Source organism: Trichosurus vulpecula, chromosome 6, assembly GCF_011100635.1.
Source record: "Trichosurus vulpecula isolate mTriVul1 chromosome 6, mTriVul1.pri, whole genome shotgun sequence".
Taxonomy (NCBI): domain Eukaryota; kingdom Metazoa; phylum Chordata; class Mammalia; order Diprotodontia; family Phalangeridae; genus Trichosurus; species Trichosurus vulpecula.
In genome coordinates, this window is record NC_050578.1 from 226,420,715 (window position 1) to 226,488,067 (window position 67,353).

Consider the following 67,353-nt stretch of genomic DNA (forward strand, 5'->3'; position numbering starts at 1 on the left):
GTAAATAAAATATTGAATCCTATGAGGTCAAATAAGGGAGAAATTGCTTCTGGCGTTGGGGAAGGATGGGGGGATATCGGTGGCTTCATGGAGGTGGCGGCATTTGCAGTGAGCTTTGAAGGGATGATCATGATGGTGGTGGTGATGGTGATGGTGGTGATGATGATGATGATAGCATTTATATATGGCTTTAAGGTTTGCAAAGCACTTTACAAATATCAACTCGTTTTATCCTCACAACAATCCTGGGAAGTAGGTACTATTATTATCCCTATTATACAGATGGGGAAACTGAGGCTGGAAGCACTTCAAGTGATTGGCTCGGGGTCACAAAGCTAGTGTTTGATTTGAACTCAGGTCTTCCTGACTCCAGGTCCAGTGCTCCATCCATCGAGTCACCTAGCTGCTGCTAACACAGTAAGGTAGGTTGTACAAGTATCATTACCTCTGCAACCTGAGTGTTAGATCTCAACCTGTGACTGGCCCAAGTCAGTCTTGGAGACCTTTCTTTGATCATAATTTCTACTGGCTCATTTGGCCCCAAAATTTGGTCCATGTGCCTCAGGAGTTCCCACGTTCTCTGTAAGCATTGAGGCTAATAAAAAACCTTAACCACAGAACAGGTTTATCAAGAGCAATTTTTAAAAACCAGGAAAGCCCCCTTGCCAAAGCAAAAGTGATAGTTCCCCTTCTAGTGAGTTCCATTTCCCTACTACACAGAAGTTTAGCCTTGGTTTCTGCAAAACTCATAGTCCAGTGCTTGACTGTGCCTTAGCCATGGGCACCACCATTGTGAATCCTCAGATTAGTTCAATGTCCACTGTTTTCTTTCTTCCTTCCTTCCCTCTGGTGTCTGCGTACTCCAGTATCAACATGATGGCCCCACTGTCAATCCCACATTCTCTGTCTGAATCCCTGTCTCTCAGCATAGTCCAGCAGCTCTTGGTTCTCTCCATACAACAATTTCATTCATCATGGTGCCCATAGCTCCTGGTTAGGACCCAGCGTCTCTCAGTATTTACCAGGCAGCGTGGGCACTTCCCCTAGCTAGCCTTGCATGCCTTGTGGCTGCTCTACTCAGAACCTGTGTCTCCTCTCCATTGCATACCCACTCTCAGCCTTCCATTCTACTCTGTGCAGAGTTAGGATTCAAACCTTGAGACTGCAAATTCATTACTCTTGGAAGCAGTGCGCCATACTGCTTCTGAAGGGTAAGGGTGTGGAAGAGCAATTAGACGTACTCTATTCTCTCCTAGGGTAGAACCAGAAGTAAGGAGAGGAAGTGCCATGGCTCAGAATGGCCTCTCAGGTTTTACATGCTATTCAATTTGGCAAATCTATGAACCATCATCCCCTCTTGGGTTCATGAAAACCAGAATTTCCCCTGGGAATGTAACAATTTGGTTCACTTCTGTTATCTATAAAAAAAAAAGGTAAAAGACCCCAATGCAAGCATTTAAGCTAACAAACCAGCAAATACATCTAATATTTTGTTTAACATGGAACAAGATGCAAAGGACTCACAAATGAAACAGTCAAGACAACTGTTCTCTCTCTATTGAAGTTCATCTGTCTGTCTGGGATCTTCCTCAGTCCTTCATATTTTTAACTACAAGGAGGTTGAGTGCATCCTGGCAAGGGAAAAAAAACATCTTAGGGTCAGCACCAACCAATCCTTGACACCCAATCATGAGTCAACCTATTATCAATCAGTCAGTCAGAACCAGGTCTGCTCATTCAAAGTTCAATACTCTTCCCTTTATAACAAGACCCTACAAAGGAAGTAGCAAAACTCATCAGAAGGTACTTGAGAGACTTTTAGGCTTGGATGAAATAAAAAGGCAGAGAAAACTAAATTTTATAGCAGCTTCATTTTCACTTGGCCTGGAGTCTGATTATCATGTTTCCCTGATATGGGTTAACAGTCCAATTCACTTTAAATGGAGCTCCAAGTTTGTCTATTTTTAAGGTACAGCTAATGTACCCACTGTACAGATGTCACTTCAAGATATGAGCTATAATTCCACTAGTACATATATGTGATTCTAATTCCTGCATTCCCTTCTCCTATGCTTTCTTCTTAGCCAACAAGTCCTTTGCCTTATGCTTACACAATACAGAATTTACTGACTTGTGAAAAAAAATTTGGATGTCACTTAAGAGCAGTCTCTTGTCAATAACAAAAGAGGCCAATATGTCTCCTTCTATTCACAAGGTGTGAATGATGAGCGTGAAGCAATCTAAGCTGCGTTACATTAAGTCGTATAAATCATCATTTCTGGAAACTGATTTAAATACATTTAAAAAAAGAGACAATGATAACCTCTCCCTCTGTACTTGTGTCTTGTGTTTACTAATGCAGCAGCGATGCAGTGGGGAAGATTCAACAAAAATTTGTTACTTTACTAGTTATGAGTCAGGCCTTGTGCTAGGTTTTAGAGATGCGACGATTAAAAAAATGGCACAGCCCTTGCCCTCAAAGAGCTTACGATTTACTGCAGGGAAACAACATGTACACAGATAATTCTTATATTAGGAAGGGTATAATGGGGATGCTCTTAGTTTTCATTACATGGAATTACTCATTATTCATAGAATCTTTTCCACAGGCCCAGGACAATTCAGAGGGGAGGGAGATGGTTCATAACTCTGAGACACTCCAACAGAAAAGAGATTGTCCATAATCTCTTTGCGAGAGACAGGACCAATGAAGTGGGATTGTCCTAAAGTTGGAGGAATAAATCTCATTGCTAGAGGGTGCCATGGGACAGAATAAAATAGACCCTATTTGTACTTGGCATTCTCTCTTTCTCTCCCCTTCCCATTTATGAAGCAAAAAGGGTTCGGGGTGGGGTGGGGGTGTCAAAAGATGAACTTCAAACTTCAGGAGCTGATGATCTCTGCATTGAGAAAATCCGCCAAGGACAGGTAACCACTACGGCTGCTGTTGCATAGTGGGCAGGTGAGTTGGGAGTGGGAGGGTAGGGAGCATGCGCTATGCCAAGCACTTTACAAATATTACTTTATCTGGTCCTTGCAATAACCGTGGGAGGTAGGTGCTATAAATCTCAGTTTACAGTTGAGGGAACTGAGGCAATCAGGGATTAAGTGAGCTGCCCAGGGCCACACAACCAGTAAGTGTCTGAGGCCACACTAGAACTCAGGTCTTTTAGACTCTAGCTAGACCCAGTGTTCTAGTTAACATCATATTCCCCACTTTCCTTTCCATAAGTCTGGGATTGGGAAGGAAATATCAGTTCTCTTTATGAGCTATGGATATGCACAAAGAAGCTTTTGACAGGAAGAACTTATATTTTCTTGTGCATTTTCTGCCTTATTTTTAAAGCTATGTGATCACACACAAAGCTTTGGTGAATCTTGGGGTACAGAGGGATGACCCCTGAAAGAGTGAACTATATCACAGTGGTGGGGGGGGGGCAATGAATGAAAAATAGAATTAAATTTTGCATTTTAATATTTGATCAATATTTCATCTTCTAGGTTAGATTGAGACTCAAGATAAGAAGAGGTTAAAAGAAATTCAATTCTGGGTCATTCTCAAAGAGCTGTCATGCTGGAAGGAACAGTTTTGGCATTTGTGGGCTTGACTGCCCTCTACAGGTTAAAGAGGATACTGCAGCCTGCTTTTTTTCTTGTTTTGTTTTTTAGTGGCTAGCCTGTGAGCATGTGGGATGGATGAGGGACTTAAAAAAGCCCAGAATGACAGCATAAATAAAGTGTGACCTAAATTTTGCCCCCTGAGCTAATTCAAACCCCTCAACAGGATTTTTACTTTCAGCCCTTAGTCAATACCACACCATAGGTTTATTTACCTCTGATATATGTGGCATGTGTTTGTCACATGTAGGGAAGACTTGAAATCAACACAAAAAAGAGATCTAGACAGTGTTCTAGAAAAATCTGGAGAGGGGGAGAGAAGGGGAGAGACAGAGAGAGAGAGAGAGAGAGAGAGAGAGAGAGAGAGAGAGGAGGGAGAGAGGGACAGAATGCTTTTAGTGTACTCTAGAATATAAAACATCACAAATTTTTTTCTGTTAAAAAAAAAAATAAAGACCTCATGGATTAATTGGCACCTGAACTTGGCCTAGGAAGGAGGGAACAAATTCTAAGAATGGACACAGTTCGTGCAGAATCAAAAATTGGCATGTGAAGATTGAAGAACAGCTCATGGTCCAATTTGGCCACTGAAGTATATAAAGGAGAATAAATGTAATAAGGTTAGAAAAGTACCCTGGAGAAAGACTTCAAAAGGCTTTAAACCTCCTTAGTGCTATCTGCAATAAAGAATCACTGAAGGTTTTCAGACAGTCAGATACACTGTACCTTGACTCCAACATAGTGATGTCACTTTGGTCCTTTTTCAGAACGAAGGACAACTGACCAATCAACCAATATGGATTTGTTAATTAAAAAAAATTACTAATTACTATTATCCTAAGTAATGTACAAGTAACCATTAGTATTAATGGATTGCAGTGGGCAGGGTCAAGAAGCAGGAAGGACATGATTATGGTCATGTAGGTAAGGCTGAGCTAGAGTGTGAGTGGAGAGAAGGGGAGGAGTGAGGGGTTGTAGAAGTAGGATCAAGTGGACCTGATAACTTCACTGCATTCTTGGTCTAAGCTCTGTAAGTCCCTGTCCTGGGTTTGAGTCTGAGCAACAGTCCTGTAGACCCATTGCTCAGGGTTTGAGGTGAGGGCTGCCGAACTCAGCTCTCAGAAGCTAGTTGGGAAGTCTTTGCTGGTTCACTCTGGAATGCCATTTCAAGGCACATGTCCTTTCCTCAGTCTGCCCTGGATCTACAACCTAGAACTAGGTAGTGCCAGCTGTCACCCGTTCCTGAGCCAGGCATAACTGTATGCCCCCCTTTCCCTGGTGCATGGCCTCTCCTTGGGATAGTGGAGTACTCCTGACCAGATCCAGTCCCCAGTAGCCACCTGCTTTTCTATCTGTCTCCCTATGGTGACCCTATGATTTTTTTTCCTCAAATATCCTGAAACAGGATTTTAGCAGTGGTGTGGGTTTTGAAGCAGCTAAGTAGTACAATGGGTGGAGTGCCAGACTTAAAGTTAGGAAGACTTATCTTCCCAAGTTCAAATCCAGCCTCAGACACTTACTAGCTGTGTGACCGTAGACAAGTCACTTAACCCTGTTTGCCTGTTTCCTCATCTGTAAAATGAGCTGGAGAAGGAAATGGCAAATAACTGTGCTATCTTTGCCAAGTCAACCCCAAATGGGGGCCTGGTTACTGACTTTGTGTGCCGTGGCCTCTGTTTTGTCAGCTAGGGCTATATGGTGCTGCTGCTCACCTGGTGCTGAGCTGGAGCTGGCTGGTGTGCCAAGGTCGAGGCCAGGTGATGTCCTTCTGAGTTCCTCCGGGGTACACGTGGTGTGAGGTGTGGGGGAGGGATGGTCTGGCTAAACAAACTGTAGTATATGAATGTAATGGAATACTACTGTGCTATAAGAAATGAGCAGAGGGACTTCATTATAATCTGGAAAGACTTATATGAACTGATGCTGAGTGAGGGGAGCAGAACCAGAACATTATATACACTTACAGACACACAGTATCTGTAAGGACTAACTTTGATAGACTTGGCTCTTCTCAGCACTGCAAGGTTCAAAGACAGCTCCAAAAGACTTATGAAGGAAAAAGCTATCCACATCCAGAGAAAGAACTACAGAGTCTGAATGCAGATTGAGGCAAACTATTTCCTCTTTTTTTTTCCCTTCTTTTTTGGTTTCATTTCTTCTCTCTCATGATTCATTCCATTGGTTATAATTCTTCTTTACAATTGGACTATTATGTAAATAAGTTCGATGCAAAGGTGTATGTAAAACCTGTATCAGATTACTAGCCGTCTGGGAGGGAGGGGGTGAGGAGAGGGAGGAACTCAAAAACTTGTAGAACTGAGTGTTATAAACTAAAAATAAAAAACAAATTAAAACCCCAAATAGAGTCGCGAAGATCGCACACAACTAAAAACAGTAATAGAAAGATTAAGATGAGGGGGGGAAGCTAATGAATTCAGTTTTGGACATGTTGGGTTTAAGATGTCTACGCGACCTTTCAGAAATACAATAGGCATCTGGAGATGTAAGAATGACCATCAGGGGACAAATAAGGGCGAGATAAATAGATCTGAGAATGATTTGCATCGCTGATAACTGAATCCATGGGAGACACGTCACCAAGGGGGCTTTGGAGAACACTCATAGTTAATGGGTGTAACCTAGTTGAATGGTGAAGATCCACCAAAAGACATTAGAAAGGAGAGGTTAAACAGGTAGAAGGAGATAGCAGCTTTACAAAAACCTAGACACAAAAGTACCAAGAAGAGGATGATTAACAGGTCACCAAGGCTTCAGAGAGAGAAAAGGTCCTTAGCTCTGGCAATTAAAAGATCATTAATCATTGTGGAAAGATGAGTTTGTGGAGTGATGAGGCAGAAGCCAGACTGCCAGAGATGGAAGAAGAGAATAAGAGGGAAGGGAATGGAGGCACCACTTGAAGATGGCCTTTTCAAGTTTAGACATGAAAGGAAGGAGAGATGAAGGACAGGTAGTGAGGATGAGGGAAATAGGACATATCTGTAGGCAGCAGGGAGACAGACAACAGACTGGGGAAGACTGAAGGTTAGTGAGAGAGTGGGGATGATGGAAGGAGCAATCTGTTAAAAAAAAAAAAACATGGGATGGAATGGGATCATGTGTGCATGTAGAGGAATTTGGTTTGTCAATGAGAAGAGCCATCTTCTCACGGGAGACAGAGATGAAAGAGTAAGGGAAGGCAGCAGCGATGTGAAGGAGTGATGAAGTGAAGAGAAGAGTAGCTCTTGACAAACGTCCCAATTTTTTCAGTGAAATATGAGGCAAGAGAGTGGTTGTGGCAGGTCTGAGAGGGAATAAGGAAATTTGGAAAAGTTGCTACAAGTTGAATCATCAATCAATTGCTGTTCAGTTGTGTCCGATTCTTTGTGGCCCCATATGGGGTTTCTTTGGCAAAGATACTGGAGTGGTTTGCCACTTCCTTCCCCAGTAGATTAAGGCAAACAGAGATTAAGTGACTTGCCCAGGGTCACACAGCTAGTGAATGTCTGAGGTCAGGCTTAGAACCCAGGTTTCCCTGACTCCAGGCCCAGCACTCTATCCACTGAGCCACGCAGCTGACTCCAAAATTAGGGGGGTGTAAAAGGATTGCCTTGCCACAGGGAAGACCCAGTTGAGATTTATATAACATAAATTTGTAGTGCATAAACAGTATGGTCTCATGATTTTTTCCAGCTTCATTTGGCAGCATGAGTATAGGGGGTGCAGATGGTAGAAGAAATCCAAAGCTGAGGCTCGGCAGGGCAAGGCTGGCAAGAAGGGGACGAGGGACTCCAAGAGTGTGTAGCCATTCAGTGCGGGGTTGACAGCCTGGGAAAAACTGAGGAGTTGAAGGGCTGGAGGTCATAGTGAGGATAAAGAACAGAGTTGGGGATGCAAGGGAGAAGCAGAGGCTGAATGACAATGAATTGTGATTAGATAAGGAAATTTCAGAGTTTGGGAATGTGGAAGTGGAACATTTGAGTGATAGCAAGACTATGACCCATCTTTCTGGGAAGCTAAGAATGGGCTGAGGTCAGGGGAAACGAGTAAACTGAGGAACCTTGAGGTTACAGTGTTTGAGGGGCTATCACCATATCTAAGACCCCACCATGATAGCAGGAGTTAGGTAAGAAAGAGCCCGGTATTGAACTCATTGAAGAAAGGAGAGTAACCCAGAGTTTGGTAGATAAAAGCTACCAGAATCTTGAGTGATAAATATGAACTGAATGAACCTCAAATGAAGAGAGGCGTGATGGTGATAGAGGAATACCCTGGAAATGGCAGTTGGTGGGGAGGAGGGTGGGGGATCTGAAAGTGCAACCAGTTCTGGAAAGGGTGCCGGGTCTCGGTGAGTGCCAAAGATGGATGGAAAAAGGAAAAGGTTTAAGATGAAAACATTCCAAGAGCACAGTTGTTGAAGGGATGGGCAACTTTAAAGTGGGAGCTGGGAATGGGGGAGGTTTACCTTAGAATCTAAGAATATTTGAACGATAATAGCGGTAAGGCTGGGAATGACTGGGATGGGGAAGAGTATGATAGGGTGAGAGTATTAATTGAGAAATGAGTTCAGCTAAGTTATCAGTTCAGCCTGGAGTGGAGTTGTAAGGCAACTAGTATGGAGGTGGAACTGTGAGAGGCTAGACTATAGTTATTTGTATACCTATTGTTCTTTATTAGACTATGCCTTGAACACAACACACGATGGTTGGTAATGCTTGTCTAATGAGTAGAACTGGGAATTCCGGTGGACCGCACGCTCAACAAATTAAAAGGCTGTAATCTCAGGCTGAAGTCCAGAGTCAAGTGACGTGGCTAGGTCACAAAAGAAGCAAGTGGCAGAAGAGGAATTTGAACCCAGGCCATTTGACCCCTAATCCGGCACTCTTTCTGCTCTATCATGATGCCTTCTAGAGGGGACTATGCCCAGTTGTGAGTATCCTACTTTAAGAAATATATCTAAGATGCCTGGGAAGGTGAAGGGTCTGGAAACCACAAAGGGATGAATAAAGGATTTAGTATGTGCAAAGAAAGCACTGTGCTAAATGTGGGGGATAAAAACAGAAGAGACAGTCCTTGCTCTAAGGTGGGCACCTTGTAGAGGGGTAGTCATTCGTGTAAGGTTTCAGGGGCGAATCAGATGGAAGGGTACAGCAGCAAAGCAGATGGGAACGTCTCTTCTTTCGTGTCATTTCCAGTGATGATACATCCACTTCTGATGCTGAATCATTTGACAGTACTATAAGGACCTTGGTGACAAGAACTTTCTTTTCTAGGTCTTCAATAGATACGGCTATAGGACCTACAGGAGCCACATCATGTGAGAAATTATTAAAGAAACTCAAGCCAAGCAGAATTGTGCTGAGGGTTACTGATGGTTAGTAAATTCCATCCACCTGCAGAGAGAGAACGGATCTACTTGGAGCGCAAAATGGAGACTGTTTTTTTTCTTTTTTTTCCCCACAATGCAGCTAATGTGGAAATATGTCTTCCAGGACTTCATATGTATAATGGCTATCCTATTTCTTGCCTTCTCAATGAGTGGGGCAAAGACTGGAGAGGGAGACGCTTGAGGTTCGAGTCCCACCACTATCCCATACTAATTGTATGTACTGGGCAAATCACTTAGCCTCTTGGTGCAGTGCAGAGTAATTCCTGATCTGCAATGGTAGAGGGAGTTGTCACCCAGAGTTGGGTAAAGGAATGAAAGAGAGTTCTAGACCAAAATGCAAAGCACTGCGATGGACGCTAGGAGAGGCTACAAAAATAAGACACAACCCTCTCTACCTTTCTAGAGATTGTCCAGTTGAGGCAATAACAACACACAGAAATAAACATTATTATGGATAACTCACACTTACATAGAGCATTTAAGGTTTAAAAAGCACTCCTCAGTCAGTTCCTAAGTTCAAAGTAAGTTATTAATAGAAAAGCTTCTGTGAAATAAAATCCACGCACAACACTGATGTTTCTCAAGTGTTTTATTCCCATCACAGTTTAGCTTACACTGAGTATCTTAAAAATATTGTACACAAAACATAATAAACAATTCCAAAGACAATCTACTTTGCCAAGTGAATGCAATGTCACACGGTAAGTTAGGGCCTTACCTTCCCATTCGTTTCATGGCAGCTCTCTCCCTCCGAAGGACTGAAACTTGTGCCAAGTGGACTTTATTAATTTGGGGCATTAGAACAAGTCTTCCAGGAATGCCACATTTGTGAAGGGGCCTTTGCATGCCACTGGCTAAATTTTCCCCCAGTAAAACATGCTCAAGGATTCCTTCTTAGTAGCCACTGAAAAGGAATCTACAACTACTAGCTTGAAGTCAATGACATTCTTAGAAAAAGAAACAACGTTGAACTGAAAATAGCAGACACATTCCTACTATACAAAGGTCAACAGTATGAGGGAAGCAACTAAACAGTTAATAATGCTGACAAAATAACTCTGGAAAGGCAACAGTCATGAGGGCTTCAGTGGTGTGAAGCTTCACTGCTCTGCCAAGGCCAGGCTCATAAATGATAATTCAAGTTCATATTTTGAAGTAAAAATTTACTCTGTCCTACTGTTTAAATTAGTACTACTTTGTCCATAGAGTATGTTTTAAATCCTTTTATGTAAAAATACTCAAACCTTTGCTGTGAGGTCTAAGGAAGTTTAATCGGATCACATAAAGCAGTGAGACATGTACATGTTAATATATTTTCTGTGTATTTACAATAAATTCATTTGTTAATACTGTGACACATTATATTTTAGAAACCAGGTTTTAAAGATGACCAAATCTTTCTAAATTAATAATAATAATACAGGGCTTCTCTTGTTTCTAAAGAAGACTCTAATGCATTGACAAATTTCTGGGAAAACAAAACTGACAAAACCTTGCAGAATGGCAAAGCTCGGAATCAGAGGCATTCCAAACAAGCAGCAAGCAGCAGACGGCTTTTCCAGTGCTACCTATTTAGAGTTGTTACCGTTTGAGAGACAGTGTTCTTTATTTGGTGGCTTAAGACAAAATAAAGCATTGATCTAAAGCAGCTACAAACAAAAAGCTACCAATCGGGTACAAAAACCAGAGCCTTATAAGTATAACATGCATTAGAAAGTGTAATTACATAACATACTTTAAGTACCAGACTAATAAATTAAGGATGAAAATTCCATAACTATTTTAACCAATTTATTATATTTACCAGTGAAGATGTGCACTGGCACAAAGTTTTCGTCCCTAAAAATCATAGCAGTGCAATTTTTCTACCCCCTTCAGACTGTATTTGGAGTGATGCTTTGGAAACCCTCTTCTGAGTTTTCAAAGAAGAATAGTATTCTAAAATATTATTTCGATAGAAATTATTGCCATTAATTTTGATCACCCTAATATACAGGCACAACTGAAATATTGGCAAAACTAGTTTAAAGAGAACAAAGAAGTTGAGGTCAGAATTTTAAAATTCAGATGAATTCATGATAAAAATTCAAAACAAAACATCAAAAATCAAACCCCACAAAAGTAGAAAAACTTTATATCCTAACTGAATTCCTCAATCTTCCAAGGGCCTGAAATTAAACCAATCAGCACAAACCTAAGAAGGAAAAAATAAGAACCATAGTATGTCAGTCTCATTTTCCCAGTTGATGCTCTGTAAAAAAAAAAGGCTGATCTCAGCAGGAATATTAACACTTTTGTTTTCCAGCAAGTACTGTTGCATATCCATTAGGTTATCACTTGGGAAAGAGAGGGAAGGGAGAAGGGAAAATCAACAGCCCCAATTACCAAGTCAGGGATAAGTGTACGCAGGTCCTGGGATTATAACAGCTAGATTAGCTCTACGGGTTTAGATGAAGAGTTCTCTTGCAACCTGCCATTAATACTTGTCTGTAGTTACTGGCTAGGTGGTCATTTAGAAGTTAGTGTTTCCCCACCCAAGCAAATCAATGTCCTTTTCCAATTGCCATTTTGCTTCGTCTTCTTCCTTGCCACTTAGAATGCCTTCCCTCAGCTGTTTGATAGGAAAATGTTCCCTTTTTCCATTGGTGAAGAGATGATTTCAAAACAGAAAAATATGGAACTGCAGATCCTGAGATGAAAATACAGGGAAATTAAAACCAAAGTGCTTTGTTACTCGAACTTCTGTTTCAGTTTTTTCTGGAAGATAGCTGGCAGAATAGAGACAACTGCTAAAATCATCAGGACAAATACTGAGTTCCAGGAAACAGCTTCCCCTGCTGTTGTAAGCTGGTAGAGTGTTGTTCCTGCTTTGATTGCTACGAAAGATGGAGGTGCAACACCTGGAATAAAACACAAAACCAAAGGATCAAGATACGTGATTTAAGTTTTAAGAACAATACGCCGCCTCTCATTTTTGAAAGATAATTCATGAAAGACACAGGACAAAAACACCACTTAAAGGTTTGCCGAAAAGTGAATCATTTTAAACTGACAGGTCAAAGAATTAACAATAGCTGGGTGACTTGGTACTGATCGATTCCCCTCCATGGGCCTCAGACAGGGATGGGCTAAATGATTTCTAAGATTCCCTTTAAAACTTCATGACTCCAGGAATACTTACTACATCATATACAGTAAGTACCAAGTCCCTTTTTTCAATTTTAGTCAAAAGCTGTAAACAAAGAGTTGGGTTTTTTTTTCCATATTTGTTAATAAAAATGGAAAAGCCTACGTCTTCATCAATTTCTCTATTAGGAATTGAAACCATTTTTAGAAACCTAAGTCCTAAGACCATTAAGGTCTTCTTCTGATGCCTCGTCGGCAGGTGATCCCAGGTTTGCAAAGGTTTTGTCAACTCAGCACAAACTAAGAACGAACCTACCACTTTAGAGAAGGGAATGGATGAGGTGTGGCTATTTTCACTTCAGAACCAGGATTAGCCAAGTGTTGGGATTTATCAACAAGTTCTTCACCAGGGTTGGGGGGGGGGGGCAGTCACAGCAGATCTCAAAGACAGTCTACTAAGTGGCAAAGGATTTGCAAGCATTAACCAAAAACGTGAAAAATCACTACTTATTTTGTTATCTTAGTATTTTAATGGGAATCTGAAAAAACAGATCTGACCAGGAAGACCTCAAGTTCATCTAATATTTATTCTGCCTCCAAGCAGGCTGCCCACAGACAAATTTCAAAATGGGCTAAATTTTCTTCAGAGAATGAAATTCAACAACTTCCTTAAATGATTAACATTTATGTCAAAGATATAGTACCGGATAAAAATCAAAAGGGAAACTGCAAGACAAAAGAAATCAAGGCTTCCTCGTAACCTGCTGTGGTCTCATATAACAAGAGTTTTAAATTCTTATATAATCCTGTCCTCTAAGTCAGTCTCCAGTAGAGGGCAGTGTTCTGTAAAATATGTACAACTAAAGTCTTACCTAGAAAAGTACCAATAAAAAACACTTTTAATGGTACATTTATAACAGGAGATGTTATGTTAATAAACCAGTTAGGCAGAAAAGGAGTTATTCTCAAAAATATTATGTAGTTAATGAGATGGTCTCGATGTCGTTCAACCTGTTATAAAAGAGAAAAGGATTAGAATTCAAGCAAATTCTATCTAGGATTCCAACTTTTCTTTCAAAATATCTTACAATGCATACGCCTGCTAATCACTGATCTTATCCAGGTGAAATGAACAAAAAAGGAAATAAGTGGAAAAAAATATGAAAATATTCAGTGGTGGCAATGAAGGAATTGTTCTAGCATAAATCCGCATAAGATATTGAATGTAACAAATTCTGATTTTTAAATAAGAAATAGAACTGGATTTTCTTTTAGGATATGTGCTTACAATTTCTACCACAATTTTATCAATGGGGGTTTCTTTATTTTTTGGGCAAAAACATGCCAATAGCTTTTTAGGACAATAAACAACTTACAATTATCTATAAATTCCCTGCAGAGAAGCACAAGTATTCAGGATAGCGTAGCAGAAAGAGCAATGGAATGGGAGGTAAGAGACTGCTTGTCCTGAATCCACCTAAATTCCCTATGTAGGCAAGGATAAATGCCTTTACCTCTTTAGACCTCAATTTCCTCATCTGCAAAATGTAAGAATTGAAACTAAAAAATTTATAATGTTATTTCCACTTATAAGAAGTGTCTCGGTATACACAGTAAGAAAAGAGCAGCAAATTTGGAGGGCAAAGAGATCCACTTTAGGTAGGCCTTTTTAAAAAAAAAAATCCTCTTATAATAGACTTCCATTTCCTTTGGGTAAAGGTAACCTGAAGAAGGCTGACAGAGGACAGGAAAATGATAATTATACACTTGAAGTTACAAGTAAAAACTGATAGTGTCCCTTTTTCCATAAGCCACTGCTTTCTCCTTATCTCTGCCTTATTTGTAAATTCAACCCTAAACTCTTCACTATGGATAACAATCCTTTTCTAAGTTCTTATCCTTTTGACCTCTCCATAATATTTAACATTGCTAACCAAATCCACAAGCATTTATTTAACTCAATATTCCAAGTACTACACTAAACACTGAGATGCAAAGGAAGGCAAAAATCATTTCTGTCTTTGAGCAACTTACATTCTAACAGGGGATAGAACAAGATAAATAAAGATCTATACTGAATAGATGGAAGACACTTGGTGGTGGGTAGGTGGTCAGGAAAGGCTTCCTGGAATGGGTGGCACACTGGCAGAGTCTGGAAGAACCCTGGGAACCAGAGAGGCTGAAGTGAAGAAGCAGAGCATTACAGATATGGAGAAAGAGTCAGTGCAGAGGCACACATAGGAATGCAGTGCACGTTCAGACAACTGTAAGGAGACCAACGCTGCTGGAACGTAGAGCACGGGGAGAAGGGCCAAGCATGAGGGGCCTGGAAAGACAGGAAGGGGCCAGGCTAGAAAGAATTTCAAATGCTACCATGCGAGAGAGGGAGGAGTCAGGGACGACAATGAGATGTGTGAGCTTAGACTGAAAGGACGGTGGTGTCCTCAACAGTCTGACTGAGAAGGCGTGATCAGGCAGAGAGAAGAAGAATCAGGAGAAGGCGTCTGTTATGGAAACCCAGGAGAAGGTGACTGGCAATATAAAATGCTTCAGAACACAAGAAGGATAAGGACTAAGAAGAGGCTATTTAGACTTGGCAATTAAGAGATCACTGGTAACTTCAGAGAGCGCCACTTCACAGTTGAATGATGAGGTCAGAAGCCAGGCTGCAAAAGAAGAGTGAGAGGAAGTGGAGGCCTTGAGTTCAAGGAGTTTAACCATGAAGACAGAAAAATTATAGGACAGGAGGGGAAACACAGGTATGTTTGTAGGGAGCAGGGAAGGAGTTTTACTAGCTTAAAACTGCACTAAGACATCTGGGGTATTCTAGATAAGAAAGTAGGGAGGACAAATGGGGACAATTTGCTGGAAAAATGGAAGAGTATGGGAAATAAGAGCAAATGTAGGAGAGTTGGGCCCTGGCAAGAAAAAGGAGACTGGAGTGAAGGAGGAAATAGTGGGGATGTCTAAATATGGGAGATGAGACAAGAGGGAAAAGGGGGGAACTTTTGGAGAATAGTCTCGATTCTTTCCACAAAGAAGCAAAGTTCCCTGGAGGGTGAGATGGAGTGGGAGGTTGAAGAAGAAATGAAGATTTCAAATAGCTGCCACAGAGAGTGGGATAGTGAAGCAGTCAGAAAGGAACAGAAGGTCTGCTCAACAGAGCTCCTTTTCTTTCTACCTAAACTTAACTCTATTTAGTTCTGTTGGGGAGCCATACTTCCAGTCATCCAAGTTCCTGACTTCAGAATCACCCTCATTTCTTTGCTCTCCCCAACTCTTCACACATTCAATCGATTGAGGCTATTGTGGATTCTATTTCTGTATCGTCTTCCTCAAGCCTCTCCTCCAATCCACAAAGCCACCTTGCTAGCATGGGTACTCATCAGTTCTCGTCTGGACTATGGCGACAGCTTCTTTTTGCTGGCCTCCCTGCCTCGTCTCTCCCCTCTCTAATACACCCTGTCATATCTGCTCAACAAAAATTTACCTTCTCTCCCTTCCACCCAGTTAAACACTAGCTCATCACCCAATTTTATATTATGACCTGCTATTACAAAATTTTATGGGAATCTAAAAAGTAGATGACAACTAGGATGTTTTGATATTAAAGATTTAGAGTTAAACTTAAAAACTCATTCTAAAATGCTAAGTAAAAAAAGCAAAAAATGTACTGTCCATTTTCATTTAAGGTATCTACAAAGCACAGGGGTTTGTACCTAACAGTAAGTGAACATGCCTACTAAATACAAATCTCAATTTCCTACTGGTCTAGTAATATCACAAAAATTTTAGAAGTTAACAGATTACTAATGTAGGCAATAGCAAAAGTAAAATCCTACAAAATCTAGACTCAAATTTAATTACTCCCATAAATTGCTTGGGAAGATAAGCAATAATACTAAGGAGGTTCAGTAGCAAATATGCCTAAAGAATTTAATCTGTAAGCGACTTCATTCTAAAAAAAAAAAAAAAAAAAAGATTTTTAAAAGTGATTTTGTGACCTTTTCAGATGAGATTAAATCAAGTCATTTAAAACATCACAGAAACACAGAAAATTTGGCTTTTAATGATTATGGGAACTAATTGCTAAAATTACTGTGATCATGTAAGACATTAAATTCACTGAAACGAAATTTTTCATTTGTAGGAAATTAAACATCTCTTTTTCTTTCAATAAATACTGAGTGGCTGCCTAAGTTCTGTAATACACTATAAGTAACTTAATTAAAAGCACATTGTATTCGGCATCACAGAATCTCAGACGGAACCTCAGAGGTTCATTAAGAACACCCCTACCTGAAGTATAAACCTTTCCACTGAGAAGTGGTGCATTTAATTTGAATCTCACTATCAATGTCACAGTGATAAACAAAGGTTTAAAGAAATACAGCACCAACAACAAAACAGTTTACATTTTAATCAAAATTCTTAATTGTCCATTTTATTGTTATTTTAAGTAAAGATGTTTGTACATAGTAAGGATGGTACATTCAGTACTGTACTATATAAAACTGCATCAATGCAAAGGAGATTTTTACCTGCTGTGACCATTTCACCGCCTTTTCTGTTAAATACTTGTATACCACTGGTCTCCCAACCAAATACGAAAGCATGTAACAGAAGGACGCACCGAGTCCAGAGCACTAAAAAGCAACAGAAAGCTATGAGCACAACTAGACTTCCTTAACTTACTGATAGGACCCTCTTCACTCTAAGGATTCACCTAACCTCAATTTCATGTGGTCCTTAGGATCATAGATTTAGCACTAGAGGAGACCTCAGAAGTCATTTAGTCCAACCTTCTTATTTTGGAAATGGGGAGACTGAAGCCCAAAGCAGTTAGGTTACTTGCCCACGGTCACACAGCTGGTAAGTGGCAGAGCTAGAATCTAAATCTGTTGTGCAGATGTAACAAAAAAGAAATAAGAGAAATCAGGTACCATCAATCTGGAACTTCTTTCTGCCCAAGGCTGTCCTTATGAGGCTCTATTACAGTCTTTATAGCTTCCCAGATCAAAAGTTCCACCTCCTTTCCAACAATAGCATGTGACTCCCCAAAGAGCAGTATGTTCTGGGACAGACAGGGAAGGTAACAGAGTGGCTTGGTACTGTCCCATCAAATGGTACAATTTTTATCCGCCACAGAGCCCTTCAGCTTCTGCTAAACCTCATCTCACAGAGTGTCCCTAGGACATCATCACATCCAACTTTAAAATCATTTCCCCACTGCTCCTTACAAAGATATGTGTGTTTGTACGTATACGTATACACACACCCATTCATACATGCATACACACATACTTACCAAACAAACAAGGAATAAGGCTAGTGGAAAGGGATAAAGAAACCCTGAGAGAATACTGAGAAATATAGAACCTGGAATAGCAAATGTTTGCAAGCTATAAACTTAATGGTTAAGGATTAAAATGTAAGTAAAATCCTTAAAAGAAAAGAAATTCAACACTTTAGAATAATGCATATGGTATAATTTACAAAACAACCCACATGAACATAAGTAACACTCAATAGATTTGATTTCTACAAACTATCATAATTCACTTTTTTATACTAGTAGAATGTCTTACCTATAAAGGTTGCTATCCATGGAGTTAATAATGACAGTATAATTTTGCTTAAAAAATGTCCTATTTTAAGAAAATATTAATATATCAAACTTAAAAACCATAAAAATTTGGTAGCCAATCACTTGCTTTGCTGACAGATCACTTCAAATTTAAGCATAGGAAATTGTTTCCACAAAATACAAATTTTTACTAATAAAAAATAGGGGTTATATTAGGCAATAAAATGAAGTTTTAAAAGAATAAAATAGAATTATATTAGCTTGGTGGTAGAAAATAAAGTTAATCTCTCTCTCTACCTCCCATAAAATTTTTGAAATAAATATGTACTTGGTTAAACAATATTCGTATTATAATTTGTGATAGCATTAACAAAAACAAGGAAATAAACTGTCTTGGAAATCTCCTTTAACACAATTATGTAATGTATACAATTATAAGCAAATTATAATAATTATAAATTAATTATATATAACCAAATAAATCATATGAAGTATATAATTTGGTAATCTAAATTAATTATTAGTAGTATAAGTGACAAGCAGACAGATTTTAATACTATCTTAATGCTATTTTTAATACTACCATATTTCACCACATAATCGCCACTACCACATAATTATTGCACCCTGTGGTGTTGGGTTTTTTTTTTTTAGTCCAAAAATGGGTTTATAACCTTTCACTGTGAAATCATCACTCGGTATAATTCCCTTCATCACGCAGCTTAAAAGGTAAACAGAGCAGCAATGCATTGGCCAGCAGCATATGGACATGCATTTATCTCTCACCTGTTGAGTGAGACTAGAATTCTTAGCACACTCATTGTCAGTATACTTCTGAAAGCTGACTTGCATGGCTTGTTTAGAGCACTACAGTACTAACAGTACTGTCACTCAACCCAATGAAGAGCCCTAGGCATAAGGGGAGCGAGCAAGAAGGCAAGGCTCTCATGAGTAAGTCACTTGACATGTTAAGACTTGCATTTTCCCAATTTTTACTTATATTCATCAGTACTCCATGCATCTTAATCCTATACCAAAGACAGTTTAGTAATAAATCATTTTTAAGTAATACTGGCACAATTTAAAATGTATTTTTTATAAAAGCTTCATTTAATGGTCACACCCCACTTTCCGGCAAAAAAAAATTTGTCATAAAATCTTTGACGATAATGCAGTGAAATTACTACTAAAATCAATAAAGGAATTGGGTACAAGACAATAACAAAGACTACAGACAAAACAACTGAATCAAAATAATTAACCATTTTAATCCTAAACAGAATGCCTTTTTATCCACTGTTTTTTCTTCCAACAGAAAACATTTTCTACAAATAAGGGCTATTTTATTCTCCCCTAATGGTACGTCATGGCACTGAGGCGACTCTGGGTTCATGAAGGCTATGTGCTAACATACTTCAAGCTCTTCCCACCAGACTCCAAGTATGGTCTATTAATGGACCATGTCTCTAACGTGAGGACCTGTCTAGCAAAATTAGAAGTTTATGACCACAGCCAACTCTGAAACATCCACTAAATTATCATTAACTAAGAGTCATGTAGTATCTTAAGGTCCAAAGAATTTTACAAACATTATCACCTCTGAGCCCCACAACAATCCTTCGAGGTAAGTACTACAGGTCTCATTCCCATTTTACAGATGGGGAAACAGTCTCATAGGATCATATACCTAGAGCTGGAAAAACCTCAGAGGCCATTTAACTCCACCCCCTCATTTTACAGATGCCCAAAGAGTGTAAATGATTTGCCCAAGGAGCTTAAGAGACTGGCCCAAGTCACACAGTTAAGTGTCAGAAGCAAGCTTTTGGTGTAGGTCTTCCTGAGTTCAAGCCTGGCACTCTGACCACTAGGTCAGGCTGCAATATAAAGGAAATTAAGGTCCTTGAAGTACACAGTAATCTCGAATACTATTGGATGAGAATGTCTGATGGAGCTTTCAATACCCACACCTTCCCTATACACGGGATGGGGGAACAAACTCAAATAGATTCCTTAAAAAGGTTACAAATATAAATGTTCCCCGCTTCAATTTAAAAGTTAAGGTATTAAACTTTACAAAGGACAACTAATTTCACAGGAATGATGTTACAATTTATGTTTCAAGCAAAAGATATAAGAGAGGTTTTGCAATGCCGTTGTAAGATCTAATGTATTAAATGGGACTGCTGATGTTATGAAAAGCATGCTGCTACCTTAATAAAAGTATAAAAGTCTCTCTTGCTCCCAGTAAATACTAAACCTCCCAACAGTGGACTAATTAGTCCAAAAGGTCCAAAGAGCAAGAGACCAGTCCTACATAGTGTATATATCTTGGCTGTTAATCAGTCTTATAATTAGGCTGAAGAAAAAAAGGAAAACCTACCATGGCCCAGGCCCTGTTCATTATTTCTATACACATTTAGCAACAGTAATCATCATCCTTCCTTAAGCTATTCGCTTTGCTAAGCTCCACCCAATTAAGGAACAAAAGCCTAATTTTCTGCAAACAAAAGTTCTATGAATACCTGACAAAGGTCAAAAGAAATGGAGGACACTTGCTTGGTACACTGATTCCAGTGTTCAGTGTCCTTATTTCTCTATAAGTTGTACATTAGAGGAATGTCTTAATTTTTATGACTAATTTAATTAGATTAAATACTCTCACCATGCTCCATGCATGTGAGCTTCTCTGATGTTACTATCCTCAAGGTCTATGGGTAAAAAAGTAGAAGAATGATGAAGACATGGTATATAACAATATTCACCATTATATATTTTATAAAAAGGAACAAGTTGGTCTCTATGCATAAACATTAGATAATGTTGAGATTTTCAATTAGGGGAATTTTCATTGATACTGCTAATTTAAAAGAAATATAACAAGGTGGTTAAAAGAAGCAAAAAGGTGTGTTAAACAGCCCAGCTCTCTGAATCAGTCAATTATCGTTCCCTCCCCAGTTCAGCCACTAACTAGCCATTGACTGTAGAGTAGACAAATCACCTCACGGCACAGAATCTATTTCTTTCTGCATAAAATGAGGGGCTTGAACGTGCTCTCTGCCAATCCTCCCATTAGCATGTCAATGACACTGGATTCTGAGAGGCTATGCCAAGCTCTAGCAGAGTCTAGAAGAGCTTCAAATACAATCCTCAATCCTCACAAGAAGAGGCCTGTGTTTTGAGGCTGCTTAGCAAGGGCAGAGAGGTTATCACCAGGAGTCTGGCCACTTGTAATGAATTCCGTGAGACAAAAAGTAAAACAATGTCCCTCAGCCCTGTTCAACGCCCCCCTCCCCCCTCCGCTTCTGAAGTGATGATAGCAGAGGTAAAGAAGAGAACCAAGAGGTTGCTAAGAATCACATAATTTTCAGAAAACCTGTAAACAATAACTTGACTACTGCTGCTTTCAATGTAAGATCTTTTGTCCCACAGCTATTTAATAGACATCCTACAGAAGAAGCTGAATTATATGAATCTTAACATTCTTGATATAAATGAAGCCAAGAAAGGAACTGGTTTTATCATATACCCAAAAACTACTAGAAACTTTATGGAACATTTGGTTACCACTGTAGACATCATGCTGGATTTGGACTGCTGGATGTATGACCTAAAATCAAATCCTTCCTCAAACACTTACTCAACTTCTGTCACTCTCCATTTATGAATCACCTATAAAACAGACATAATGACGAGCAGCTCACAAGGTGCTCTAAAGATTAAAGAAGATTATTATGTGTAAAGTGCTTTGCAAACCTTACAGCACTATATAAAAGTTGGCTATCATTATCACCACTAACATCTATTGCAGAGAATGAGGAGGCAGAGAAATTCTACCAAGAATTCAGAAAGAGGTGACACAATCAAGATAACCAAAAGACATAGGGGGAAAATCTAAACCCATATTATTAGCACAAAAACATCAGTCACTATAGATCTCTATGGCTATTTTCTCATCTATAAAAATGTTTGATGAGAATAACCTACATAAACTAAGGTCTTCCTTGATGAGAATATTAGAACATAAAAAGGTAGAAAGCAATATTCAACAGCAAATGACACCTACCATCACACAACTGACTAAAAGATACAAGAATTCCTGGATCCAAATGTGCTTATTGTTTGTTGAATATAAAAAAAGTACTTCATTCATTAGAGCAAAATACTCCCCCTTAAAAGTCTTTCCTCCATCAAGATGTTTCCCACTTATATATTAAAAATATACGAAATTCCTTGAAAGACATACGAAAGAGAATCTTATTCAAGACCCTTCTGACCAATAGTATCAGGCAAAACATAAACTAGTGACACTGGCTCACCAAAGGTGCCCACCCCTCTTATGGAGGAGACTGTATAAAGTCTAAGTAAAGTGGGACCTTAATAAGATGGTGAGGGCCTTCGGATGCTCCACCAAGTTCCTTCTGGAGGGTCTCCATTTTGGGGATAGACCCAGGCCAGTCATGCTTCATTTGGACTCTCTTATGTTCCCTTTCTAGCTCCCTTTTACATGTTACCTTCTTCCCCCATTAGAACAAGGGCAGGAAGTGTCTTACTTTTTGCTTTCATCCTGTATCTTCAGAACTTAATGCAACGTCTAGCACACAGGAGGTGCTTAATAAATTCTTGATGCCTTATTTTTGAAGATGACATACTGATTATACCAAGTCCTAGAATACTGTGGAGCCAAGCCCTAAATGAGATCCATAATCTTTTATGGTATAAAGTTGAATGGACAATCTGTGGTACTTGTCCACACACATGCAAAAACACAAGCATGTTTGTGTGCACACATATGTGTATGTGTTTATACCTTGGAAAGACAGTACAAATGGTCAATGAGCTGGATCCTAAGTTGAACAAGAAGAGTAGGTAATAATTACCTCTGAAAAAAATCAGTTTTTTCAAAGAAACCCAAGTTTCTCCCTGACACAACGATTCAGTTTTTTAGAACACCTGATAGTACACTGGTGGTGGTAAACGGAAGCAAGACCCTCGGAAGGAATGAAATGAGGATCATCCAAAGGCAACAGAAAGGCACACGGTAGGGTTGAACTAGCTGCAACATACTATGAATAAAGAATTATGAAGGATAAGCTGAGTAAAGGATGCCATCAAACATTTGAGCAAAAGAGAAGATAGGCTGGTCATGTGTTAGAGGAACATTCTTCCCCCCTCCCCAGGCATAGAAGGTAGATCTGCTGTGGTAAACAAAGACAAGAACTGCATAGGATGGGCAGAGATGAATGGGTTGGTTACAATCTTCACTGCAGGAGGCAAACCCCACATTGATGCATCTAGGACACAGTCTGGTGAAGTAGAGGATGTCCTGTTTCTAACACAAACTGGCTGTGTGGCTATGGACAAGCCTTTTAACCTTTCAGTGCCCCAGGCAATTCAGGAAAAGCCAATCGACATCCCTGAGGGAAGTTCATTCTAGGAGTTCCCTAAACCAATGAAATCATACATCCACATCCAGATATACACAAAGACAGAGATAGAGGGAAAGGGAAAGATACACATGTGTATGGATACACATGTATACATATTAATTCAATGACTCATGACATCAATGAAGTCCCAGATTAATTACATGATATCAGTGTACACGTCCTCTGATTTAGACCACAGTCCCTCTAACACCTTAGGATACTGTCTTTAGGAGTTGTTGATTGAAACATCTCCAAACCAAGCTATGCCAGCCCTCAAATATTGTGTTGGGAGTCCCAGCCTTTCCAAGTTGCAATCTTTGCACACCTGAAGGGACAGTACCAGAATATTCATCACTCTGCCATTGGCCTGGTGGTGAGCCTATCTACATATAGCTTGGTTGGTCCTCAGGTGACACACAATCTGTCACTGAGCTAACACTCAAAGCCTGTTCAACTCTCAGCAGGACTTGCCGGAGGCATAGCTTTATACAACCCAAAGTCACCTCCACACCATAACCAGGCGTCTACGAAAGGCTGTTGTAATAGAATAATCTGAAATGCAAAATATACACGACAGTGATAATAAAAATGCTGGTGATTTGTAGAAGAAACAAAAAAGAGGGAACAGCCCAAAAGGCCATAAAATATAGGACATGACTGATGGAACAAGGTAGAAGTATCATAAGTATTACAGTGAATAACAACATTTTATAAATTATGCATAAAGAAGTGATAAAATAATTATCATTACTCTTGATAGTAATAAGTTAATCTTTCATTTATCAAGAAGAAAAAAGAAAGATTACATTAGAAAAACAGACAGAATTTAAAGAAATAAAAGCTTCACGTTAATCTGGAAACTGGGTAGATGGTAAATAAAAACAAGGTGAGATAAGAAATATAATTACAAATGTCACTTACACAATGAACAAAAATTGTTCTTGTTAAATAGAACACTAAAAGAAATTTTTCATTACCCACAAAAAAGCTAGAAGGTGTTTTTCACAAAAAAGGATACAAAATATATGTAGCAAAATAAGCTACAAGTACTTGTACATAAAAGGTGTCCTTGTATTTGGATAAAACTTTTCCTAGTGCCTTGGCGTCATCCATGTCTCTGGGGACCTTCATGTTTGCTCTTTCTTCCCTGAAGAAATAAAACAAAGTTAGTTTTTTTTTTTAATTTAGTTCAGAAAAATAGCAAAATTTATGTTTTTTCTTCTATCATAACTCTGGACTCTTATCTGAGCTGAGAGGGATGAGCCCAGAATCAGGCCCCCATGCCACTTTTACCCCTCATTAGGCCAATGAAGGAATAGCACACTCCCTTCTAGCTCCCCTCTATGTGTTGTCTTGCTAGAGTCAAGGCCTATCTTACTTCCTATGTGTGTATGCTTAGTGCTTAGCAGTGTTCCTGGTACATTATAAGTGCTTAATATATACTTTATTTACCCTTTCTTAGTTTGGCTCTCTTCTTTTTTCTTATCTTATTGTAGTTTGGATCAAATATATTTGTCCAACTACAAAATCCTTGCAGACAAGAACTATATATTGCTTTTTATGGCTATCTAGACAAAAGGATCTGTCTCTACCAAAGCTTGAGTAGAACACAAGGGGGTTCTTCACATTAGATTAAATTCCTAGTAAGGTTGGGTGGGATGCAGGAGAGTTAATTCAATGTCATTGTCAGTGATGTCCTCCTAGAGACTGCACTTTTTAAAATCAGGAATTTGGAAGAAGGGGAGAGCTCTCAATCTCCCCAAGATATTGGTTGTTAATAATCATTTCTCTCACTCCACTTAAATGGGCACATATCTGCCACAATACTCTGAAAACAAATGTACAAGTATGCCTGCCTGGTCATCCTTTCTGCCCCAAGGAACTCATACTCTTCTCTCAGGATACCTTGTCTACCATGTATTAATGACTCACAACCCTCATCTCTCTCTCTCTCAAGCTTTAGTCTCCCACTGCCAACTTGCTACACTACCTGGGTAACCCCAAAGCCAACTACGTACTACACGGAAATGACATGGTGTGATGGAAAGAGCCCCAGCTGCACTACCTTCCTTACCACCCTCTCCCACTTTTTAGCCTTTTTTTTTTTGCATATTGTCTTCACTTTTTACATTATAAGATTTTTTTGTGTGTATTTGTATCCCCAATGCTTTATCTCTGTATCCCTCAGTGTAGCAGAGTTATTCATCCATGGGAAGCACTTAATAGTCTGTTCAACCCATCTACAAGCATTTTTTTTTTTTGACTAGGTAATAGAGGCCATTCTCTACCTCATTTTTTACCTAGCCTTAATCACTGAATGGGCATTACCTTAGTCAAACTAAGACTTCTTAAAGACCTTAGCTTAAAAGGGTTCCCCACTGCATCTGGGGCCATCTCCAGTAGTCCTGGTCTATATTTGGCCACTGGACCCAGATGGTTCCAGAGGAGAAAGTGAGGCTGGTGACTTTGTACAGCCAGTCCCTCACTTAAACCTAATTCCCTTGCATGTCATGGCATCACCTCCCTGATGTCATGGTCCTCTTTGAGAACAAAAGACAAACAACAGGCAGAGGGTAGATCTGCTGTGGTTCCCCTCCAGGGAACCAGGAACTGTGACTACAAAGAACAACACAAAACTCTGATCTTAAGGAGCTTACAATCCATAGTGGGAAGGCAAAAGCACAATGCTGCTGGCCTAAGTGTATTCATTTACCCAAAGACCAAATCCAAATTCACAACCACCAAAGTTCAAAAATCCACAGAGTTCCTTCTGTGTCACTGAATTTCATAAGCCATAAAGGAAATGTGCTTATTGAACAATATTGGGAGGATTCTGAAATGACTGGGTAAACACTGTAAAGTCAATATTTACAGAAAATTTAAGTGACATAAAGTAGGGAAATACCAGTAATAATATAACTGCACGTAAAACACACAATACTTTGAAAAACCTTTATAATCTTAAGTCACTGGATTTATTCTAAAATTATACACATGGCATTTTAAATAATCCATAGTTCAACATCAAAGTTGGCATATATCTTGGCTGAAAGTAAAAATAAGTTTGAACATATTTCTCATCAATTATTCCACTTCCAAAAATCAATATAATCACCTTGTTTTGAACACAACTGTATTCAAGGTAATTTCTTCTTTAAGAAAGAAAGCCTAGGGGCAACTAGCTGGTGCAGTGAGCAGAGCACTGGCCCTGGAGTCCGGAGGACCTGAGTTCAAATGCGGCCTCAGACACTTGACACACTAGCTGTGTGACCTTGGGCAAGGGCAAGTCATTTAACCCCAACTGCCCTGCCCTCCCCCTGCAAAAAAAAAAAAAAAGCCTGATGTATTATTAGCTAAATCTTTACATTTGTAATATATGATAATCCTCTTGTGGAAATGCTTTGATACTTAACTGTCACTATGCAAGAGGAACAGGAGGCTAATCTAAACACCATAAATATAAAGACCTAGAGCCCAAAATGGTGCTTTGCAGACGAAGACACTTAATAAACATTACTGAATTATTAAGTTCTACAGAAAACAGAAATAGCAACCTATATCTTTCTTGCTTTTCAAAATTTAATTTGCATGTCTGAATTCTATCTCACCTCCTATTCCATCCCCCCATCCCTACTGAGAAAGCATGAAAACAAAACCTCTTACAAACCTGTATAGTCAAGCAAAACAAATTTCTGCATTGGTCATGTCCAAAAACCAAATAAAAGACAACAAAAACCAAAACTCAGCCTCAACCTGCCCTGTGTATTCATCACCTCTCTATCTGGAGGTGGATAGTATATGTTTTGAGTCTTTTGTCAGTCTTTACAGTATCACTGCTATTTTATGTATTATTTTATTAGTTCTGCTCACTTCACTTTGCTTTAATTCATTAAGTCTTGCCAAGTTTTTACAAAACCATACTGTTTCATTTCTTATAGTACAATAGTATTCCATCCTATTCATACACTACAGCTTGTTTAGCCATTCCCCAATTGATGGGCATCCCCTCAGTTTTCAGATTCTTTGCCACCATGAAAAGAGCTACTATAAATATTTATGTACATGTGTGTCCTTTTCCTATCCCTTTGATCTCTAGTAGCAGTAGAGCTGGGCAAAGGATACATATACACAGATTAATATCACTTTCGGCATAGTTTCAAATTGCTTTCTGAAAGGACTGGACCAATTCACAGTTCTACCTACAATGTATTAATGTACCCATTTTTCCACAGCCCCTCCAACACTTGTCATTTGTCATTTTCTATCACTGTAATAGCAATTTAGATTTGAAGATCTTTCCCACCCATTAATAGGCCTTGTGATCTGCTTACATCACAGGAAGCCCAAGTCACATGTGGTGGGAGGAGCTTGCTGAGAGGAAAAGGAAGTTGTGTCACAGGAAATGCTGAGAGAGCCATAATGGCTGTTAATGGTGATCATGATAGTTAGAGCTGAGGTAAAGGAAGTCAACCTGTGATAGTTGTACTGTGAGTTTTGGGATGTTGAGGCTCCATGTTGTGATACTATGTTTTAAGTTCCTTGCTGTTATGATAAAGTGGGCCTACTGGTTGCGGGAGCAGATTGTTTGGTTATGGCATATGATTCTCTGGTGTCTGAATAAATGTTTTACTTCTTCTACCTTCTACATGGAGAGTCTTTCATATTTTGCGATAAAGAACTATATAGGCATATTCATGATTATCGTTGATGCTGTGTTTATTGCCTTGCTGCTACATTATTCTTTACCAATTTGATGGGTGTGAGGTGGTACCTCAGAATTGCTTTAATTTGTATATTTCTAATTATTAGCAATTTAAACATTTTTTCATATGATTATTGATAGCTTGCATTCTTCTTTTGAAAACTTATCTATTCATATCCCTTGGCCATTTGTCAACTGGGGAATCAGCTTATATCTTTATATATAACATTTTGAAATTTCATTTTCATTTGATAAAATGAGAAACACAGGAAACTACTGTCTAGACCTTATCCCTCCCCCTGCTAGTCCCACTTCATGGTGTTTCCATCTACCATACAAACTTACTGTAATCAGTGTGCTACATTAGAAAAAGCAATGGCTGTAGACTCAGAGAATCTAGGTTTGAATCTCAGCTCTTCTACTTATTATCTTTGGCAAAATGCTTCCACTCTCTGGGCCTTGATTCTGTCATCGATAAAATGAGGTCAGACTAAAATCAATTATCCTTGTAACAGGAAAGGATTTTATACTAATTCAAAGTATAAGCAATTAAAAACAGTTTTCACTCTTTTCTTTCTCAAGAGTATTTGCATTTTAAGGAAGAAATCAAAGGCACACACTGAAGAACTAAAGTTCAAACTTTATAATTTCAAAGGGTAGCTGGTGAGGATGAAAAAACTTAAATTACAAACAATTATCTACTCCAAGGATATACAAGGCTTACTCTGGTTGAGAAAATATAAAACAGAACTATTTTAAAATACTGGTAATTTACATAACTACACAGTGGTAATCATGCCTTATAGCAACAGAGATAGTGGCCTAGAAGGTCCCCCAGAGGCTATCAAATATAATCCCATAACAGGTAAGTATCTACAACAGAGATGTCAAACATGTAGCCTACTGCATGTGACCCACAACACTCCTGAATGTGGCCTGAATCAGATGAGGATGTATTTGGGAGATATTCAACAAAATGAGTTAAAATAAAATATAGAGAGTATTGATATGTGGTTTTCTAAGTCAACATGTGGCTCAGAGAGCCTTATGTATGGTTTAGTGGCCCCCATTTCTATTTAACTTTGATACATCTGATCTACAATATCCCCAAGCAGCTGTCCTGCTTCTGTTTGAATCCAACCAATAAGGGAGAATCCGCCCATGACACTTTCAGCTAGTTCTAAATATTAAAAGCTTTTATTTCTATCAAAATTTCATAAGCCCTTTAGGGCCAAGCAGAAGAAATCTAAGCCCTCTTCCACACGAGAATCTTTTACATACTTGAAAGTAATTCTATTCTCCTCTAAGTCTACTCTTCTCCAGGACAGAAACTCCCCGTTCCTCCAGCAATCATTATATACCATGTTCTCCAGACTTTTCATGATTCTTATCCTTGTTCTCTGTACACACTTAAGCTTTCTGCCAGGAATCCAGAAGTGAATTCCCCCAGCTATTCTACTTTCCTTTTCTTTCGGGAGCCACAGTGTGCTGCTGTCATGCCCCTGGAATGAAGGACTGATTCCAGCACTGGCAAACCTAAAGCCCCACCTGAGTTACTGCAACTAAGCCACAGCAGCTGAGGCCAAAGGAGCTTCACCCCATCTTCCCTCAGGAGCCAAACTGGCAGCAATAAGACAAGCACTGCACAGATCCACCTCATTTTACCCTGCTTCTGATCTCTAGAACCTCTCCTCAACTTCTCTTGTCTCCTGACTCTTTAATTTTATTCATAGTAGAGCAATGGGTTAACAGCATATTTCACCCTCCAGCCTTGTGACTAGAGACTAGCTCTTTTTAAGGTGAATTTCATCATGGAAACCACTCATTAATGAAATTTAGGACACACTCCTCCCCTAAAAATCAAACAGAAATCAGAGAGCCAAGGAAAAAAGTGAGAACAGCATGTCTCTCTAGGAAACAGAGACACTGTGGGAGAGAGAAGGCAAGTTTTTTCACATTTTACGGATGAAGAAAAGACAAGGTCATAAAAGTTAAATGACTCAACCAAGGTCACAAAACTACATAAAAAACCCCAGGTTTATGACTCCAAATTTATTACTCTTTCCCTTATAGCATAACTTCCTCCTCTGGCTCAGGGGCATAGGTGGAGAGGAAACCTAACTTTCCTGGTGGGGGCAGATCTTGGAAGAAAAAAGCAATGTAGATATGGCATACAAGTTGTAGAACCTGAAGCACCATTTTTTTTGATAGTACTGTCACTTAATTCTTTTAATCCTTAATCTCATTTTGGGAGCCATGGTACAAAACCAATTTTGATATTTTTGTATATTTATGTGCCTCAATTTCTGTTGAAAAAATTCAGTTCCTCTTTTGGATACTTACTCGCTAAGTTGAGGAAAATTCTTATAAACCAAAAACATAACAGAAGCAGCAGACAGGAAAATGGACACCAGTATAAGAAGAGACATTCTTGCTGATCCAGCTTCTGCATTAGCTTTTACTGAAAGAAAAATAAAATTATAATTAAGAAATAAAGAAGGACAAAACATTATTTATAGTAGCAAAGTTATTTTCAGCCAGGAAAGCGTTTTTTTTTAATTCCTACTGGAAGCTATTCAAATCTCTTTTCTAAAACATTTTCAGTGAAATACAATATTTTAAAATACATACCTTGTAAAGATTAACAGCTTTACACTGCCTTTTGGCAAATAACCAATTTAGGATGTAACAGAGAGGAAGAAAGAATCACATAATTTGTACCAGGTAATAAGAATTAGTGAATAAGCATGATGTGAGCAGACTCAACATAAAACCAATAAGGAACACCAGGAATAAAGGATGTCATCAAAGATATATGTCAAAGAGATGTGCTGATAATGTGTCAAGAGATAGGGATGACAGATGAACAGCCAGAGCGCTCCAATGGTTTCTTTGAAATACTGGGAAAAATTAATTAAGGTCTCCAGAAAGTCAGGTGGATACAGGGTGGAACTTTTGAGAACACAGATGAGAGCTGCACAGGATGGTCAGGCATCCATGGTTTGGAGGGGACTCCCAAATCAATAGGTTCACAAATCTATTTGAGTATTTGAAGATAACCAAGAGAAAGAAAATGAAATTACTAATCACTGCTAAAGAAGTAAATCTGCTAACACATATTAGAAAGACTTAATCTTGGTCTTTGGGGTCAGAAGTAGGTCCTACTGAAGCAGTACAACATGAAAGAGCACTGACTCTAGAGTTAAAAGAACCTACATTTATGTTCCAAAAGCTACCAAACTGGGCACACCTTCTGACCCACTGACACCACTACTAGGCCTGCCTAGGTCTGGAAGAAATCAGAAGACAAAAAAAAAAAAGAATCGAAGGTTTTCAAGAAGTTCAGTGAGCACCTGCCATTTAGTCTTACAGAGGACTTTGTGAGGCATGTCTGACTCCAAGGCTAGTCTTCTATCTACCAGGTGAGAGCACTTGGGTGAGCAGGGGAGGAGAGACAATCCTTTCTACCAAAGAATTCCTAGACAATATCCAGACAGACAACATTCAGAAAAAGATAAAGAAGGGGAACCAAGATGTCAGCGCCCAGGCAGCAGCCCAGCTGAACTCTCCCAACATTCCCGTCCAAGCAATTTTATAGCAACAGAGCCAACAAAAGGTCACAGTGAGACATTTCTTCAGCAGAAGACAACTAAGGAGGTCAATAGGAGAGGTGTGTGAGGGAGGTGGGGCTTTGGAGGTGCAGCAGCAGCTTCGGGAGGTCTCAGCCCAGAGGTGATAAGTGGGTCAGACCACTGGTCAGAGACAGATTATAGGGTACTATGCTGGAACTGTGTGCACCTGGTGCTGAACGGCAACTCTACTACCAATACACAGCTCTGGGTCAAAGTTTCAAGGTGAAGAGGAGCTCTTGTGATTGGTCACAAGGGAGCAGGGGGCCTGGTCACAGTTCCAAGCCCAAGAGGAGTGCTAAACATTTGCTGCAGGGAAGCAATGGGCCCTTCCCGGGTAAAGACCCAGCAGTGACCACGTCTCTCCTCAGATCACACCACACTGGCAGCACTAAAAACTCGTAGACCCTCAGAACTAGCTCTGAAAATAGCAGTACAAAAAAGCCAGTAACTTGAGACAGAACATCCCCATCCTCAGGTACGCAGAATGCAACTTTAACTTTAACACAAAGTTCAAAGTCAAGAAATAGGCTGGGTATCTCTGATAAAGGCCTCATTTCTAAAATATACAGGGAACTGAGCCAAATATATAGGAATACAAGCCATTCCCCAATTGAGAAATGGTCCAAGGATATGAACAGGCAGTTTTCAGAGGAAGAAATTAAAGCTATCTATAGGCATATGAAAAAATGCTCTAAATCACTACTGATTATAGAAATGCAAATCAAAACAACTCTTAGATACCACATGTCTCCTGTCAGATTGGCTAAAATAACAAAACAGGAAAATGATAAATGCTGGAGAGATGTGGGAAAATTGGAACATTGTTACATTGCTGGTGGAGTTGTGAGATGATCCAGCCATTTTGGAGAGTAATTTGGAAGTACGCTCAAAGGGCCACAGGAATGTTCATACCCTTTGACCCAGCAATACCACTTCTAGGGTTGTATCCCAAAGAAATCACACAAGCGGGAAAAGGACCCATATGTACAAAAATATTTATAGCGGCTCTTTTTGTGGTAGCCAAGAATTGGAAATCAAGGGGATGCCCATCAATTGGGGAATGGCTGAACAAGCTGTGGTATATGAAGGTATTGGAATACTATTGTGCCATAAGAAATGGGGATGATACGGACTTCATAACAACCTGGAAAAACCTACACGACATAATGCTGAGTGAGCGGAGCAGAGCCAGGAGAACAATGTACACAACCACAGATATATGGATTCCGTGAGGACCAACCCTGACAGACTTCACTCTTCTCAGCAACACAAGGTGCAAGGACAACTCCAAAGAACTCACGATGGAGAATGCTATCTACATCCAGAGAAAGAACTATGAAGTTTGAATGCAGATTGAGGAATACTTCATGCTTGCCTTTTTCTCTTCTCTTTTGTTTTTGTTTTGGCTCTGTTTCTTCTTTCTCATGATTCATTCCATTGGTCATAATTCTTCTCTGCAACTTGACTAGTGTATAAATTAATTCAATGCAAAGTTATTCATGGTAGTTATATGAGATTCCATGCCATCTTGGGGAGGGGGGGGGGAGGGAGGGGAGAAAATCTGGAACTCAAAATTATGTAGAACTGTCTGTTGTAAACTAAAAATAAAAATAAATAATAAAAAAAAAAGAAAGAAATAGGCTGGAAAAATGAGCAAACAACAACAAAAAGAATTTGACCATAAAAAGCTACTAGGGTGGCAGGAAAGACCAAGACAAACTAAGAAGAAAACAACAATGTGAAACAGCTACAACCAAAGCCTCAAAGGAAAATGTTCACTGGCCCCAATACCAACAATTCCTTGGTAAGTTGAATAAAGAGCTAAAAGTGATAGAGGAATAATTGGGAAGAAATCAGAGTTAATACAAGAAAATTATGAAAAAGATAATTAACAGCTTGATAAAAGCATAAAAATACTGAAGAACATAATACCTTAAAAAGCAGAATTGGCCAAATTAAAGAGGTACAAAAATCTCACTAAAGAAAATAATTCATTAAAAATTAGAACTGGGCAAATTAAAGCTAATTCCTTGCATCAATCTTTGGATCTGACCAATCTCTGGTCAGCACAACCTAGTCCTTCGTTAAAGGTCTCTAAGCAACAGATATAGGTGGTCCAGCTTCTCAGACACATAGGGCTCGTTCAAACAATACAATTAAGTTTTCACATAAGGCAGAAATTGGACTAGACCTGTAACTCAAGAGAAAGGGAACTGAGCTAGATCCAAAATTGAGTCACAAGCTAGAGTCAATGTGGTTCACTCAATTCTGACAATTCCCTCAAAAGGAAAAGGGCCTACAGGTACAAAAATATTTGCAGGAGCTCTTTGCGACAGCAAAGAATTAGAAACTGAGGGGATGATAATCACTTGGGGAATAGTTGAACAAGTGGTAGCATATGATTGTGATGGAGTGCTACTGTGTTTTAGGGGTGGTTTCAGGAAAAAAAATGGCAAGATCTATATGAAGTGATGCAAAATGAAATAAGAAGAATCGGGAGATTATTGTGTACAGGAACAGAATTACCGTAATGATGATCAACTGTGAAATACTTGACTGCTCTGATCAATACAATGATCCAAGACAATTCCAAAGGACTCAAGATGAAAAAATGCTATCCACCTCCAGAGAGAGAACTAATGAATTCTGAGTGCCACTGATGCATCATTTTATCATTTACTTTATTTTTTTTGGCAATATGGCTAATATGGAAATGTTTTGTATGATTTCACATATGTAATTAATTGATGCCATTTTGTTTGCTTTCTCAGTGGGTGGGGGAGGAATGGGAGGGAGGGAGAGAATTTGGAACTCAAAATTTAAAAAGGAAAAAATGCTTAAAATGAATAATATTTTTTTTAAAAGAGAAAAATTAAAGTCAAAAGTAGCATGTAAGTTTGGCATGTAATAAAGCTATCCTCATATTGCATTCTGAACTTTCTTTTCATCTACTTTTTATGGTTTATTGACACTTCTTTCTTTACATCTCTATCACTTCCCATTCATACCCCAGAATGGAGTTATTTTTTCTATTTTTACATGTGAAAAAAGTATTAATTGGAAAAATCATGCATAATACTGACTTTTAAAGTATTAATTAAGCTAATTGGTCAACAAGACAATTACAGATATAAAATCAAATTGTTTTAGTATGGCTACTCTTAAAATTCTTCATTTTAAGAATCTACTTATAGTTAATCTAGCCCCATGCCACAATGGAATTTACTTCCCTTGGGTGAGGTCCAAAATACAAGAAGGTAACTCTAACATGAAATACTTTAATGCTCCGTATTTACCATTTTTATAAATATTTACTTCATCTTTTAAATTCAAAAGATGCTAAATGAAAAAAAAACACTAAATAGATGAGCTTATATAAAATATTCCCTGAAGGACCTTCTTCCCCTTCCTTGGTTAATTGCTCTTGGAGTTTTATCACTGTGCTCTGAACATAGTATGTACTAAAGTACTGTTTGGCACCTGGTAGAATATTTATATTCTCTATTGGAAGGGTTTATTCATTTGAGTACTTACTGTTCATCTGTGATTGAAGCACTGTGGGGATAACATCTCAGAAGAGGCTATGAAAATTTAACTAACAACACATCCCATGACAGAATGTGATTAAACCATGCAATCCGACATTCTCGATGTAGGTAGGAATCCCTTCTATAACACTCAAGATATCTGAAAACCTCGAGGAACACTTACTACTTACAGCCCATTCCATTTTTTAATAAGTTTCAATTGTTAGAAAAATCTTTTTCACAGTAGGTCAAAAATCTTCCTCCCTGTAATTTTCATCTAGTAGCCCTAGTTCTGCCCTCTGGGATTACACAGAGTATAAATCTAGTCCCTCTTATAGACAAGAGAACTGCAGTGTTTGAGACTGTTGTCATGTTCCTGTCCAAGTGGTTTCTTCTCCAATCTAAACAGCACAAATCCCTTCAAAGAATGCTCCTGCAATAGGAAGCTCTAGGAAAGTGCTGAAGAGTTCAAATCTCAGTTCTGACATTTGCTAGTTATATGATTATGGGGAAATTACTTAACTTTACAGAACCTGCCTCAGTTTCCTCAACTGGAAAATGGAGATAATATAAATTGAACTACTTCACAGACTTGTGAGGAAAAGTGATTTTCAAAGCTTAAAATGCTTTTTCAAACCTTAAAGTGTTTATACAAATGAATTGTTTTAATGGTTTCAAATCTCTTCACTATTCTAGCCGGCTTCCTTTGGGCAGTCAAATATGTCTGTCTCTTAAAATGTCTACATTTGAATATAATGGTATATTACCGTGCCACAGTAAAGCAAAAATAAAATCAGATGAGATAATATTTGGAATGCACTTGGCACAGTCCACAGTAGGCATTTAAGGTTTGTTCCCGTCCCAAATACAGAGAAGCAGGGAAATAATTATATGAACTCAAAGTAAACAAAACCAGGAAAATACTAGACATGACTACAGAAATGTAAATAAAAAAAATAAATAAAATCAACATCTATGAAACTGGAACGACCAAGCTTGGCTCCATAGAATGCGTCTCCCTGGGGCTGCAGGGAAACTGGCACATTAAGGGCTGATGGTGCTCTGAGCTGGTCCAACCATTCTGGAAAGAAATGTCAAACTATGCACTAAACTGTACACACCCTTTGACCCACAATACTACTCCTAGGCCAATATCCCAAAGGGATCAAAGAAAGAGGGAAAGGTCCTATATCCACAAAAATATGCATAGCAGCTTTTTTTTTAAAATAATACTAAAGAACAGCAAACTATGGGAACTCCATCTACTGAAGAACGGCTAAACAAACTGAAATGAACAGATCTATGAGAACAATTTATATCATAGCAACATTGTAAAGATAGACAACTATGAAAGACCTAAAAACTCTGATCAATACAATAATAACTCACATTTAGAAAGCATTTGAGGGTTTGCAAAGTGGTTTTTGGTCAATGACTAACTAAACAAGATTCCAGAGGGTGATGAAGGATGATGACACCATCTCCGGACAGAGGGGTGATAAACTTGGGATACAGAATGAGGTATACATTTTTCAGATGATACAGCCAATGTGGAGATATATTTTGCATGACTGTAGCCTTGTAACAAGGTCTTTGTTCATCTTTTTTCTAATGTGGGTGTGATGGGGGGGGGGTGGGCGGGGAAGAGGATAGATAATGGGAAAGGGAAAAGGAAAGGAACTTGAGGCATTTCTGTTTGTTTGTTTGTTTTAGAAGGGAAGAGGCAGGGTAATTGGGGTTAAGTGACTTGCCCAAGGTCACACAGCTAGTAAGTGTGTCAAGTGTCTGAGGCCTGATTTGAACTCAAGTCCTCCTGACTCCAGGGCCACTGCTCTACTCACTGTGCCACCTAACTGCCCCAAGGCATTTTTTTTTTTTGAAGAATAAAAGCAAGGCCGAAAAGGCCAAAGAGAACATCTCTGAAAGCTGTAGGATGATATCATATACTTAATTTTTAGTAGTCTATTTTTCTTCTATTTTTATTTTTGTTTCATATGCATTTATAATCTATTCTTCCCACTGCGTCCCACACCCCAACAACAACCAAAAAAACCATCTCACCATAAATAAGCATGGTCTAACAAAACAAATTCCCACCTTGGCCATGCCCAAAAATATCTCTTTGTATTTAAGTTCCTCAGTCAATAATTCGTTAAGCTCCTACTTGTGCCAGGCACTGAGTTAACTGCTGGGGATACAAAGAGAATCAAAAGACAGTCCCTGCTGTCAAGGAGCTTACCTCTCTGGCAGAAGGAAAGGGATGTGTTTCATATTAAATCATCTGGACTCTGGATTTATCACTTCATTGATCAAATTTCTAAAGTCTTTCAAAGTTGTCTTTCTCTACAGTTTTGTTGTTACTGGGTAAACTGTTCTAGTTCTACTCACTCTTCATCAATTCAGTGGTCTCCCTAGTCTCTAAAACGATCTATTTCAGCATTTCATATGACATAATAGCATTCTATTACATTTATATACTATAATTTGCTTAACCATTCCCCAAGAGGACACTCCATTAGTTTCCAATTTTTGTCCCCTATGAAAAGAGCTGCTATAAATATTTCTGTATATAGAAATCCTTTTCCTGTTTCTTGATCTCTTTGGAGTATAGACCTAGCAGAAGCATTGCTAAGCCACAGAGTATGCACTGTTTAGTGACCTCTGGGGCACAGTTACACACCACTCTCCAGAAAAGCTGATTACAGCTCCACTAACAGGGCATTAGTGTGCCTGTTTTCCTATAGCCCTCCAACATTTGTCATTTTCCTCTCTTGTCATCTTTGCCAGTCTGATGGGTACGAAGAAGCTAAAAGTTACCTTAATTGGCACTTCTCTAATTACTAATGATTTAGAGTATTTAAATATAATTACTTATAGCTTGGGATTTCATCCTTTGAAAACTACATGCTCTTATGTTTGGACTATTTTATATCTTGGGGAATAGCTCTTAAGTTTTATAAGTCTGAATCAGTTCCTTAAAAATCTTAGAAATGAGACCTTTATAAAAAGAAAATTTCTGCAAAGATTATTTTCCATTTACTTGTTTCCTTTTTAATTTTAACTACATTAGATTTGTTTGGGCAAATCCTTTTTAATTTCATATTATCAAAACTGTCCATTTTATCTTACATACTTAAAAAGATAAGCAAGCTGTACATAAGAGACAGCAGTTTCATAAGCAACTCTCCTTTTCTACTATGTATATACAAATGCCCATCCTATTTAGTACGCTAAGTTCAAAAGAAAAAATAATTTTTTAAATAGAAAATAGATTTCCTTCCTTTCTTTGGAGACAGTGTGGAATTCTACATGTAACAGCCTGATTAATAATTTGTTTAGTTTTGCTTAACCTCTTCCCCCCTTTTTAATTTGTTATAAGGGATTGTTCTCTGGGGTGGACAGGGAAGAGGATACTGGGAAATGCAGGTGATACAATACAAGAGAGACATGATTTTTAAAGTATATTGTTCAGAATTTAACAGTGCTCCAAATATGGTTTTTACCAGAGCAGGATTATTTCTCTTATTTTGGACATCATGCCTAAAATCATATCAACTTTTCAGCAGTTCCTGTTAAAGTAGGCGTTTAGCTATGTCTTGAAGGATGAGTTTGAGTTACAAAGGCTTTCAACTTGTATTATAACTATATTAAAAGCTTTCAAAGGCTCCAGTCAAGTAAAAGTTTTTCTTCCCCCCTTGGAGCTTTTAAGCCTAAAGGATTAAATAGAGAATTCAGTATGTCAGCTCTTAAGCTTAAAGATTAACATTTTCCTGTATATTCTTACCAATTCACTAGTGTTTTTTTTTAGGGGAGGAATCCAATCCTCAATGGGTAAATGGTCAAAGGATATAAAGAAGTAGTTTTCAAATGAAGAAATGTATGCTACCATTAAAAAATGGTCCCAGTCACTAATGAGAGAAATGTGAATCTTTTCCATATCTTGAGAAGTTTAAGACTGCTATTGATTACTGAATTCACAATTAAAAAATGAAGGGAAAACAGACAATGCTTAATACTGCTTTTCCTATTAAGAAAACCATTAATACTGAATGCTGATTTGCAATCTTAAGAATGAAAGTCCACGTCAAGCTCTCTTCTATTCCCTGCTTATTCTCATACAGGATGATGAAATACTAAGACATATGAACCAAAACAACTTGTATGTTTAGTTTAAGACTTCTATGTTTTCTTTAACACCTACTTAAAGGCAGGCATATTTTTCTAGATAAACCAGTTCTTCAGTGCATACAAAGAGCAATGACTAGTAAAAGTGCCATATTGTAAGTATAGGTATCAAATTTTCAGCATCTATCCTAGTCCATAAGTACACACAGTACTACTAAACCCAAATAATAACAAGGCATGGAGGCTGCAGTTTTAATTTTCCTTAGAAGAAAAGTCACTGTCCAGACTTAGTGATTTTTCATGTCACACATGCAATCATAACGTAGCCTTCTTCTGGCTAGCTACACAGCTCACCCCTCCATCTGTATCTGGTGGTCTACCACGTAAAGGTTTCCCTAATTCTCTAGAATTTCTTACCTCCTTAATCTCCCCCAATACCAACCCTTGACTTAAGCCCCCCTGTCTCCCATTTGCTTTCTTTCCTCTTATTCTCAGACCAAAAAACACTGCAAGAGATGATCAGAGAATCCTATTTAATTCAAATATTAAACACACACCATGAAGCAAGGAACTGTTAACTTGACCCATTAAAATTCATGCCCCTGATAATCCTTTTGCTCCTCTCCTTGATTTCCTACAGCAACTATTGCCAACCATTTCCCCTTCAGCAGGTTTCCTTACTCATTTCCTTTCCTCTTATATCCTCCCACCTTTGGCCTGGAACCTCCTCCCTCTCCATACACCTGCCTCACTCACTTATCTTCCTTACCACCCATACCTTAAACTTTTCAATCTTGACTGGCTTCCTCCCATCTGCCTTTAAACTGGCCAGGCCTCCCCTATGGGGAGAGGGGCAGGGGGGAGACACACTGGCAGGGACACAGAACACTTACTCTACTATACCTCTTTTCATGGTCAAAATTCTCTAAAGTGTTTCTACTCCTCAGCCATTCACTCTTTCTTAGAACACTACCATCTAGTTTTTGCCTCACCTATTAACATTATACTTTTGAAGGTCACCAATGACTTGCTAAATTAGATGACCTTTTCTCTCTTTTGGTTTTTTTCTTTTTGGAGGGGGGAGGGCAGGGCAATTGGAACTTGCCCAAGGTCACACAGATAGTAAGTGTGTCAAGTGTCTAAGGCCACATTTGAACTCAGGTCCTCCTGACTCCAGGGCGTTTGCTCTACTCACTTTGCCACTAGATGACCTTTTCTCACAGTTGATCTTTCCTCTCTCAGAACTATCTTCTAACTCTTGAGTTCCAGAAATGACACTTTTTTCATTCTCTTCCTGTGATCAGTTTCTGTCACTAGTTCCTCTAGTCTCCCTAAATGTGGACCTCGCCTTGGGTTCCGTTTTTTTGGCTTTTCCCCTCTCATCCTGTAGCCTGTGCAACTGACTCCCCAGTCTCTATCTCCAACCATATCCAGACCGACATCTTCAGGGTACGCTGAATATCCTATTACTCCCCCAAAATGAGGACCAAAAATGAGACAACTCTCTTCCAAGATTTCTTCTTTCTCTAACTACCACTTTCCTGGCTACTCAAACACCTGAAATCCCTAATCTCTACTCCCTTTCTTTCTCACATTCATTCAGTCACTGGGTCCTATCAGTTCCTTCTCCGCATCTTCTCTTGTTCAGGCCACTATCACCCTAAACCCAAGCTAATACAAAGGCTCCTAAATCAGGAGTTCTCAAACTGGGGGCCTCTGAATCCCACAGGGAAACACAAATATATTTCGGGGGGTCCAAGAAGTTGGATGAGAAAAAAAATCTACACCTTCATTTAAGAATGAAAATAGCTAACATTTAGACAGCATTTACTATACCAGACACCATGCTCAAGTGCCTTACAATTATTCTTTCATCTGACCCTCACAGAAACCCTGGGAAATCAGCACTATAATGATCCTCACTCTACAAAACTGAGGCAGGCATATTAAGTGACTTGCCCAGGGTCATACAACTACTAAGTCTGAAGTGGAATTTGAACTCGGGTGTTCCTGCCAATGCTCTATCCTCTACAACACCTAACTGCCCCCAATTTATTCCAACATAATTGACTTTCTTCATCATACTACGTACCTCCTTTTATTTAAAAACACTATTCTGAGGAGTCTACAGGCTTCACCAGGCTGCTCAAGAGATTCATGACACAAAAAAGATCTTCCTGCCTCCAGTCTCCCCCCTCTCACCCATTCCTCACCAAGCTGCTGGGTTTATCTTTTCTAAAGCACGACTTTGCTCATGTCACTATTCAGCTCAAAAGCATTCAGTAGTTTGCCAGTGACAAAATAATCTTTTCTATACATAGATCTGGTCATGTTCCTCTCCGGCTCAGCTGTGGTTCCCTACTGCTTGAGGAAGGTCTCAACTATTCTGCTCAGCATTCAGGTTCTTCCAAAACGTGGAACCACAACGTCCTTTATGTACTCTCTGCCTTAGACCACAGGACAGTGCCTTGCCACTCTCCACCCTCAACACCCCACACCCATTGTACTTTTTTCATGCCTTTCTTCAAGCTCATCCTGTGCCTGAAAAGCTTGTCCTTTCCTCTCTTTTGGTTTTAAAGAACAGGAAGGTATTTAACAGGCAAAGTCAAACATTACCTTCTCCAGAAAACTTTCTCACCCACAGTGGGTGGTAGATAACCTTTCCCTTCTGAACTCACATAGCACTGTTTTCTCTTAACATACTTACTAAATAATATTGTGTGTTTTGGCTACTATGATGGCTTCTTATCTAGAGTATAACTTCTGGAGGGCACAGACTGAGTTATCTAAATGTTATACCTTTCGCAAAGTTTAGTGCAATGGTCGGTAAAGAGTAAACATTTAATAACTATTGTTCAATATTATAAAGGCAAACAACTTTGAAAGCTTTAGGAATCCCAATCAACACAATGGCCGACCACAATTCTAGAAGCCTCAAAATGGAAACATGTTACCCCATCTCTTGATAGAGAAATAAAGGATGGATTGAGCCTTTTTTGGGGGGACATGGCCAATACAGACCAATTTGTTTTGCTTGATTATAAATGTTTGTACGGGGCAGCTAGGTGGCATAGCGAATAGAGCACTGGCCCTGGAGTCAGGAGGACCTGAGTTCAAATCAGGCCTCAGACACTTGACACTTACTAGCAGTGTGACCTTGGGCAAGTCACTTAACCCCAATCGCCCTGCCTTCCCCCTCCAAAACAACAAAAGATTATACATGTCTGTAACAGGGGTTCTGTTTTTCTTACTTTTTCAATTGCTGGAAAGAGAAAAAAAATGCAGATCTGAAAATAAAACTTTCCTTTAAAAAAATGATTACTGTTAGTGATACCCAAATATCTTAGTCTGGTCCCCAAAAAATGATCCTAGGTTTATTTTCCACTACTCTCCCTCACCTCATACCCCACAAACCTTCTATTTCATCTACTGCTCTGCCTGATCTCAGCACCACAAAGCAAGGTGCCAAATGCCCCATAATGTGTCTTTCCCTTTCCTTCCTCCTTTTGTAGGTTTTGTCTCTTCCCATTGAATTGCAAAATCCTTGAAGGCAGTGACAAACCCCAACATTTAGCACAGTGTCTGACACATAGAAAGTACCGGATTGGATTGGATCTGAACAGGTCTATTTATTGTTGCTGTTTGTCCTTCGTTCTCGAAGAGGACTGTGACATCAGGAAGGTAATACCATGACTTGAAAGTGAACTGGGTTTAAGTGAGGGAGGGCTGTGCATTTCTCCTCTGGAGCCATGTGAGTCCAGCAGCCAGAACCTCTGTCAGTATGGGAGAGTAAGGGATTACAAGGGAACCAGGTTCCTCATACTTGAGGATGGGTGGTAGAGGGAGAGAGACATACAGAAGGGAAGACAAGCAGGTAAAAAGCACAAAGAGAATGAAAATTTACCCCAAAATGAAATGGACAAAGAACGCCAACACAATGACAATATAGACTACAGAGCAACTGAAGCAAAACAAACGGGAAAAGAAATAATGCAAGTTATCCCCAGAAATGTTCTCAAATAGATGAACTGTTTAGCAAATTTTAATCAGGAATGAATATTAAGAGGCTTTTTCACTTTTGTCTTTGAATCCCCAGAGCCTAGCATAATGCCTGGCACCTAGTAGGTGCTTAATAAATACTGGCTGATTGATTTTGTTGCCTAGAAGGCAAAGCCTAGGTAAAGCAAGTATTCAAGTAAGACTCACTGATTGATGATGTCTGAGGAAAAGTACTCCAGGCTTCATTACTGTAAGAGGGAATGAACTCAGCATTTCCTGCAGAACAAGCCTAAAGGAGCAATCAATCAACAAGCAGTTATTAAGCTTAAGTGCCAGATGCTGTGTTAGGCACTAGGGATACAAAGAGAAAAGTGAAACATCACTTCGACCCCAAAATCTGATAGAGACAGTTACATACATGGATGTAATCCATCTGACCCAAGAGAACCAGACAAAACCAATAGGAGAATAATCAAAGAGGAACATCTGGCAAGAAATATTACTTATCCACAAAAGACTTATCAATGTAATGCACACTGCCCTGGCCTTGTGAACCCCATTACTACTCTAGACTCCCAATAAGTGATGATGAATAGAAAATAGCCCAAGAACTGTGTCCTCAGCAACAAACTGAAGATTTTGCTTCTGGGAGTCACATTCGAATCACTTGCAGCCTGGACTAAAATAACTTAGATCATAGTGGTTCCAAATAAAATAACATGTTGTGTGGTTAAGAAATAAGAAATACACAATCATTTCACAACAATTCTTCTGAAATTTCTTCTGAAATTTATTCTCATTATTAAGGGTCTTCTTTCACTAATAGGACAGAACCCTGAATGGACTAAAAAAGGAAATTTATCAGAGTTCCAACAATACTGTTTTCTCAAAACAATTACACTCCCTCAGTCACTTTCCCTAACTCTGAATGTGACTGCAATGAAGTAAGGGCCAGGAAACAGACCCAGATGGAAAACAACGAAGAAGAAGGGTCCACTCTAGTCCAGTCCCTTATCATCTCCTACTTGGACTCAGGACCTCCTAACTGGCTTCTCTGCCTACCTCAAACAAATCATCCCTCCCCCATTTATTCTGCACACACCATTAAATCCTATCACTTAAAAAAAAAACTCAGTGGTTTCCTAATAACCGTAGTGGATGGAGTCAAAAAGACCTGTCTGGGTTCAAATCCCACATGAAATACTCACTGAATATATGACACTGTTGTTGTTGACTCGTTTCGGTCGAGTTGAACTCTTTGTAACCTCATCTGGGGGTATTCTTGGCAAAGATACTAGAGAGGTTTGCCATTTCCTTCTTCAGTTCATCTTACAGATGAGGAAACTGAGACAAACAGGGTTAAGTGACTCGCCCAGGGTCACACAGCTAGTACATGTCTGAGATCACATTTGAACTCAGGTCTTCCTTGTTACAGACTCAGGGTTGCCCTTGTAACTTTGGGCAAGTTGCCTAACCTCTCTAGCCTGTAACTTCCGCTTCTGTAACAGGAAGGGGTTGGATCTCTTAAGGCTCCTTTTAGCTCTAAACCTATGATGTTACGTACAGAATGCAATTCAAACACCTTTGGGTCGCAATTCAAGCTGCTCCACAACTTGGTCCCATTCTATTCTACACCCGACCTCATATACTACCACTACCCGGACAAGTACTCCTCAACATAGCTCAGATATGCCATATTCACTCATGTCTCCACTTTGCTGGTCCCACCTTCCCTACACAGACAGCTTTAGAGCCCCAACTCTCCTCTCTACCCTACAGAAAATCTATCCCTTCTTCAAATTGCTTCTCCTCCTTAAGTCTCTACTTAGCCTCAGCTGACGCTCTCATCTTCCTCTGAACTGAATGCAGACAACACTCATTTTGAAAGCCTTGCATTTTTATTTTCACTATCATACGTAAGAGGCAATATGATTTAACTGACAAAAAGCTTGCATCAAAACCAGGTTCAAGTATCTCCTCTGGTACATACAGGCTATGGGACCATCAGCAAGGCTCATAACTTCTTAGTGCCTCTAAGACTTCAAGTTGGTAAGATACGCTGATCTACAGTGGTAAAAGAAGTCTCTTCACCAGGGACCTCCCTACACTAATGAAATAACAAGTCAGGGCAAAAAAAAATCTCATGTATATCTCTGTCTCATGAACAAAACTGTAAACTTCCGTCAGAGGAAAGTCAGAGCTTCATATATACCTACTTCGATACAGTATTTCAAGGATCCCATATTTTTAATTAATGTTGAGACACACTTCACCAATGTAAACTGCATCCTCTCTACATGCGGGTAGACAGACAATATTGAGATGAGCTGCTGCAGCCAGTCAAAATAAAACACTTGGTGGGTTGCTTTCTGAGTATAAGTTTCTCCAAACTTAGCTAGGATAGTTATCTGCTGCTGAGCCATAAATACTCAAGGCTTTTCCAACTTGGAAGTATCTCAAAATTACTTGAGCTCTGTGGACAGTCACCTGTGAAAGGCAATGGAGTAGAATTTTGGTGGAAGCATGATAGGTGTCACAGAGAGATAAAGTCACAACACATTCTGAAAAACAGGTTCTTCAAATATCAACCGTGGTCTCAAACCAAAGGGAAACCTTCATTTGAGTACTTAGTGGAAATCGGCTTTGATACTGTTGTCCCTCAAACCACTCCCTGCTCCAGTCAAACTGGTTTTCGTTCTGCATCAAGAACAAGAACAGCACTCTCCTACTCCTAAGGATGTTTGTAATCTTCTCGGGGGCTCAGTGTTCTGTGGCTCTCCTTTCTTCAGGTAAACATCAACTTTGATCAAAGTTTCCCACAAAGTACCTATCACCTAGTCTAGGAAGCCTTCTCTGACACCATCAACCTTGGCTCTCAGAGCTCAGGTAGCACTATGATTTACAACTCTGATGACTTAAAATATGCAATATTTTCTAAGTTATTTGTATTTGTGCCTTTCCCCTCTACTAGACTATAAGCTCTCCCATTCCCTAGCACAATACTCCACAAAGAGCAACTAATATTATTAACACTAGCATCTTTTCTTCATATATATAAGACTAACAGAAGTGCAGTTTTTGGACATGGCCGACTCTCTCTTCACTCATCAGTGGCAAGATAACACAGAAAACATATAAATGTACCTGAATGGCCAGTATGCTTAATGGTTACTTCTCTTGACCACTTCAAGAGTATGGGTTTTAAGAGTTTTTAGAATCGTGATCACTTTTTGTGGCTGATGGGCAGAAATAACATGCCAAGCTAGATTCCAAATATTTATTATCTAGGGTCATTATTTAATGCATGCAAAAAAAACCTTGGCTTTTGTATAATAATGGTTTAACATTGTGAACTTGATTTATGTACAGACCAACCATTCCTAAACAGGCTTAAGTTACAGAAAAGGCAATTAAGCAAAATAAAGCTAGTTTCTTTTTTTTTTTTTAAACCCCTGCTTTTTATTTTTTGGAGGGAGGAAGGCAGGGCAATTAGGGTTAAGTGACTTGCCCAAGGTCACACAGCTAGTAAGTGTGTGAAGTGTCTGAGGCCAAATTTGAACTCAGGTTCTCCTGACTCCAGGGCTGGTGCTCTTCTCACTGCGCCACCTAGCTGCCCCTAAAGCTAGTTTCTTACACAGATTATTTGGTTGGCAATAAAAGCTATCTAGACTGGAAAAAAATTTAATGACTAAGAGAGCCAATCTCATGTCTAAAATCAGATTTTCACTTGTTCAACGAGCATAGACTGTGAACTTCCTAAGAGTAGGGAAGGATTAGGGTTATTGTGGGGGTTTGGGGGTTTTGGTTTTCTGGGGGGAAGGTTGTTTTAGCCCTTTTTTGTATCCCCACTTGGCACAGAGACGGTCCTTAATATATGCCCGCTAATTTGACTAATCACCTACAACGAGCCAGGTCCTGTGCTGGATGGCTTTTGGAAGAAAGTTTTCCCGATCCTCCTTAACCTTAGCCCCTTCTTTTGGGTCTATTATCACACATGGTGGTCCACATAGCTATTAAAGCTTAAAACGACACTAAAACTCTTGGAGTAACTATTATCTTGTTTGTACATAGGCGTTTGCCCGTCGTCTCCCCCGTGTGACCAGGGGCAACTTGAGAGCAGGCTGGGCTGTATTGTTTTTTGCTTTCCTTTGTATCCCCGCAAAGTGCCCCGAACAGTGTGAGCGCTTAGAGATACCCTACAGAGATCGATCTCGCAATTCCAAAGCCCGGAATCCCGGAGGAGTGCGCAAAGCAGGAAGTTTAGCGTCTCGAGGGATGGAATTGAATCCTGCCTCTGTCTGTGTGAGGGATCTCGGGGTGCTCACACCCACCTTCCCTGGGCCTCAGCACAAGGAGGGGGTCAGACTAGAGACCAGAGCAGGGTCCTACGGTCTCGGGGAACTCCGATGCGGATCACGCTCGCCTCCGCCGGGGACGCGGGCTTGCTTAGTCCTCAGGCCCCTGACCCTCTCCTGCTCCTCCTACCGAGGCGCCTTTGGACCCGCGGCGCTTAGCCCACAGCCCGGCACCTCGGAGGCGCCTGAGGACGTTTGTCGACTGACTGACAGATCCTCCCAATCGGCTTCTCCCTCGTCCGCGGCTGCCGGCTCGCTCCCCACCCTCCCGCCTCCAGCTCGGACCTCGCGGAGTCGGGCTGCCGCCTCACCTTTCGGGGAGTCTCCGTGGGCCTGGTCCGGGGGGTCCCGCGGCCCCGCAGGGGCCGCCGCCACCTCCTTAGCCCGCTCCCCGACCCTGCCTTTCGCCATGGCCGCCGCCGCCGCCGCGGGGGGGACCAGGGGAGGGCTCGGGATCCCTCACGACGCCGAAGCCGGAGCCGTCTCCACGCACGCACCGTCTCTGCCGGGGCGGCTCGGGCTCACTTCCGCCTCCTAGCCGCCGCCACCTCCTCCTCCTCACCCGGAGCGACCCCGACCTCCGCAGGCCCCCTCCAGAGCGTCTCCTCCTGACTCCGCCCCTCCGCTCCGCCCCCAAGTCTCGCGAGCGCGCGCGAACCCGCCCACAAAAGCCGCCGCGAGCCGGGAGAGGCCGGCTTTAAAACCCCGCCCCCTCCTCCTTCGTCTTCCGTTGGCTGTGGGGCATGCGCACTTGTGGGCACGCCCGCGCTCGCCTGTGGGCCGGGAGGCTGCGAGATGTAACCACTAAAGACTGTGACCTGGACTCTTCTGATTGGGGTGGAGGGAGTCGGAAGTCCTGGTCGTTTGTGTTAATTAATGCATGCAAAGGCAGTGAGGACTATTACTTAAACTCGCTGAGTTTAAAGCTGCTGAATTTCTGCAAGCTGCTGCAATCTGGTTACGTTGTTTTCCCGGTTGCAACTGAGGAAACAAAATTACAATTCGCTTCGGTTCAGCAAGCATTTATCTAGTGGCAGCTATGTGCTAAACTCTACTAAGCCGAAATCCTGACAAAGTGCCAGTCAAAGCAATTACGGTCCCAGAGGGTTAAAGATAAAGCGTGCCACCCACCGCTGTACTGAGATTGTGTGGAACGAGTGAAGACTTCTCATAAAAGGGAACAAATTAGATAAATAGAAATAAATAGGATAATGAGTCCCATTTCTCTATTTAGATATTTTCCTTTCTGTAAAGCCATTTCTCTTCTTAGATGTTTTCCCTTCCATAAGCCAAGCTAGTGACCGTAAGGCCCCCGCGGTTAAGAATAGGAATGGCGAGAGGCCTGAAAGAAAGAAGGGTTGAGGTGAATAAGTCAGCAACCACAAAATCTTCTGAAAGTAAGGATAGGACACAGGATGCTCACCTCCTGTGCATTGACCCCAGGATAAGGGACCCTCGGCTTGGGAGAAGAATGGATGAAAAGCCGGAAAGTCAGGTGCAGTGTAGATGCGCAAAACCAGTTAGATATAAGAATGGTGAGAGACAAGGTGTAAGGTGCTGGGAGGCATCAGCTGCAGAAGCAAGAGTGGTGGGAAAGGCTAGTTTGCCACAGATGTGAAGATGAGGTAACCAACAACTGGCTTCTGCCTGTCACAGATAACTGAACTATTTGTTCATTATCATTGTCATTAAGATAGATTTATCATTTCAGATTGATGGGAGAATGGGATAAGAATGGTGGGAAGGTTATGTCCCTCACCTGCTTGTCAAAAATAACCATACTATTTGTTCCTTTCCATTGTCCCTGGGATAGATTTATCGCGTCCAGATTGTACCCTCAAAGCTTACAAAGCTGAGAGGAAGGAGGTTGGGAGGGGCAATTGCGGTTAGGGACCTATATAAACACCCCAATTCTCTGTGTCCAGTGCGCTCTGACACTGAGAGGACCCACCCTGGTCCTTTTTGTACCTGGAGTTGCCCTTTCCCCCCGGGATCGTAATAAATTTTCCTTTCTACTTTCACCCTGAGATGCCTCTGTTTTTAATTCTTGGATTCGTAAATCCGTACCACACAAGATGATAGCCTCAAATTTGCAATATGAGATAGAAATTTTTAGATAAGACTAGCGCGAGGATTTTTTTGTTTGGTTATTCATATTTGCTACAGAGTTCATCTTTTCAATGAAGGAGGAGTTGTAAGGAAGAAGGGGACTAGCAATGCGGGTCTCATTCCAAAAAGAGAGGTGGAGGTGAGGATGGAGACCATGGCAGCATGTGGCGTGTGGAGGAAGAAGAGGGGAAGGATACAGCACGTGCAAAGGCATATAAGTAAAGTCAACAAGCATACAGTGAACTCTCAGGCACCTTCTAGTTCTAAATCTAGGATCCTATGACTTAGGGCTAAAGACTCACTGGCTTATATCTGCAATACTCAGGAGAACAATGGAACAGGTTGGACTTGATCTTGGGAGGACAGAGCCATAGACATGGGACCGGAATTGCCACCTTCATCCAGGGCACAGATCAGGAGTTGCCACCCCCCAACGAGGGTCAAAGATCAGGAGTTGCCACCCTCCATCCAGCGACCAAGATCAGAAGGATCTTTCCTTTGCCTCTGTTAAGTACCTTTCTACCTCTGACATCCCAAGATTTATGCCCTCTGTAGAAGCAGTATAGCACAATGGAAAGAGTGTGGGGCTTGGTGACAGTCCAGGGTTCAAATCTTGTCTCTGATACTGTGTGATAATGATGAGGTTTAGACTGTGGGAGCCCCCTTGAACTCCCCTTGAATCTTCCCAGTAGATGAGGCTTTTGCCTGAAGCCATAAGACTTTCATCATTGCTAGGCCCAAATCTCTAGGCTAGGTTAGGCTAGCCCTCCATTGTCTGGCTAGTTCCCACCCTTGATCCTGTCGAAGTGTCTATGCCCAAATCTGTTACCCTTAAATTAGTCTAGCCCTACATTGTCTATTGTCTCCAAGTAGCCCTCAGCTACTTCCCACCCTTAATCCCTTTCTCTTGGTTCCTGGAGTCTGACCTCATCCCAGTCCCATCAAGCTCCTCCTTAGACTCCTCCTCTATACCCTCCCTAAACCCCTTCACCCATCACCCCGGGACCACGTTAGATCCCTCCCACAATCTTCCTGTATATAAGTTTCATCTTGCCTCTGTGAAGGTGCTCAGATTCCATCTACCTCAGATGGGATATGGCCAGCTTGTGAAAATGAGAGTCACAAAGAGTTAGATTTCTTAAGACAACCCAATATAGAGAATCAGTAATAAACTTTGTCTTTCTTTGGCTGTGAGAAGGTTTGAGTTGAATTTATTCCAGCAGGACCCGGCATGTCAGTATTTTGAGGTCCTAAAACAACCACTCCTAAACAGGTCCTAAAACAACCACTCCTAAAAACATATAGTTCCCTGACCTCTTCCATATAAGTATAATGGGGCCTGGCCACTAAGTCCAGTCCTTATGAGTATGCAGAGTGCCACTAATGTAATTCTCTATGTGGAAGAAGCCTGCTTCCAGGAAAGGCACAAGGATGTATCACAGAAGTTCCTTGGAGAGATTTTAGAGCACACAAAGATGTTCTGTTATTGACTCCAGTCTGCTAATCACCTGGTGAAGAAGACAATTTGGACTGGCTGGGGATATATTCAAAAACGCTAGAGTTTCAGTCTCTTCTCTTGATTTGGTTCTTTGTGTGAATTCTTTCTGGTTGATGGCTTCCTGTGACAGTCAATGAGGTAAAGAGAAAGATCTTCCACCAAAATCAATATGTGACCTTGTGGGTCCCAGTTCTTTGACTTGATATTTGTTACTGGTTTTTTGCACTAAATTATATACTTGTGAATTTCAAAAGATGAGGAAAGCGAAGTCCAAATCTTGGATCTGAAGTCCAAGATTTCTAAGTAGATGTCATGCTGAGTTTTGCAAACATACCAGCATCATGGCCTGAGGAGTAACCTTCAGGACCCAAGCCCAGGGGTAGTTGTGCTATGACTCATCCATGCCAGTTCTACATTTGAACATGAACTTGGAAGGACCAATGCTATGTAGAAATTGTGCTAAATTTGCTTATTCTCTCCAGAGACTGAGGTGGGATAAAGGAGGCTGTACCTCAAATTCTAGGGGGAAATGTTTCTATTTTTGTTCTTGTTATATTGTCAAAATAAATATCCTTTTGTAAGAAATGATACTGAAACAGAATTGAAGCCAAGTCACCTTCAGTTGAAGGAACCACACTAGAATAGAGGTTCAAGGCAAGAGAAATAGAGAAGCTCCATGCAGAAGGCCTGAATACTCACTTTACTAGGTCATCCATGTCACTTTGCTGAGGCTCAAATTTCCTAATTACTTGAAAAATTGAAAATTTATTTTAATTCTATTTCGCTAAGACTTAATCAAGCTAGATTTAACATTCCGTTTCCTGGTTCCTTTCCCTTGTAAACTTCACCCTCCCACACACATATCCCCTTGCCTAAAGGTCAAGCTTTTGTGTTATAATTTTATTTATATAATTTTAATTATATATATGTTATATATCTCAATAGAGAAATAATATAAATATATAAGTATAGTATAAATATAATCCTCTGCCTTTGTAGGATAGCTACAATAAAGAAGACCTGAGTTTAAATCTGGCCTCAGACACTTACTAGCTGTGTGACCCTGGGCATGTCATTTATCCCTGTTTTCCTCAGTTTCCTCGCCACAGATTCTTGACCTTTCCAGACAAGTACTTAACCAGTCAAGAATGACTATCCTTAAATAATTGTACTCTTCAATACTGCAGAAGATTTGTGATCAACCCCTCCTTCATAGATCTTACTGTTAGAAATACATCTGGAGGGTGGGATGGGGAGAGGAGGGCGATGGAGCCAGGATGGCAGCTGGAAAGTAGGGACTTGCTTAAGCTTTCCCCCAAATCCCTCCAAACACCTGTAAAAAATGGCTCTAAACAAATTCTAGAGCTGCAAAACCCATGAAATAGCAGAGGGAAACAGGTCTCCAGCCCAGGAGAGCCTGGATGGTCACTGGGAAGGATCTATCGCATAGTGCTGGGAGTGGAGCACAGTCCAGTGTGGGCCACACCAGGACAGACCAGCCCTGGAATGAGCCAGCCAGAACAGGCCTTAGGGCCATGAATCACTGGACTATGGCAGTTACCAGACTTCTCATCCCACAAATGCCAAAGAGCAGGTTAGTGGGAAACTGCAGGATCGAGGTGAGAGCGGTCCAGCCTCATCCCTAGGGGTGGCAGAGGTGGTGCAGCAGTGGTAGTGGCAGCAGCTGCTTCCCAAGTTCCTGGCTCACACGGTGGGAGGAATCTAGCAGCAGATCAGAGCAGGAGTGCAAGAAGCGTTTTGTGGGTACAGAGGCAGGTTCTCTTGCAGTACCCTGCTTGGATTTGGATTGTGTTCCTGGTTGGCGGTTCTTGGTGGAGGAGGAGAGCTGGTGTGGCAGAGCCTGGGGTGACAGTGGAGTAGAAGTAACTCTGAAAACAGCAGCACTTGGACCCTAAAGCATGGGACAAAGTACTCTCTACTCTACAAGCAGTCATACTGTGACAAAAAGCTCAAGGGTCAAGTAGTTGGCTGGGAACATGAACAAGCAGCAAAAATGAACGCAAACTGAAACTCAGACTCAAACTCAAACTCTATATTCCTTTTTTTGGTGACAAAGAAGATCAAAACGTACATCCAGAAGAAGTCAACAAAGTCAAAGAGCCTACATCAAAAGCCTCCAAGAAAAATATGAATTGGGCTCAGGCCATGGAAGAGCTCAAAAAGGATTTGGAAAAGCAAATAAGAGAAGTAGAGGGAAAACTGGGAAGAGAAATAAGAGTGATGGCAAGAAAACCATGAAAAACAAGTCAACAACTTGCTGAAGGAGACCCAAAAAAATAGTGAAGAAAATGACCCCTTAAAGAATAGACTAACTCAAATGTCAAAAGAACTCCAAAAAGCCAATGAGGAGAAGAATGCCTTGAAAGGCAGAATCAGCCAAATGGAAAAGGAGGTCCAAAAGACCACTGAAGAAAATACCACCTTAAAAATTATATTGGAGCAAGTGGAAGCTAGTGACTTTATGAGAAATCAAGATATTATAAAAACAGAACCAAAGGGATGAAAAAATGGAGGACAATGTGAAATATCTCATTGGAAAAACCACAGACCTGGAAAATAGATCCAGGAGAGATAATTTAAAAATTATTGGACTACCTGAAAACCGTGATGAAAAAAAGAGCCTAGACATCATCTTTCAAGAAATTATCAAGGAGAATTGCCCTGATATTCTAGAACCAGAGGGTAAAATAGAAATGTAAAGAATCCACTGATCGCCTCCTGAAAAAGATCCCAAAAAGGAAACTCCTAGGAATATCATAGCCAAATTCCAGAGTTTCCAGGTCAAGGAGAAAATACTGCAAGCAGCTGGAAAGAAACAATTTGAGCACTGTGGAAACATAATCAGGATAACACAATATCTAGCAGCTTCTACATTAAGGGATCAAAGGGCTTGGAATATGATATTCCAGAGGTCAATGGAGCTAGGATTAAAACCAAGAATCACCTACCTAGCAAAACTGAGTATGATGCTCCAAGGCAAAATATGATTTTCAATAAAATAGAGGACTTTCAAGCTTTCTCAAGGAAAAGACCAGAGCTGAATAGAAAATTTGACTTTCAAACACAAGAATCAAGAGAAACATGAAAAGGTAACCAAGAAAGAGAATTCATAAGGGACTCACTAAAGTTGAACTGTTTTGTTTACATTCCTACATGGAAAGATGATGTGTGTAATTCATGAGACCTTTCTCAGTATTAGGGTAGTTGAAGGGAATATACACACATATAGACAGAGGGCACAGGGTAAGTTGAATATGGTATGGTATATCATGGTATATGATATAGGGATGATATCTAAAAAAAATAAAATTAAATTAAGGGGTGAGAGAGGAATATAATGAGAGAGGGAGAAAGGGAGAGTTAGAGTGGGGTAAATTATCTCACATAACAGTGGCAAGAAAAAGAAGTTCTGTAGGAAGGGAAGAGGGGCCAAGTGAGGGGGAATGAGTGACTCTTGCTTTCATTGGATTTGACTTGAGGAGGGAATAACATACACACTGAAATGGGTATCTTACCCCACAGGAAAGTAGGGGGAAGGGAATAAAAAAGGGTGGATGATAGAAGGGAGGACAGATGGGGGAGGAGGTAATCAAAAGCAAACACTTTTGAAAAGGGACAGGGTCAAGGAAGAAAATTGAATAAAGGGAGACAGGATGGGATGGAGTTATAGTTAGTCTTTCACAACATGAGTATTGTGAAAGTGTTTTACATAATGATACATGAGTGGCCTGTGTTGAATTGTTTGCCTTCTTAGGGAGGGTGGGTAGGAAGGGAAGAGGGGAGAGAATTTGGAACTCAAAAGTTTTAAAATCAGATGCTCAAAAGAAAAAGTTGTTTCTGCATGCAACTGAGAAATAAGATATATAGGGAGTGGGGCATAGAAATCTATCCTGCCCTACAAGAAAGTAAGGGGAAAGGGGATGGAGGTGGGAGTGGGGTGACAGAAGGGAGGGCTGATTGGGGAACGGGGCAATCAGAATATACGCCATGTTGGAGTTGGGGGGAGGATAGAAATGGGGAGAAAATTTGTAATTCAAAATCTTGTGGAAGTCAATGTTGAAAACTAAAATATCAAATAAATAATAAATTAAAAAAAAAAACCCAAGCCTTACATCCAATTCACTCTGGAGCTCATAGATTGGACAACAGGTCTCCGCCCTCCCAGCACAGAGTGAATGTAAATACTAAATAGTAACAGTTGCCCTTTTGGCCAGGAACTCCGAGGGTCTTCCCCTCCCAGTTCAATTTTTTTTTCTTAGGTTTGATTAAAGGGCCAACCCTTGATTGACTTCTTAAAGAGGCCTATTCACAGAATGGGCTTTACTCACTCAAAGTGAGAGCCTGAAAAGACCTTAGCCTGAAAGGGCTGAGGTCTCCCATTGCATCCTGGGCCATCTCTGGAGGAGAAAGTGAGGCTGGTGATTTTGCACAGCCCCACCTCACTCAAATTAAAGTCAACTGCAAGTCATGTCATCATTTCCCTGATGCCATGGTCCTCTTGGAAAATGAAGGGCAAACACAACCTGCCCTTCCTCAGACTGGATGATAGAAATTAGAGACTTCCTCCCAGAATCCCATTTAAATAAGGCACTCAGGATGGCTACTTTTTCTTTTCCCACTAGGCTGCTTTCTTCCCTATCTTAATCACATTCCTTGCCTTCTTGCTTTTAAGCTACCTTTGTGTATTGTCTTTCCTGGTTAGATTGTAAAGTCCTAAAGGACAGAGACTGTCTTTCACCTTTCTTTGAATCTCCAGTGCTTAGTACAGTGTCTAGTACATAAGTGGTTAATAAATGTTTATTGACTGTCTTGACTATTTCAGGATTCTCAACCTTAGGGGACCACCCAAAAAACATTTTAAAAGATCTGTTTCTGCACCAGGGAACCATTTAGAATGATCGGAAGTAATTTCCCAAATGAAATAAACCTTAACACGTTATGTAAATATGAGCTCTTATCATAAAAGTTAAGGTCTATACTCCTGGAGGAAGCACTCAGATTGACAAATTTAAAGGTTTTTTTGAGGTATTGAAAAGGGAGCTGGAAATCAGAGGACAATAAAGTCTTATTTCTTCAGAGGTGCTCAGTGGAGAGGGTAACAATTTGGGTCAGATGCAAGACTAGGAGAACAGAAAGGTCAGAGTGAGTCCAGTGATAGAGATTCAGTTTAGGCAGAATTCTATTAGGACAGAACACGGAGATTCACTGATTTTTCATTTACTCAGAATTACAATTATTTTCTACATCACTCCTCTATTTCACAATGTCTTGAACTACCCAATAGCAACATCTTTGGCTCCTAGACAAGATTATTGCATGGGGATTCAAATTTCTGGAACAAAGAATCACAAAAGACCTCCTAGAATACCCCTGCCTGCCACCTAGTGACAGAAAGTAGCAACACTACTTGTTTTAAAGTTGAACTTTGATAGATAAATTGGAGTGAAAGTCATCATTCCTCTGGAAATGTCCAGCAGGCAGCTGGAAATTTGGCCTGAAGTCTGGGGAAAATAGCAGGATTGTAGATACAGACAGACAATTTAAGCCATAGATGGGAGCCAAATGAAGAAAGAGAAAAGATTAGAGAACTAAGGATGGAAGCTTGGTGAGCATCAGTATTTAGAAGGCAGAAATAGGAACAGGAATCAGCCAGGAGACAAAGAAGGATTAGCTAAAGAGGTAGGAGAACCAGGAGAGTGCAGTGTCATTTCCCTGTAACCTGATCCAAAACCTGAGGCTCTGGTCTCACAGGTTCAATTTTCTTTCTCTTTCCCAAATTTTCTTTAATATTGCAAACTGGATAAATTTCAATAAATGTGAGCATTTCTATGCATAAAGAACATAAAAGAAGACTGTATTTGAAACAATGAATTTCTGTTAAGTACTGATTTTTTCCAGTTCATATCAAATTTAACACCATAGTATTAACATCACCCTGCTTGTCTGTCCCATTACGAATTTTCTTCTGTTCTCTCCTCAATATTTTGTAAATATTAGATTGACCGTCTTTTCTTTTTTCTTTTCTTTCTCTAGCACTATCCCCTCTATTCTCCCTCCAAAAATAAAAGCCTCTCACTGTAACCAATAAGTATAGTTAAGTTAAAAACATCATAAATTGGCTGTGTCTGAAAATGTACCTCATTCTAAATCTACTTTTTATCATCACCTTTCTGCCAACAGGTAGGAAACATGCTACATTATGTCTTCTGTTGTCATGGTTAGATACTTCATTGACGAGAGTTTTTAAATCTTTCAAAATTGTTTCCCTTTACAATGTTATAGTTGTAGATACTATTCTTCTGATTCTGATTATTTCACTCTGCATCAGTTAATACAATTCTTCCCTGGTTTCCATGAATCTATCCATTTCTATGTTTTATAGAGCAATAATACTCCATTCCATAATTTGTTGAGTTGTTCCTCAGTTGCATGGGACCTACTATGTTGTTTTCAATCTTTGCTACAACAATAAGGACTGCTATAGATCTTTATGTATATCTGGGGCCTTTCCCTCTGAGCTCTTTGGCATATATACCTTGTAGTGTTATTGCTGGGTGGAATGTACAGTTTTATGTACACTTTTTGGCTTTGGGGGGGGGCATACTTTCATAGTTTCAGTCTTGAAAGCCTTTCTCTCAATGATCTATGTGGCCTATGCCCTACCTAGAATTTCTCCTGGGAACATAAGAACTTGGGATCATGTCTAAAAAACCTTTTGGTTCCCATGAAAAATTAGGGTAGCTATAATGACCTCTAGGTCATTCTCCCATCTTTTTCCAGGAGTTCAGTCCCTGGCTCACCCTCTTCTTGTCCTCCTCAGTTCCTGCTTTTATATTTAGAGACTTTAATCTTCATGTAAATGCCCTCTCAAATTCTCTAATTCGCCAATTCCTTAACTTCCTTAAGTCCCATGACCTTATCTTTCACTCTATCTAAGCCACAAATAGAGATGGTCACACACTAGATCTCACTACTACCTACAAGTGTTCCATTTCCCTAACTGGAAAATCTGACATTCTCTTATCTGATCATAATCTTTTATTCTACCTCTCATCTTATGCCTCATCCCTTCAAAACTTTTGCTTTGGGGCAGCTAGGTGGTGCAGTGAGTAGAGCACCAGCCCTGGAGTCAGGAGGACCTAAGTTCAAATCTGGCCTCAGACACTTGATGCACTTACCAGCTGTGTGACCTTGGGCAAGTCACTTAACCCCAATTACCCTGACTTCCCCCCTCCAAAAAAAAAAACAAGAAAAAAAAAACTATGCTTCACCCTCATTGGGACTTCCAATCAACATACCCTTCAAGATTTTCTCAGGCTATTAGCCCTGTCCTAGACCTTTACTTCTCTCACTCTCCAAGCTTGATCCAATAGCCATTCCAACTCTACACTGCCCTCCCCTTATATCTCAGCACTTAGCTCAGTGCCTGGCACATTGTAGGCACTTAATAAACATATATTGACTGACTGATTGGCACATAGTAGACACTTAATAGATACTAGCTGACTGACTGCTTCCCCCCCCCCACCACCACCACCAACACATATACCTTACCCTATCACTACTCTTGCTAAACCTCAACTCTGGATGACTTCCACCACCCACCACCTTCACGCATGAGCTATTTAGTAAAGCTGAAGGAAATCTCACAATTGTGATAATTGTGTGGGTACATTATGAACTCATATTATCCACCCTCCAATAGTCCCTCACTGTAGCAAAGCAATTCTTTTATTCCTCCCTAATCGACTTCATATCTCACTCCCTACAGAAGCTATTCCTGACCTTCCTTTCCTTACTCAAGCTCCCCACCTCTCTCCCTACCACCCTCTCAATTGAGGATCTTGTCTCTTTATTGAGAAAAGTGAGGTCTTTCGAGTGAACTTCCTCTTGTTCCATTTACTTCATTTGGAACCCTTTGCCATCGTCTCTCACTGTCTCCTCCTTTCCGCCTGGCTTTAACAAGAAGACTCCTTGCCAAAGCCAAACCTTCTTCATCTTCACTTGATTCCATCCCCTCCCATGTTCTCCACCAGATCTCATCCTCAATCATCCTCCTTCTCAAATCTTCAACCTCAACTTATTAATCGGTTCTTTCCTTACTGCTTTCAAACACACCCAAGTCTCCCCATCTTCAAAAAACTTTCACCCAACCCTGCTATCTCCTTAGCTATTATCCCGTATCTTTTCTCCTTTCTCAGACAAACTCCTTGACACCTTCACTTCCTTTCTTCTAACTCCTCAACCCTTTGGAATCTGCCTATAGACCTCATCACTCAACTGAAACTGTTCTTTCCAAAATTACCAATGATCTCTTTTTTTAAAAAAAAGTATGAATATCTTGTTTTTATATACCCTAAGTTTCTCTCTGTGTCCCTCCCCCATATGAGAGTCATCTCTTATTGCAAAGAATTCTTTAAAAAGGAAAGAAAATATGAAAAAATCCAAACAAATATATTAAAATGATTTATGAATACATTCAATGTTCCACACCCGTGGAACCCCCACTTCTGCAAAGGAGTGTGTGTAGGGGAAGTATCTTCATATATCTTTTCTTTTGGGACAGCCTTGTTCTTTGTAATTTTGCAAAATTCTCTTTCAATTGTTTGTAGTGGTTGGTCTTTCCATTTACATTATTATAGTCCTAAGGATTTCTTATTTGACAAATCTGGTGGTCTTTTCTAAGACCTTATCCTTCTCAACCTGTCTGCTACATCTGACACTGCTGACCACCCTCTCCTCCTGAATCTCTCTCCTCATTGGATTTTCATGATGGTGCTTTCTCCTGGTTCACTTCCTGTCTGACTGCTCCAAATGTGACATCTCTGCCTATTGAGTCATCCCAGCTATGGCCAGGCTGGGATCCAGCAGGTCATTCCTCTCTCCTTGGGCATCATTTCTGAGCGGACTGCAATGAACTGGCATGGACGCAACACCTGCACATTGAGTGGCTCATTCTCTTGACTTTTCAAAACTTACAAGGTCCCACACAGCCTCCAATTTCTTTCATCTAAATTTAAGAACAAATTCTGAGGCAAAGAACCAAGGCTCATTTTCATGGGCCTCAGAAGGAGTGAGTCTCTGCCCTTAGATCTTTGTCTCTCATGGGGACTCTGTCATCCAGGAAAGTCACACTAAAAAGAAGAATGGAAACTACGAGTGGTGAAGCTTCAGTTCTGCTCTTCACAGTCACAGCCAATCAAGATGAAGGTCCTCCATATCTCTGGTTTTCAGGCCAGGGCCAGTTACAGAAAGTCTAACCATGCTCCAAGTCTCTCCAAGACACTTACATTACACATTATCGTGACTCCCTGGAGGCAAAGTCCCCAGCCTCTTCTAGATGGGGAATGGGATCAGCAGTGGCCAGCCTCCCCTAGCAACCATTTCTATCTAAATTCCCATTCCCCAGTCTCCTCGCTTCTTAACCTCAGCATGATCCTGGACTCATCTCCTCTGTCCATCACCTCATATACCTAATCAATTACCTTATCTTATCCTTTCTACCTTCCCAGCATCCTTTGAATCCCCAACCAGTTTTTTCCCCCCACTGACACAAATACCACCTGTTAAACCTGAAAATTTGGTTGAAGGAAACAACAGAGCTAGGTGATAGAAAAATCCATGTTGTTTATTATTTTCCCTTAAAGCATAGCGGAGCTAGCTTACTTGTACGTACAAGGAGTCAGAGTATAAACTCTGGCTACCTGAACAAAGCAATGAGAAAACTTATATACGTTATTTTAGCAGAGCTAGCAAGCCTGTATGACCTCATTTTTATGACCCCCATGTATGTTTAACCATGATACAACAAGAGGATTTTCCTTAATGGAATAGATTGTAAATACAACAAATTAGATAGTTGTCAAAGTGTCAATTGGATTTGCAACCCAGGATCTCTGTGTTTAATTTGCCATTAACATTCCACAACATAGTATATGCCCATAAAATATTAAGATAAGGAAAAGTCACATAATTCAAGATAGTGTCTGGGGTCAAGGTTTTCACCCTCAATGGCCATGGACAGAGCAAGGAATGCTCTATCTGGGTTTGTTGACATAAGATAGAGATATCTCTGAGCTTGCTCAGAGAACAAAGAGACTGTTCGGATCAGGCTTTTCTTCTGGTTAAGTAGTTCAGGCCCTGAGTCTTATTGAAATTACAAAAATGATATAAAATAGTATAATATTTTCCACACACCTTAGTTCAGAACTAGATTATTTCAAACCTCCTAATTGATGTCCCTGCCCCAAGTGTCTCCTTACTCTAAACGCAGATCTAGACACGCCGCTCCTCCACTCAATCCAGTGGCTATTGCCTCTCTGATCAAAGATAAATTGCTTTGTATAAGTTTGGAAGCCCTACGTGACCAGGAGCCAACCTATCTTTTCCATTCACATTGTGTATTATCTCCTCTCCCTCCCTCCTTCTGTAATCCAGTCAAATTCACCTTCTTTCTGTTCCTCATACAGGATACTCTAGTTCCTCTCTGTGTGGCTTTATACCGGCTATCAGTCAAGCTTGGAATGAATTCCCTCCTTTCCTCCACCTCAGAGAATCCCTCTCTGTCTTTAAGATCCAGCTCAGCTGCCACCTTTGGCATGAAGCCTCTACTGTTCCCTACTCCCATCCTCAATTGGTATTGTTTTCCTTCCCAAACTACTTTGTGTTTAGCTTCTTTGAATATATTTGCATTTGTTACTTTATATTTATGCTATATATACTTATATGTATACTTGTCTCCTCCATTAGAGTATAAGCTCTTTGCAAGTAGAAATTGTTTCATTTTTTGTACTTGTAACCTTTTTCTTAGGCATATAGTAGATGCTTAATTAAAAACTTGTTGCTTAGGAGAGGGAAGGAGGGAACAAGCATTTATTAAGCACCTATTATATGCCAGGCACTAGGCTAAGCACTTTACAAATATTATCTTATTTGACTGATGTCACCAGTCTTCAGCAAATGACTTCCCTGTTCTGAGCCTATTTCATTTGTAAAATGGGGAGAGTAACACTTGAATTACTTCTCTCCCAAGGTTTCCACGTAAGTCAAATGAAATAATGCATGGTCAAATGAAATAATGCATGCAAAAGCCTTTTGCTGCTGCATAGTAGCCACCTGGTAAGGGGGAGATCTTGGGTAAAGGCCTAGAGCCTGACCCACTTGGGGACGATCCATCAAGAAGGGCAGCCTGACTGGAGCAGTAGTTTCCTGTTGGGAAACAAAGGGAGTAAGTGTGAATGCCCGTGGAAGACCCCATTGTGGAGAGCCTTAAGAAGTAGGAAAGAATTTGAACTTCATCTAATGGGCAGTAGGGAGCCATTTTAGGTTCTTGAGCAGAAGTTGGATGTTTTACTATGTTTTTTTTTTTTTACCAGTTTAAACAATTTGTGTAATCTCAGAAAAAACATTCTGCTTCTGCAGGAGCACATTGATCCACCTCCATCCTTCCTTATATCCTATTGTTCCCGTTTGAGGAAATATTGGAAAATATTCTGAAGATAGAATGGTAGTCAGCTAGGTGGCTCAGTGGATAGAGCACTGGGTCTGAGTTCAATCTGTTCTCAGATACTAGTTTTGTGACCTTGGGCAAGTCATAATTTATAAAAATAAAGCACTTAGCATAGTGCCTGATACATAGTAAGTGCCATATAAATGTTACATATCATAACTAATATTTCTAAAAGGCTTAGCACAGTGTCTGGCACATGGTAAGGGTTATATAAATCTTAGCTAGTAGTAGTAGTAGCAGTAGTAATAGTAGTGAGCTCCATTCTTGTCAAATTTTCTATTCAGCTCTGGTACCTTCATCGAGAAAGCTTGAAAGTCCTCTATTTTATTGAAAATCCATATTTTGCCCTGGAGTATTATACTCAGTTTTACTGGGTAGGTGACTCCTGGCTTCAATCCTAGCTCCTTTGGCCTCCGAAACATACTCCAAGCCCTTCAATCTCCCAGTGTAGAAGCTCCCAGATCCCGGGTTATCCTGATTGTATTTCCACAATACTCAAATTGTTTCTTTCTGGCTGCTTGCAATATTTCTTCTTGACCTGCAAACTCTGGAATTTGGCCACTACATTCCCAGGAGTTTTCTTTTTGGAAGGTTAAAAAAAATGATCTCATGTTTCAGGGAGAATCTTGGGGCCATTAAAATAATCTGGCAATTTTCTAAAGGTAATCTAATCAGTTCCCTTCCTCCTATTCAATGTTGATCCCAGTTCATTATCCATCTGCCATGTCTATTCAGGATGGACCAGATCTGTGGGGTAAGTATCCCCTAACTACATAGTCTGGACAATAGATATTCTTCATCTACTTGGATTTTCCTTTGTGGAGAAATAAGTCAAGATCTTTGGAGAAATTATGCATATTATGAGAATGGAATTGGGCAAACATTTTTTTTCAGGAAAAAACATTCCATTGGGAAGAATCATTCATCAACTGAATCTCATCTCATTTCTGAGACCAACCCTTCTCGTACTTCTTCACACACAGCAAAGCTTCTTAACGTGGGGCCATAAACTAATTTTAAAAAATATTTTGATCACTCTATTTCAATGTAACTAACTGGTTTCCTTAGGAATCCTATATATTTTATTTTAAATATAGACATTTATATTTAATTTGTATATTTTAAATTTATATTTAGTTATAATTATAATAGAATCATTATTCTGAGAAGCAATCCATTGGCTTCCCCAAACTGTCAGAAGGGTCTATGATTCAAAAAAAGGTTAAGAACCTCTGACAGAGGACACTTTAATTTATTTATTGGCAAAATGAGGCTTGAGATATTTTAGGACTCCCTGGGTGTGTGGAATACGATTCATTCCCCCATATCTGTCTGGAATCAGGAAAGGGATAAATAGGACTGCTTAGCCATCCAATTGGGGCAGCCATTTCCTTTCTAGGGAGTCATCACTCCCAAGGCTGTGGGGAAGAACAATGGCAGAATGAAATCATCGGCATTCCTGGGTCCCTGTCCTGGATATGATCTGACTCATCCTACAAGCCCTGGCCTCCGGTCTGCAATTACAGCTGTCTTTGGTCTCTGCTTTGGAGAAGCCCAAGGGGAAGCCTGTTTCCAAGCTGCCATTGCATTCTGCCATGACCTCATCTACCTCTAAAGAAAGAGCCTGAGTGGTTAGGCTGCTTAATGATCACTCTGACACAACCAGAGTCTTCAGCTTTGGACTTTGCTTACCCAGGGCTCCTGGAATGCTGGCTACTCCCCTTTTAGGGTTTAATAATGCTCAGGCTTTGTGTCTTCAAAGCAGCTAGAGAACATTAACCATTTAATAGCATGACAGGCTGAGGTAGGGAAGCTCTCCCAAAAAGCAGCCTCTTTTTTATGGCTGAGGAAACCAAAGCCTATAAGGGTGAAATGGACTCGCCTGGTCCTCATTTCAAGGTGAATCCATATTCAGTTCAATTCAACAAGTATTTCAGTTCAATAAGCACCTACTATGTGCCAGGCACAGGGCTAAGTACACAAAGATTTTTTTAAAAGGGGAAAGTAGTTCTTTTTATTTAATATTTTAAATATTATTTTATTTAATATCCATTTTCATAACAGTTAATACTTTATTTATTTTTTTAAAAAATTCTGAATTTAACATATACTAAATAAAATGAGCATTTTTAAAAATTTTTCTTTTATTTTTTCCACTTAATAGTATTTTATTTTTTTCTAATTACATGTAAAGATAGTTTTCAATATTCACTTTTATAAGATTGTGAGTTCTGAATTTTTTTCTCCATCTTTCTTTCCTCTTCCTCCTCCCCAAGACAGCAAAAAGTCTGATATAGGCTATGCATGTACAATCATACTAAATGTATTTCAACATTAGTCATATTGTGAATGAAGAATCATAACAAAAAGGAAAAGCCACAAGAAAGAAAAAAAAGAGAAAATAGTATGGTTTGATCTATGTTCAGACTCCATAGTTCTAAAATGAGCATTTTCATATATATTGTAGAACAGAGGATAGGCTTATACTTGAAAGTGTGAATCTCTCTTATGTAGAACTTGCTATTCTCTTTTATGCTCCCCTAATCTGCTTATGGTATCACCCTTTTGTCTAAATCATGAACACATTTTGACCTTAGTTAGTAGATGGTGTGAGATGTTGGTCTATACCTACTCTCTGCCAAACTACTTTTCAGTTTTCCCAGCAGTTTTTAGCAAATAGTGAGTTCTTGTCTTAAAAGCTGGGATCTTGGGGTTTATCAAAACTAGATTCCTATGGTCATTACCTACTGTATATTGTGCACCCAGTCTATTCCATTGACCCACAACTCTGTCTCTTAGCCAGGACCAGATTGTTTTGATGACTACCACTTTGTGATATAGCTTAATGTCTGAAACTGCTAGGCTTCCTTCCTTCACATTTTTTTTTAAATAATTTCCTTGATATTCTTGTTCTTTTGTTATTCCAAATGAATTCTATTTTTATTTTTTCTAGCTCTATAAAATAATTTTTTGGTAGTTTGATTGGTGCTGAATAAGTAAAGATATAAGATTGAATAAGTAAAGATATAAAATTGAGTAAATAAATTAATTTATGTAGAATTGTCATTCTTATTATATTGGCTTGGCCTGTCCATGAGCAATGATTATTTTTCCATTTATTCAGATCTGACTTATCTGTGTGAAAATTCTTTTGAGTTGTTTTCATATAGTTCCTGGATTTGTCTTGGCAGGTAGAATCCCAAATATTTTATATTGTCTACAGTTATTTTGCTGTTCTTTTAAATTATATAACAAAATCAATATGTAACTTTCAAAAATCTCTTGCTTGTCTGTGGTTCCTTCTGGCCTTTTTGTTCTCTTCTCATTTTGGAAAAGAACCCTATACTTATCTCCCTTCTCTTTCCCACTTACCCCCAATTGAAAAAAAAAATTCCTTATAATAAAATGTGCCTTTGTGAAAACAAAACAAAAAAAAATCATGTTGGTCATGTCCAAAAATGTATGACTCATTCTGCACCTTAGTCCATCATTCATCTTTCTGTAAGGAGGTGGCTAGCATGCTTCAACACTGGTTCTCTGGATAACATCCTATTTATTGGCTTGCTTTAAGCTCCTTGGCAAAAATTTCATTCTTAGCTTAGAAAAGCATTCATGGGACAAGTATTCATTTACTCATTGAGAATTTACTACTCATTCACACAACAAACCTGTTGTGAGCCAGGCACTATGTCCCTGTAATTTGTTTATGATGTGAACTTTTATATCTAAGATATGTGTCCATGTGGAGTTTACCTTGGTATAAGGTATGAGGAACACGTTGGTCTATAACCTCATTTCTGCCAGATTGCTATCTCATTTTCCCAGCAATTTTTGTTGAAGAGTGAATATTGAACTTTGTAGTTGGGGTCTTGGGTTTATCAAACCTATATAGTAGTTGCTGTGCTACTACATTTTCTTTTTTATGTTGTGAACTTAATCTGGTCTACTGATTGAATTCTCTTTGTTTTCATGTTGTTGTTCGATTGTGTCCAACTCTTCATTGCTCCATTTGGGGTTTTCTTGGCAAAGATACTAGAGAAGTTTGCCATTTCTTTTGGCAGCTCATTTTACAGATGAGGAAACTGAGGCAAACAGGGTAAAGTGACTTGCTCAGGGTCACACAGTTATTAAGTGTCTATGGCTAGATTTGAACTCAGAAGATGAGTCTTCCTTACTCCAGGTCCAGCACTCTATCCACTTCAACACCTAGTTGCCCTCTCTCTTTGTTTTAATTAGTACCAAATAGTTTTCTGGGAAGGGAAGACCCTCAGTTTTCCTGGTCAAAAGAGTTCAATTAAAGGGGAAATCCTTTGATTAACTTCTTAAAGAGCACATTTAGGGTTTATGGGCATTACCTCACTCAAAGTGAGAACCTGAAAAGACCTTAGCCTGAAAGGGCCAGGGTCTCCCAATGCATCCTGGGCCATCTCCAGTCATCCTGGTGAATATGAGACCACTGGACCCAGATGGCTCTGGAGCAGAAAGTGAGGCTGGTGACCTTGCACAGCCCTCCCTCACTCAAATCAAAGTCAACTGCGAGTCATATCATCATTTCCCTGATGCCATGGTCCTCTTGGAAAACAAAGGACAAACATAACCAAATAGTTTTAATGATTACCACTTCATAGAATAGTTTGAGTTCTGATATTGCTAGGTTCCTTCGCACGTTTTTTCATTGTTCCCCTTGAGATTCTTGACCTTTGAATAATTCTAGATGAATTTTGCTATTATTT

At 39.9% G+C, this 67,353-nt stretch overlaps 1 protein-coding gene across 1 annotated transcript; it reads right to left on the bottom strand.

Moving 5' to 3' along the window:
- Positions 1-9,575: 9,575 nt before the first annotated feature.
- Positions 9,576-48,127, bottom strand: TMEM41B (transmembrane protein 41B). Its single transcript, XM_036763979.1, has 7 exons — positions 47,795-48,127; positions 30,189-30,306; positions 24,162-24,290; positions 17,439-17,532; positions 16,672-16,776; positions 13,003-13,141; positions 9,576-11,904 (listed from the first exon to the last, which is right to left on the bottom strand). The coding sequence occupies exons 1-7, from the start codon at positions 47,892-47,894 to the stop codon at positions 11,735-11,737; spliced, it is 855 nt and encodes a 284-aa protein (XP_036619874.1). The 5' UTR covers positions 47,895-48,127; the 3' UTR covers positions 9,576-11,734.
- Between the last annotated feature and the right edge of the window lie 19,226 nt (positions 48,128-67,353).

Coding starts and splice junctions, on each gene's coding strand:
- TMEM41B (XM_036763979.1), bottom strand. CDS start 47,894: ATGGCGAAAGGCAGGGTCGGGGAGCGGGCTAAGGAGGTGGCGGCGGCC. Junction 17,533..24,161: donor TATTTTGCTACATATATTTT/GTATCCTTTTTT, acceptor TTAAGTTTATAG/CTTGCAAACATTTGCTATTC. Junction 11,905..13,002: donor TTTTATTGGTACTTTTCTAG/GTAAGACTTTAG, acceptor GTTTTATTCCAG/GTGTTGCACCTCCATCTTTC.